The following is a 72,089-nucleotide window of genomic DNA, read 5'->3' as shown; positions in this document are numbered from 1 at the left end:
TTTCTCCTCCGGAAGAAACACCTTTTTCTGAACCGTGTCCAGAATCATTCCCAGGAACAGCAGACGTGTCGTCGGGGTCAACTGAGATTTTGGAAAATTCAGAATCCACCCGTGTTGTTGCAGCACTAGTTGGGTTAGTGCTACTCCGTCTTCCAGCTGTTCTCTGGATCTTGCCCTTATCAGGAGATCGTCCAAGTAAGGGATAATTAATACGCCTCTTCTTCGAAGAAGGATCATCATTTCGGCCATTACCTTGGTAAAGACCCGCGGTGCCGTGGACAATCCAAACGGCAGCGTCTGAAACTGATAATGACAGTTTTGCACCACGAACCTGAGGTACCCTTGATGTGAAGGGCAAATTGGGACATGCAGGTAAGCGTCCTTTATGTCCAGGGACACCATAAAGTCCCCTTCTTCCAGATTCGCTATCACTGCTCTGAGTGACTCCATCTTGAACTTGAATTTTTGTATGTACAGGTTCAAAGATTTGAGATTTAGAATAGGTCTTACCGAGCCGTCCGGCTTCGGTACCACAAATAGCGTGGAGTAATACCCCTTTCCCTGTTGTAGGAGGGGTACCTTGACTATCACCTGCTGAGCAAACAGCTTGTGAATGGCTTCCAATACCGTCGCCCTGTCCGAGGGAGACGTTGGCAAAGCAGACTTTAGGAACCGGCGAGGGGGAGACTTCTCGAATTCCAACCTGTAACCTTGAGATACTACCTGTAGAATCCAGGGGTCCACCTGTGAGCAAGCCCACTGTGCGCTGAAATTCTTGAGTCGACCCCCCACCGTTCCTGAGTCCGCTTGTAAGGCCCCAGCGTCATGCTGAGGGCTTTGCAGAACCCTGGGAGGGCTTCTGTTCCTGGGCAGGGGCTGCTTGCTGCCCTCTCTTACCCCTTCCTCTGCCCCGAGGCAGATATGACTGTCCTTTTGTCCGCTTGTTCTTATAGGAACGAAAGGACTGCGGCTGAAAAGACGGTGTCTTTTTCTGTTGGGAGGGGGTCTGAGGTAAAAAAGTGGATTTTCCGGCAGTTGCCGTAGCCACCAGATCCGATAGACCGACGCCAAATAATTCCTCCCCTTTATACGGCAATACTTCCATATGTCGTTTGGAATCCGCATCACCTGACCACTGTCGCGTCCATAAACTCCTTCTGGCAGATATGGACATCGCATTTACTCTCGATGCCAGAGTGCAAATATCTCTCTGCGCATCTCGCATATAAAGGAAAGCATCCTTTAATTGCTCTATAGTCAATAAAATACTGTCCCTATCCAGGGTATCAATATTTTCAGTCAGGGAATCCAACCAGACGACCCCAGCACTGCACATCCAGGCTGAGGCGATGGCTGGTCGCAGTATAACACCAGTATGAGTGTATATACTTTTCAGGGTAGTTTCCAGCCTCCTATCAGCTGGATCCTTGAGGGCGGCCGTATCAGGAGACGGTAACGCCACTTGTTTCGATAAGCGTGTGAGCGCCTTATCCACCCTAGGGGGTGTTTCCCAGCGCGCCCTAACCTCTGGCGGGAAAGGGTATAATGCTAATAACCTTTTTGAAATTAGCATTTTTCTATCTGGGTTAACCCACGCTTCATCACATACATCATTTAATTCCTCTGATTCAGGAAAAACTACAGGTAGTTTTCTCACCCCCCACATAATACCCCTTTTTGTGGTACTTGTAGTATCAGAGATATGCAAAGCCTCCTTCATTGCCGTGATCATATAACGTGTGGCCCTACTTGAAAATACGTTTGTTTCATCACCGTCGACACTAGATTCAGTGTCTGTGTCTGGGTCTGTGTCGACCGACTGAGGTAAAGGGCGCTTTACAGCCCCTGACGGTGTCTGAGACGCCTGGGCAGGTACTAACTGGTTTGCCGGCCGTCTCATGTCGTCAACTGATTTTTGTAATGTGCTGACATTATCACGTAATTCCATAAACAAAGCCATCCATTCCAGTGTCGACTCCCTGGGGGGTGACATCACCATTATCGGCAATTGCTCTGCCTCCACGCCAACATCGTCCTCATACATGTCGACACACACGTACCGACACACAGCAGACACACAGGGAATGCTCTTATCGAAGACAGGACCCCACTAGCCCTTTGGGGAGACAGAGGGAGAGTTTGCCAGCACACACCCAAGCGCTATAATATATATGGGAACAACCCTATATAAGTGTTGTTCCTTATAGCCGCTTAAATATATAAAAATATCGCCAAAATATGCCCCCCCTCTCTGTTTTACCCTGTTTCTGTAGTGCAGTGCAGGGGAGAGTCCTGGGAGCCTTCCTCACAGCGGAGCTGAGCAGGAAAATGGCGCTGTGTGCTGAGGAGAATAAGCCCCGCCCCCTATTCCGGCGGGCTTTTCTCCCGGAGTTTTAGACATTTGGCATGGGTTAAATACATACATATAGCCTTAATGGCTATATGTGATGTATTCTTTTGCCATAAAAGGTATTATATATTGCTGCCCAGGGCGCCCCCAGCAGCGCCCTGCACCCTCCGTGACCGTCTGGTGTGAAGTGTGTGACAACAATGGCGCACAGCTGCAGTGCTGTGCGCTACCTTCATGAAGACTGAAGAGCCTTCTGCCGCCTGTTTCCGGACCTTCAATCTTCAGCATCTGTAAGGGGGGTCGGCGGCGCGGCTCCGGGACGAACCCCAGGGTGAGACCTGTGTTCCGACTCCCTCTGGAGCTAATGGTGTCCAGTAGCCTAAGAATCCAATCCATCCTGCACGCAGGTGAGTTGAAATTCTCTCCCCTAAGTCCCTCGATGCAGTGAGCCTGTTGCCAGCAGGACTCACTGAAAATAAAAAACCTAAAAAACTTTTTCTAAGCAGCTCTTTAGGAGAGCCACCTAGATTGCACCCTGCTCGGACGGGCACAAAAACCTAACTGAGGCTTGGAGGAGGGTCATAGGGGGAGGAGCCAGTACACACCATGTGATCCTAAAAGCTTACTTTTTGTGCCCTGTCTCCTGCGGAGCCGCTATTCCCCATGGTCCTGACGGAGTCCCCAGCATCCACTTAGGACGTTAGAGAAATAAAGTAAATCACTCCCAGTAAGAGGATGACGTCCACCAACCAAAAGCTGGAATGGCAGACGAAGGCATCCCGGTAACGGAAAATGCAGTGTCAACCAACAAAGAGGATTTGCATACTCACCACCTGATCACCCTGGAACCACCCTCACCATCTGGCACAGCCACAGCAGGAGCGATGACCATTGCACACAGAGCAGGACCCCCCCCCCCCCACAGCATGACCAAGGGAAAACCAATGGGACTCCGGTCACATTACCTGGAAACAGAGGGTGGGCAAGGGCAATAGCACTGGGCGGCATGGTGCTGACCACTGGTGTGGGCCCTGCCGCCAGGACATCGCGTGGGTGCCCGATGCCAGCGGAGGTGACGGGGAGGCGGGCACTGGATGAGCCTTGTGAGCACACACATGCCACTCCCTATGGTTCCCTGATAGGTCAATCCTGACCAATCACAAAAATTCCCCAAACTTAATCTACCTAGCAACAGTTGACAAATTCCAAACCATTTGCAAAAATCTATAGTCTTGTGGCTATATGGCGCTCTTCTTATTATAGCTTAGTTCAGGGCGTAATGGGTCCAACCGAAAGCAAATAGCTGACTAGACCAATAATGGAGACAGAATACCCTCAAACCCTCAGATTAACTCCTTTCCTGGCTTTTGGGGACAGTTGTAGACCACAAGTCCTCATTCACCCCATTAATGACAAAGGTGGTCATTCCGAGTTGATCGCTAGCTGCTTTCGTTCGCTATGCAGCGATGAGGCAAAAAAAGGAACTTCTGCGCATGCGGCACAATGCGCACGCGCAATGTACTATTACAACGTACGATGTAGTTTCACACAAGGTCTAGCGAAGCTTTTCAGTGGCACTGCTGGCTGCAGAGTGATTGACATGAAGTGGGCGTTTCTGGGTGTCAACTGACCATTTTCAGGATGTGTTCGAAAAAACGCAGGCGTGCCAGGGAAAACGCAGGCGTGGCTGGGCGTGTTTGTGACGTCAAAACAGGAACTGAACAGTCTGAAGTCATCGCAAGCGCTGAGTAGGTATTGAGCTACTCTAAAACTGCACAAAAAAACTTTGCCGCCGCTCTGCGATCCTTTTCGTTCGCTCTTCTGCTAAGCTAAAATACACTCCCAGTGGGCGGCGGTATAGCGTTTGCACGGCTGCTAAAAACTGCTAGCGAGCGAACAACTCGGAATGACCACCAACGTTCATTCAGCCTCCACCTGAACCTTTCAGGTAAGTGGGAAAGGTGCTGCTTAATTAACCCTTGAACTGAATTGGTGGATAAACACTTAAAAAACTGCAGCTACACAATTTTACGCACACATTTACGCATACGGTTCAGAGGAAATGTACTGATATGTACTGAAACGCTTAATTTTATGACTTACCTACAGTATTTGCCTGGACTCTGGGACCTGATTCCCCTTTGGGACACTTACTGTAATATGCTGAGCTTGTGATTTTACACAAGAGAATGGCAGGTTCATTCTGGGGTCGCCTGTACTAATCTGGTCTGGCACGAGTCAGTACAGCAGAGAAGCGCGGCTGCATACGTCTGTAATCACAAACAAAAATCCCCAGATTCTGACATTTTTCCTCAGATTTAAAGAGTCCCCAATCCACCAATCTGCGCCCATATATTACCGATATTTTTCAGTGCTTTGCAGATCATTTTCAGCAAATACATATCTGCCAATTTTGAAAGGCTCGTCAGTTTACTAGAAACAGTCTGCAAATCTGCTGATTGTTACCATACAATGGGTTGGGTTCGGGATACCGGCGATCGGGAGCCCTACGGTCAGCATGCTGACGCCGGGATCCCAGCCACCAGAATGCCATCAGGGGGGCGAGCGCAAAGAAGCCCCTTGCGGGCTCAGTGGCTCGCCACAGGTTCTATTCCCACTCTGTGTGATGTGGACACCCTCGAGTGGGAATAGCCCTCGGTCCCCTGCCGGCATTCTGGTGTCCGGGATCCCAGCGTCAATTTGCTGACCACCAGAATCCAGACCGCCGGGATCGTGACTACATCCCCTAGCAATATACAGCCTCAATTAATCTGACCAATCCCAATCATCTTTTGGTTGGGATCTGGTAACTGTGAACCCCATACATTGCAGATTTATTTACACAACCATCTGCAAAACACCAAATTGCCCCAACTGATTGCCAAAGGGCCAGAGAGAGAAAGATGGAAGTAGCTAGAGAGAGGAGCTAATCATGCCTTTTTACGTGATTCAGAACACCCCACTTATAGCCAGATTAAGGAGGGGGGACAGCGCAGGGAATATTGTACTCCGGGCACCCCTTTGTCAGGGGGCCTCCAGCCAGAGCACATTGACATCACTAGTTCTCCCTCCTGTGTAGAGGCAGAACCATGCACTTCGAATGCGAGTAAGACAGTATGCAGAGCAGGAAAAGACACAGGAGTATCAGGTTTCATGAGCTACAGATGGAGCTTCTAGACCAGAAGAGAGATAGAAGGGGGGAGAGAGCTGTAAGTAACCCAGGGATCCCAGCTTCTCAAACCCCCCTCCCCCTCACATACACAGCAGGCTAGATTGATGTGTCTGGGTCCTGTGTAACCTGTTCTCTGATGAGAGCATTCAAGTCTAGAGAAAGAGACACACACAGAGTCCTCCTGAGTCCTGTCCCAGTGTGTAAGTAGTACAGAGGCTGCTGCTATTCTTGCATGTGACAAGATAAATGATAGGTTTAATTTTTCTACATGTATGTAAAAGTTGTTTAAGTTGTCTTTGTTCCACTACAAGAAAACTTTATAAAATAAAGTCTTTCATTCAGGCTATAATCAGTACCCAGGCATTAATAAACTATTACTTTAAATCGAATATACACCATTGATTTAAATTCAATACATACAATCCATATACAATCCATACTTCCCAACATGAACCATTCCAGGAGGGACAAAATGCTCTCTACTTGGACTTCCCTCCTAATTTATGATTGCAATCACCTGTGTTGAAGTACTGTACCTTTCTTCTCAATTAAATAGTTCAACACAGGTGATGCCAATCATATATTAAGAGGGATGTCCAGGTAGCATAGCGCATTTTGAATCTCCTGCAATGGGTGATGTTGGGAGGTATGCACAATCTAATATACACCCCATCCCCTTCCCCCGGGCCCCCCTGTCTTAAGTGCCCCAGGCCCCTCCAAGGCTTAATCCAGCCCTGACCCCACTCTCAACCCAATCAGAAACAATGCGGGTGAACCTGAGAATGGCAGGTAAGTAAAGTCATATTTTAATACTGTCGAAGTCAAAAATATTACATAAAGAGAACATACAAACTACACACATATAAGTCGCTATACTTGCAAATACGCACAGCGAGCACGGCAATATATGGTAACACACGCATTTACACGGACATGCCACAGAGACGGATTTGACACTTATTTCATACAGTACATAATTATAATAATATCAAGCGCCAGACATCATGATGATTTAAAATTATATATATTGAAGTAATGTCATGTATGTGTATTATTTGAACGAAACCAGATGGACCGGTCATGTTTGCTATTGAAGCAACCGGATTGATGTGTAGATTCATTTGATGCTTGTTGTGAAGTTGTGGGACATTGCAGCGGATAGTTATGATTGAATATATAAAAGCTAAAATCACTCTTATTAGGACAGTGGACAGGAAACTAAGGCCAGCCCTTTGGATGTCTTCAGGGCTGAATCTGTTTAGCCTATACAAAGGGACTGGGGACTCATCGTGAATCCCTCCCGCAGAAACTAGATAACACATTGATCACACAGGAAGTCAGTTCCTGTTTTGGTCTCAGAGGAAGATGGAGTCCCAGCATTACTTTACAGAGAGAGAGAGTGATATGGAAAGACGAATTTATATAACTCAAGGATAATGGTATTGTATCGCTGGCCTGTAACTGAAACTGTATGTAATTGTATGTAACTATATTGTTTTAACTGTTTACTGTGTGAGTGTAACCATGTAACTATAGGTATACTGTACTTTGTAATATTTATTGAATCCATATCCTTTTAATAGCAAATATATACATCAATGAGCTTTGCAACTCAGATAATGTGTGGGTGTATTGTTTTCTCTTATGGGATGCAGTGTTTTGCTATGTATAGTGCACGTTCAGGGGATATGGTAATAAGAGGTGCAGGCGTTTACAATATATATTAGAGCAGGCATTTTAAATATTTGTGAGAAATCAATTTGGCATTCTTTGGCATTGTTGTGTTATCAGTAAGCCGCTGATATGAAATTCAAGGGACAATGCGTTTCTCATAATATTTAAGATGCTAAAATGTATTTTTATTGTTGCAAAACAAGGTTCAAATAAGTCATATTGTGTTTGATTCAGATTGGATTGCTTATCTGTTAAGTAGGGTTAAAAGTACATTTAAAAGTTGATGCATAGCCTTGATATAGTTTTTTTTAACTCAGGCCTAAAATAACTTCTGGTGCTTGTATGGTGTGTGATTTCTTTGTGACAAAGGAAGCCGCATGGTCTGTCCTCCATTTTGGACTAACCACATGGCCTGTCCACCATTTTGTGTAATCCTCATGGATGTGGAAGGGGAAGGAGCAGTGGCCATTTTGGGAAGGTCATTTTCTAAATGGCTGATTTTCACTGCTCAGAATAATCAGCTTTCCTTGGTCACATCAAACACCATTTATGAGTTACCAATGCATTTATTTAACCCATGCCATAGTCAATTACAAATAGTTTCAGCTGGGCCTAGTGAGAATTAAGAGATGAATACTTAGTGTAAGAATTACACACAGATATAAAAAAGTTTTTTGTTTTCTTTTACCTCTAGGATTTAGTTAACTCTGCTTGCTATAAGATAGCCATTGAAATGCAAATTAACCTGTGTAACTGCTTTTTCTTAGCAGTGAAAACCCACTTTTACAGGCAGGCAAAAGCACATAGCTTTGATATGCAAATTAGAAGCACTGAATGGGTAAATGAGTCTCATAGGAGACCATTGAATGGTACATATATATAATATTATTATAATTATGTGTGTGTTTATATCAATGTATGTTCTGCAAGATAGCTATCCAATCTGAATCATATCATTTAAATTATTGATCATTGCTAGATTCACTTAGATCTGTGTGAAACCGGAGATATTTGTTGCTATATCGTTAAAAATAAAACAGTATTTTAAGGAAGTAAGTGAAAAGACACAAACGCAGGTCTGCATAAAGTTTATACAGAACAAGTTGTGTCTAGTGGGCAATAGTAAAAAGTATTGTTCACATTTATAGAGCTGTGTGATTTATTGCGGACGCAGGGTTTTGTACACGTGTCTCAGTTACGCAAAGTGCGTAAGAGTACGGGCGCTAAGTACAAATTACACAATAGTGTTGTTTAGTTCAAAGGTGGGAGACATTTAATACAATAGCACAAAACTATCAGATTTCAAAAGCAGGTTACTCTAAATTTAGTTTAAAAACTGTATTGCCTCTGGGGTAGAGCTGCCAACCTGAATGAATCCAAATTTTCTGTACAGAAAAACAAAGTATATTTGAGTAAGCGAATGTAAGAGTGAACGTATTGAACTCCGGAAATCGGGTCCCGTGGTACACCAAGTAAGTAGAGGCTTGGTGGCGTGAGGCGGCTGACTCACGTTAATATAGATTGAAATGCGCAAATCGTGAGGTGATTTGCAAAGGAGCGTGATAGTGCATAAGTAAAAAGGTTTTTGTATTACGCTCCGGGCTGAGGGTCGCAGTTTGTACATCGACCCGTGGTTGTACGGCAGATAGATAACAAGTACCTATACGCTGTACGATTGGACCGCGCGTTTGTGGGTGCGATATATACAGCGCAACTTGATACCCCTTTACGAGCTTTTGCGTAAAACCGCAGTATCATTAGTGCTGTGTAGAGCATACGCAAGCGTGATTTGTGTATAAGGTTATAGGGAGTTTTCGCTGGTCTCTCTCAGGAAAATCTCCAGCGGTGTATATTCACTGGAATAGGTAAGTCACTCCTAGCACTTCCAGTGAATAGAAACCAGATAGGGCCTCACTGGGTTCACGGTGTTCACTATTGGAGTGAGTCGTGGTACTCAGTGGAGAAGGAGCGAGTGAAAGCGCTAGGTGTCTTTCACCGTTTATCTGCGGTGTGCATTGGGGATTGCGTTTATTAGCAAAAAGTCCGTGATGGGATCCAATTGCACAAGCAGTGGGTGTTTAGTAGCTAGGGTTCAGGCTGAAGAAGTGGGACCGGAAAGGTCAGATTTGCGACCGAGAGGGTCAGCAAGGTTTATTATGTGTGAAAAGTATGGTTCACACACGGAGGCTTTTTGCAATGAATGGGTATGTATGACTGACAAAGATAGGGAACCATTCCCTAGGGTGGGCAGCTTTGAACCAGAGGTATTGCAGAACTTAAGGATAAGAATATGTCTAATAAAATCCCAAAAACAAAGGGTCAGACATACAAATTGTTTAAACCTGTGACAGCAAGAGGGGTTGGTGAGTTTGATCCTAAAGTATTGCAGGTGGTATGTCTAACCAAAGTCATACAAGACAAGAATGGAAATATAAGAACTGTTTGAACTTGTAGCAACAATAAACAAGTAGGAAAAAAAAAAAAGAATGCAAGTACACCGCCTTATGTAGATGTGGAAGCAGTTACGGCCAGCATACAAACTATAGAAAATATGAGAAATATGAAAAATATGACTGTAACCTATATATGTACTAATGAATGTTGAAGTTTTATTTAGGAGGAGAAGGTGACCTGATTGTTTTCAGCCATTTCTCATGTACCCAGAGGAGTATCCAACCAGTAAAGGAAGAGCAGTAGCCTGTGGGGGATGTGGCTGAGACCAGTGGAACAGGTAAGTATGGTATCATTCGTGTACATATATAGTAAAACCCCAAAATAAAAAAAAATAAAAGTCAAGAAAGTAACGTCAGAAATGGAGAAAAAAAACCTGTCCGCACATTAGTATTTGCCAGTAGGAAAGCGGACAGAGACAAGGTAACCCCAGGGTATTTCTTTCAGTTACCATATAAGAAGTATTTGTTCCTAGTAATGCCCCTAGTAAAGATGAGCTTGGAAATGTTTGTTGGACCATGTACAGACCCTTAATACGGGATGAGAAGGATTGAATGAATACTTCGCATGACCTAGAAGCTTGTTAAACTTTTTTTGTTTTTGTCTTTTGCAGTAATAGAAAACTCTCCATCTGGATAAGACCACTGGTAAACACTAATTCGGCAAATGAGAGGTGGCTGTCTCTGTGCAAATGGACGGGCTCAATAAGGCATTGAGTGTCAGGGTGCAGACTTCTTTGCAAAATTGGAAAGGGGTCTCAGTAGCTAATCTTAGATAGTGTGCTATTGAACATCATAAGAATAGTGCTAGGCGCAGAGAACAACAGGTGGAGAGGTTGAGGACGGTAAGTATACTGGTACATACAGGAAAGACCCATCAGTCCAAACCCCAGATCCCTAATGGTCAATAATATGTTACACTTGTAGGAAGGAAGGGCATTTTGCTAGAGATTGTAGGAGTGGTAGGACACATAGTCAATATAGATCCCCTAGACAGAAAACACAAGCCACATTATTAAACACATAGACGGGACCAAGGGACATATAGTAAGGAATCATAAGCCATATAGAAAACACAGATTCGGCTAATGGGAAGAACAAAATAAATGCAAGATTACCCTTTGACAAAACTAGACACCCATGAAGACTAATGTTACATTTCATGGTTCTAGATTCATGTCCATAACAGGTAGAGGAAATTATCTCACAGATACCGGATTCCCTATGAACTTAGGATGGACAGGACACTGGATTGATGGCTGGGATAGTCCCAATAGCGATACGATAAACACAGAATTTTTTTTTAAGGGGAGTAGACCAAGTAGAGAATCACTTCCCTGTAGTACCCAATCCAGTTTCACATTTTTATAAAATCTTCTTCACCTCTACAAACTCATCTGTCACCAACCTCTATTCTGTTTCTCTACAGTTTTCCTCTTCAACTTTTGCGTTCACACTGGGTGGTACAATACATGGACCCAAGTACAGTTCAAACTCCACATACCTAGGTCCTTCAGAGTTCTGCCTGAACCCAGTATATCTCAACAGCACGATGACACCAGTATTACTGCAGTGTGCCTTGTCATGCACAAAGGGTGGAGAATGGGAATACTGGTGAAGGGAAATTTTGTATAGACACTGATATGCCTGTTGGTAATTGGCAAACCTGACATTTTATTTTTCATTTTCTTCTTCCTTCTCTCCTCTAGAGATGTTTCTTTTTTCTTTTTTTTTTTTGAGTTATGCTCATGGTACTCTACATTGCAAACACACGATAGTTAAATTAAAATAAAAAAAATGTTTGTGTTCCCTGCAGGAAGAGGCAGTCTGAAGGACAAAGGGGTATGGCCAGGAGTCCTCAGGACCGTGGACAGGTGGACACGGTAAGCCAGTAGCCCCCAAAACATACCCTCCAAGTCTAGCTGAGGTGGCACACGGTCTGACTCATCTAGGCAAAGAGGGTAGGTGCAGGCTGATGAGAGCCTACTGGTGTGCGCCAGGATTCTATTCGCATGCAGGTAAAGAGAGCAATTACCTGTCTTGCTTGCTTGAGGAAGAATATTGGTAAAGCAATACCAACAGAGCCATCCCATACCCCTCCTGCAGACGGATCTTTTCAGGAAATACAAATCGACTTCGTACAGTTAACACCCTTTAGGAAGTATTGTTATGTATTGGTGTGCACTGATGTTTTCTCAAACTGGGTAGAGGCATTTCCTGCCGCCACAGATGCTGCTGTGTTTACTGCAAAGTAAAATTGCGCAGAAATTTGTGTGTAGATAATGGTACCCCTAGAAGTAGGAGCAAAGCTTGAAATTGTACTATTGTGATCATAGATACTGCCACTAGTATTATGTAGCTTCGGAACCACTCCCAGATCTTCACTCGACAAATCACCCTCTTCGAAATTTGTTTTTGTTTTGGTATTTGTGTTTTTTTGGGTTGTTTTTAGAAGACAACCTCATGTCATGATTGATCCACACAATGACCAGCATTTGAGAACTTGACAAAAGAACTTGAAACTGTTGGTTGCTGGTATGCCAAATGCTAACTGTCTTGATTATGAACCAAGAGACTGTGTGATTGTCCTTACGCTCAGGTTGCCTAATAGACAGGTGGGAAGGACCATACCAAGTTTCGTTGACAGCACTAAAGGTCGCCGAAAGAGAGATTTGGGTCCACTCGTCCCACTGCAAGAAGGTCGCTGACCCGGAGAGAACTCGTGATAAAGTAGTTTATTGCTCACATTCATCGAGTTTGTGAACTGTGTGTTCAAAGAGCAAAGTGGAGAGCAAAGTGAACTGTGTGTTCCAAGTGAACTGTGTGTTCAAAGAGCAAGGCAAAGAGAACCTTGTATCACCAGAGACTCTGTTCCGTGAAGACTGAGAGGCGGCACTGTTGAACACTACCTGAGCGTACTAAAGGATTGCAGAAAGACCAGTCATTGTAATTGATTTGTTATGAACAAGAGTTATTTTGTTCTATTTCTCTTTTCTCTCTTTCCCGCTGACAAACATTTTCTTTCAGGATATTCTATTTTTGCGAGGTTTTTTTATGAGGAGTCGAGTGTGGGACTGGAACTGGTTTCTGGAGGAAGGAGTGATTTCCTTATAGGATCCCAGGATTAGCCGATCAGTTTGTTAAAATCAGAGAACAATCAAAGGTCTAGTAGTTATGGAGTTCAGAGGTAATCAGGAACAATCAGACAATGGCTATTCACACATTGCAGATAAAGAGCTCATTAATATATGTGGAAGAAAGGTTTATGAGTGGCTCTCCCCGAACTCCGAAGGTTTGTGTTATTTAGGAAGGACACTACTTATAACCCTTGTTCAATGATTAAACAGACCTAGCATACGTTCCAGAAATGGAAACAATGTTCAGAAAATGATAGGAATATGTAGATCATGAAAATTTTATATGTCACTGTCACGATTTGTTTGTGTCTTCTTCATCTACCCAGCAGAACCTCAATCGAATCCAAACATCAGTGTACAAAGACGTAGGTACATGTACGTGTGAAATGTTCGTCGCAAATCAGACATTATAGGCCAAAGCACTGTCCCAGCATACTCTATAGGTTGAATGTTGTCCCACACCCAACCAGTGGTCCCGTGACCGCCGAGTGCATATAGAGCATGTCTCGTCCTCCTCCCTGTCTTCCCCAAATATAGTCAAGTGTCTGATTTGCGAAATGCATACATACTTGTGTCTAGGTCACCGATTATTGTATGAAATATTTTTTTTTCTTATGTTAATAATTGATGGCAGTTATTGTTTACTGCCAAAAGGTGGACTATCGAAGTCAAAAATATTACATAAAGAGAACATACAAACTACACACATATAAGTCGCTATACTTGCAAATACGCACAGCGAGCACAGCAATATATGGTAACACACACATTTACACGGACATGTCACAGAGAAGGATTCGACACTTATTTCATACAGTACATAATTATAATAATATCAAGCACCAGACATCATGATGATTTAAAATTATATATATTGAAGTAATGTCATGTATGTGTATTATTTGAACGAAACCAGATGGACTGGTCATGTTTGCTATTGAAGCAACCGGATTGATGTGTAGATTCATTTGATGCTTGTTGTGAAGTTGTGGGACATTGCAGCGGATAGTTATGACTGAATATATAAAAGCTAAAATCACTCTTATTAGGACAGTGGACAGGAAACTCAGGCCAGCACTTTGGATGTCTTCAGGGCTGAATCTGATTAGCATATACAAAGGGACTGGTGACTCATCGTGAATCCCTCCCCCAGAAACTAGATAACACATTGATCACACAGGAAGTCAGTTCCTGTTTTGGTCTCAGAGGAAGATGGAGACCCAGCATTACTTTACAGAGAGAGAGAGTGATATGGAAAGACGAATTTATATAACTTAAGGATAATGGTATTGTATCGCTGGCCTGTAACTGTAACTGTATGTAATTGTATGTAACTATATGTTTTAACTGCTTACTATGTGAGTGTAACCATGTAACTATAGGTATACTGTACTTTGTAATATATATTAAATCCATATCCTTTTAATAACAAATATATACATCAATGAGCTTTGGAACTCAGATTATGTGTGGGTGTATTGTTTTCTCTTATGGGATGCAGTGTTTTGCGATGTACAGCGCACATTCAGGGGATATGGTAATAAGAGGTGCAGGCGTTTACAATATATATTAGAGCGGGCATTTTAAATATTTGTGAGAAATCAATTTGGCATTCTTAATACTTATCTCAGAGGTTCCCAAACGCGGTCCTCAAGGCACCCGAACAGTCCAGGTTTTAGGTATATCCATGGCTCAGCACAGATGGTTACATCAAATCGATTAAGGAGCTAATTAAGTCACCTGTGGCCAAGCATGGATACATTTAAAACCAGGACCGTTGGGGTGCCTTGAGGGCCGCGTTTGGGAACCTCTGACTTACCTACTTTGTTTATCAGGCGACCAGTGATGGGGAACAGGCATTTTGAGCCATTAGGTTCGAAAAAATGTGTGAATTTTCTATCTATGAAGAAAAGGCAAGGACAAATGATGCAATTATCATAGAATCACATCTTATCGTCCCCAGCGTCTTCACTAGGAACTGGGCGGGATGTGGGAGAAACACCCACTCTTCTGGGAGCCCGGGGGGATAAATACATAAATATGATATAGTTTTAAACTTTTATAAATAAAATATAATTCCGCTATAATTTATACCAAAACGCGGGCCTCAAGGCACCCCAACTGTCCAGGTTTTAGGTATATCCATGGCTCAGCACAGATGTTTAAATAAAATTGACTGAGGTGTTAATTAAGTCACCTGTGGTCAAGCATGGATAGACTTAAAACCTGGACCATTGGGGTGCCTTGAGGACCGCATGTGAGAACCACTGGTTTAAAGGAAACCCCAAATCTTGCAATCTGGCTCAACATGGCATGTCAATGCAGGCCCGAGTTACCATGGTGATATTTTATTCATAAATTGTAATCATATAGGGTTTCAAATCCTTTCAAATAAATAAAATGTATCTACTCCCCGGCCCCCGTGATGCTGCTAATTCAGACAAACTGTATCAAAAATGATATTGCTATGAAGGGATCCGGACACGATTCCGGCGGTCGCGATATCGGCAGTCGAAACACTAATTACAGAACCCTGACACTACTCTGAATGCCGACACCGGCATCCCTGAATAGGGTCACAAAATAGGGTCACAAGCATGGAGCCAGAATCCCGACCGCCAGGATCCCGAATGAGAGGCTGCCGGCACGACTGACAGGTAAGCGGGAGGGAACGGAGGTTACGTTTAGGCTGCGTGACTGGGGAGTTAGGTTTTGGCAGCTCCGGGGAGGATTAGGTTTAAGATGAGGGGAGAGGGGACTAGGGGGGTAATTCCAAGTTGATCGCAGCAGGAATTTTTTTTTTTAGCAGTTGGACAAAACCATGTGCACTGCAGGGGGGGGGGGGGGGCAGATATGACATGTGCAGGGAGAGTTAGATTTGGGTGTGGTGAGTTCAATCTGCAATCTAAAATGCAGCGTAAAAATAAAGCAGCCAGTATTTACCCTGCACAGAAACAAAATAATCTACCCAAATCTAACTCTCTCTGCAAATGTTATATCTTCTGCCCCCCCCTGCAGTGCCCATGGTTTTGCCCAACTGCTAAAAAAATTCCTGCTGCGATCAACTTGGAATTACCCCCTAGGTCTAGGCACCACCGGGGAGAGTTGGGGTTAGGCTGTAGGGGAAAGAGGGGGGGGGGGGGGGTCAGGTTTAGGCTGAGGGAAGGGAGGGCTAGGGGGCCATTGGAGGAAGGTAAGTATACTTACCTTGCCCTGTCGGGATTCTGAACATCGGATGCTGCAGTCGGTATTCTGACTGCCGCCATCCTACCACCGGCATTTAGAGCCGGACCCGCTATGAAAACACAATAAATAATTTAGTTTGTTAAAATGTAGTTGACAGGGGCTTGTTTTACTACTGAAAAGCCAAAAGTTACACTAGTATACAGTCATCCACATAATACAATAAAAGTGGAATATGCACCATATTCATAGTGCCGAAATCCAGATTGCAAATGTCAGTGAAACATGGGAGAGGAGAGAGGACTGCAGGACTGCTGGTCTGGGCGGGATCAGTATGATTTACCTCTATTCAAAATCCCATCGGTTAAAATACCGACTAAGTCAAAATACTGACATGGTCAAAATACCGACATTTAACCACTTGCCTGGCATGGTCGCATTAGATGCGACCATGCCTGCAAGTGCTTTATCTGACCTGGATGCGACCAGTGAGAAAAATTGTGTTAGCAGCGCCATGGTAGGGAAACTTCCCTCCGCTGCTGCTGTCAGAGGGATCGGAAGGTCCATCTGCCTCCCTGCACTGTCCCCTACTGATTGCCGTGCTGCCGATCACTGCTGATCAGTCAGCACGGCAGGATCCCTCCCCCCAGCGGTTGCAGACAATGGCAGTCGCTGGGCAGTGTAAATTAACCCCCCCAAGCCCCCTTCCCGTACCTGGAGGCTTTCCGATGTTCCGATGGTCGCAATGTTCCCTATCGATGTTTTGAAATATCTATTTTTAATAAAAAATAAAAAAATATTTTTTTTTAACTAAAATCATTTTGGATAGGGTTAAATCCGTGTTCTTCACCTAATTCACTCAGAAAAAAATCCGACAATTTCGGAGCAGTTTTTTTGGAAACAAATCGTCAGTTGACATGGTCAAAATACCGACATTTACAATGTCGACACAAGTTTTTTAAATAGAAATTGGTGTGTATGTCGACATAGGTCGACATGGACACCGTCTATGTGTAACACCTCCCCTCACATGGCTCGCTGCGCTTGGCACACTATTATATTCCACGTCCACTGGGATGGTAAAGTATGATCAAGTCGGTTTCAATGAAAAAATCATGAAAAAACTGAAGTCGATTTTTTGGCCTGTCGACATTTTTAATGTCGTATTTTAACCATGTCGGTATTTTGACCTCGACGGTATTTTGACCGTCGGGCAATGGTTGTCGGTATTTTGATTGTAGGTAAATTGACTGCATCCCGTCTGGTCCTGTTGCAGTTGCCACGTCGGAGCTAATCCCACTGCGAGACGGATAAGTTGTGGATATTTCTTTATCCTATCGGTCATACTGCATGTGTTCTACTGCTGATAGAATCCAGTGATTTATCTACCATCCATCCTATGCTTTCACTGCCCGAGGACCACAGTGTTCCGGAGCTGAGAGTCTATAAAATTCCTGAGGACATTGCATTAGTCTGTGGACTTTGTCATGGCGTTGCATCATCTGAGCGCCATTGTTCTCAGCGGAATCAGTGCCGCGTTCAGTCCATTCTGTAATGTGAGCTGTGAATGAAAGTTGTTCTGCGTGTTAGAGAAGATTGGAAGCATTTCACGGTCATGTACTTTGCACCTGCTTTAACTTAGGTGGGGGATAGAAGCAATGAGGTGCGGTGAGGTGAATGGCTAGGAAAGCACTTACATGATTTGGTGGCGAGTAAAAATGATTAGAAAAATACAAAGATGATACGAATAATACATATATATAACTTTATACAGATGTGTCCTTCTACATCTAGCCTGAATGAATACCCCATGTGGCTCGAATGTGCATCTTAGTCACAAATGAATGCAACAAAACTGCTTCACAAGAGTCTGCACTGATTGTCTGTGTGCGGTGGAGTCTGAATCTGTGCATGTAGCACAATGGAACTTGGTGTGAAAAAACTATCCCAGCACTTTGTATGCAGACTGAGACGCAGTCACAAACATATATACAAGTGTCACATATCAAATTAATCAGTCTTGTGAAACAGTTTTGTTGCATCCGGTTGCGACCAAGATGTACACTCATGCGAAAAAGACGTAAATAAGACACTAGGCGCACTGAACCTGGGTGGTCATTCCGAGTTGTTCGCTCGTTGACGATTTTCGCTATATTGCGATTAGTCGCTTACTGCGCATGCGCAAGGTTCGCAGAGCGCATGCGCTTAGTTGTTTTACACAAAAGTTAGGTATTTTACTCACGGCGTAACGAGGATTTTTCATCGTTCTGGTGATCGTACTGTGATTGACAGGAAGTGGGTGTTCCTGGGCGGAAACTTGCCGTTTTCTGGGCGTGTGCGAAAAAACGCAGGCGTTTCTGGGAAAAACGTGGGAGTGTCTGCAGAAACGGGGGAGTGTCTGGGCGAACGCTGGGCGTGTTTGTGACGTCAAACCAGGAACGAAACTGACTGAACTGATCGCAGTGGCAGATTAAGTGTGGAGCTACTCAGAAACTGCTAAGAAATTTCTATTCGCAATTCTGCAAATCATTCGTTCGCAATTCTGCTAAGCTAAGATACACTCCCAGAGGGCGGCGGCCTAGTGTGTGCAATGCTGCTAAAAGCAGCTAGCGAGCGAACAACTCGGAATGAGAAACCAAGCGCGATGGGAAGGCCTGTTGGATTTCTGCCATAGCGTATGAGGACACATCTGTACTGTATTTAGCGGCACTTTTAGAATACAGCATTACGGGTTCGGGCTGAAATGCTGGCGCTCGGGATACCAACCGCAGCATCACGATGGTCAGAATCCTGACAAGGGTCTGAATTTTATGCTAAGCCTCCTCACCTAACCCCCTAACCCTCACTTACCACAGCCTAACCCCCCACCCCCACCCCACAGCCTAACCCTCCCTTGTGCTGCCTAAAGCGCATGTGGGCGCGCGGCTTTCCCGGCTCTCTGTGGACCGATCCGGCCCACCAGCCCGTCCGACCCTGTCTTTATGTACTTTACAACATTAGAATTTGAGGCTCATTTTTCGGAATTATAAAGATACTTTATATTTCATCAGTTTTGCATAGTGGTCGCCCTTTAAACAAAGCTTCACAGGGTGATAAATCTGATCATCAGACCATCACAAATCCAAGATACAATAAATGTTGTTTCAAGGATGTACTGTATTATGTACCTGTGCCTGTGGATTTCATTATAGAACACTAGGTGGCAGCCTTGCTCTCTCTATAACGTGGCACACAGTTGAGTTTGTGCGATTGTTCTGTGAAGGTCGCTTTACCCTCTGTGTCTGCTGAAATAGTTCTTGGAGAAGGCACAGCTCACAAAGGATGTTCCCTGGCATATCGGAGACCCCAGCAAATCTATTGTCAGCTCTAGGAACAGGCTGCTTTCACTGCGAGTTCTGCGCACTTGCCAGCAGTTTCCGAATCTGAGATGGTCACACGCCTTCCACTCTCCATGAACCTTAGAGCACTACAACCCCCATCATGTAATAGTCTCTACATTTGACTTAAATGCCTTTTTATTGGATTTTAAATACTCTTCTCAATAAATATTAGGTTAAACGTAATATTTACTAGCTTTTTCTTCTTTCCCCTTCTGGTAACGTACCTGGAGGGGTCATGCAGGTGGTTGCTTGGGGTGGGCGGGGAGAGGTGAATACCTGGCTAATTATGAAGATGAGGCAGTGCCAAGATGACATGCTTCTCTGTGAGATGCTGATTGTGCCCCCTGTCCTACCAATGTCACCAAGAAGTGGTCGGGATGCAGGCAGAGCCGGCCATAGGCATAGGCAAACTAGGCAATTGCCTAGGGCATTTGATATGCCATGGGGCATCAACAGCTTCTGCTGATTAAAATGATATGCGGCATGCCTATATTCTGTGTGTAGCATTTCATATGCAGATACAGCCACAGTCTCACACAGTATATAGGCATGCTGCATATCATTCTAATCAGCAGAAGCTGCTTGTGCATCCTAGCCACATAGCAATGCAAATAAGATGCATTTTCATAAAAAAAAGGTGCCCAACGTTAGCATTGAGGCAAGATTTATGAGGACACATCTGTATCCAAGCAGAGGCAGAGGTCACAGTGTTAGTGGCAGTGTGAGTGCTGTGTGCATGTGAGTGGGTTGGTTGTGCAGTAGTGTTCATAATATGTGTAAGGAGCATTATGTGTGTCATGTAAAAATGCATTAATAATGTGCAACATATGTGTAAGGGGCACTATGTGTGTCATTATGTGTATAAGGGCATTAATAATGTGCGGTATATGTGTAACAGGGTACTACTGTATGTGTGTCATGTGTAATGTGTAGGGAGCACTATGTGTGTCATTATGTGTATAAGGGCATTAATAATGTGCGGCATATGTGTAAAGGACATTATGTGTAAAAGGGCATTAATAAAGTTTGTCATAATATGTAAGGTGCATTATGTTTAAGAACATTAATGATGTGTCTCATATGTGTAAGGGGCATTACTGTGTGGAATTATGTGTATAAATGCATTACTAATGTGTTGCATTATGTGTATAAGGTGCTCTACTATGTGGCGTTGCATATAGAAAGGGCACTACTGTGTCGTCTAATGTGAATAAAGAGCAATAGGGTGTGGTGTAATGTGAATAAGGAGCAATTCAGTGTGATGTAATGTGAATAAGGGGCTCTACTGTGAGTAGTAACATTTCTAAGGTAAAGTGTTACTACTGTGGGATGTAATATGAATTATGGACACTATCGCATGATCAAATGTGAATAAAGTTGCAGTACTGTGTGGCGTAATTGGATTTGGGGTTACTATTGTGTGGCCATGCTCCTTGCCAGCAAAAACACACCCCTTTTTGGGCTGTGCGCCAAATGTACGAACTGTTCCTATTTAAAATATAGGGGTACAAACACCAAAATAAGGACTGCTATGGGTGAGGGGTGATGGTGCTGGAAAAGAGGTGCAAGGTCAGAGGCAGAACCAGCGGTGGTGCTAGGGGGCACTAGCCAAAATCTTGCCTAGGGCATCATATTGGTTAGGGCCGGCTCTGGATGCAGGAGTCTAATCTCCCAGAGTCCATTGGGGCCCCCTGTAATGAGGGAGCCCCCCTGGATATTTCAGACTGCCATTGGAACATATGGGCACTGTTTCGGTGGTCAGTACTGTATCTCGTATATCTGCTGCGGTCACGCCTTACATTTTTGTAAAAATTTAATTTTATGTGGGAAGAAAGCGAAATTTGCTGTTTTGGAAGATGTCCAGCTAAATAATGTTAATAAATATGCCCCTAAATACACAACTGCAAAAGACTTCTTTAATATTTGGTAGTGTGCGCAGTGGTTTGTAAATGTGGAGAAATTAAAAGTCTTGGTTTCTCCAGCTATTGTGGTTTTATAAATAGACCCTTAAAGCTTAGGTGTATTTACAGTAAGGTGTGAGCACCCACCCTGCACCCAGAGTATACTTACCTTGTGCCGACGAGCGGGTCCCTCCTCCTCCGCAGCGCCAACTTACCAGTGACATCATTATGAAGATGACACAGTGCAGTGAAGGTAAAGTCACTGTGCCAGAGCCTTTGCCCTCTTGTGCGCATGTGCCATCTTCCTGAATATCACTGGGAAGGTGGCGCCCTGGAAGCAGAGGGACCTGCTTGCCGGCACAAGGTAAGATGCGGAGGGGATGAAGTGGCCCACTGCTCAGACGAGGGGACCCGCTGCACACGGGCCACCTTGTGCACTAATATGTCCCTACAGTACCATACCGCCCAGCTATCCCGATTTTAGTGGGACAGTCCCATTTGTCTCCTAGCTGTGAGGCCACGCCTACTAGCTGCAAGGCCACACCTCCTAAATTTGGGTGCAATTTTGTCCCTCCTCCAAGCAAAGAAAAGTTGGGAGGAGGTATGCAGTACCTTGAAGGATGTAGAATAAGAATAGACTTTAAGAACTGCATAAAACATGCAAGCAAAAAGAAAATTGAATGTGTAGATAATCAGTCATATAAAATAAGGCTACTTCCAGAATAGAATCCTAAGGGGGACAGTTACTAAGCAGTGATAAGAGCGGAGAAGAGAGCCAGTGAAGTTGCCCATGGCAACCAATCAGCACTGAAGTAACATCTTGAATTTGCATACTATAGAATGATACAGAGCTGCTGATTGGTTGATGGGGCCACTTCTCCATTGGCTCACTTCTCTGCTCTTATCACTGCTTAGTAAATGCCCCCCTTAGTCCCTTCACTTTGGGCAAAGAGTGAGACTTACCATCCACATATACCTGAAGACGAAGCGTCCCACTTATTGTGTGCATCAAACCCCCCCAACATACTGTACCTGCTCCCCCCTAGCACTAATCACTCTTAGGGAGTAGAGCGCAATCGGCCAGTCGCCATGCCGTGTATATTGATGTTTGGGCGCCAGTTTTCTGTGAATAATACATGCCTTAGAATGGGGATATGAAGTTTAAAGTCTCTATAGCTCCTGAGGTTTTGACATTAACGGCGTCACTCACTGCAGACAAATAATGGCGTCTTGGGATGCAGGAAGATCTCCCACGACCTGGATGGCAAAAAGTAATGGGCATCCACATTATCACGCTGCTCTACAGAAAACATTTTGCATATAATCGGAGTCAACAGGCAATACTGTCCTGGGCTACAGAAAAGATACATTTTCTATAATGGTACCATGTGTATACCTCCGAATGGCACTTGCACACGTCACCCTGCGCTACAGACAAATGACATTTCTCATTGCGCTCTATCCCCCGCATTGACTGGAAAACACATGGGGCACCGTTTTTTTTAAAAGAGAGGAGGCCCCTCTTTCAAACAATGGGGGTAATTCAGACCTGATCGTACAGTGGGGGTCATTTTGAGTTGTTCGCTCGTTGCCGATTTTCGCAACGGAGCGATTAAGGCAAAAATGCGCATGCACATGGTACGCAGTGCGCATGCGCTAAGTATTTTTGCGCAAAACTTAGTATATTTACTCACGTCCGAACGAAGAATTTCCATCGTTGAAGTGATCGGAGTGTGATTGACAGGAAGTGGGTGTTTCTGGACGGAAACTGGCCGTTTTCTGGGAGTGTGCGGAAAAACGCAGGCGTACCAGGGAAAAACGCGGGAGTGTCTGGAGAAACGGAGGAGTGTCTGGCCGAACGCTGGGCGTGTGTGTGACGTCAAACCAGGAACGAAGCTGACTGAACTGATCGCTATTTGTGAGTAAGTCTCGAGCTACTCAGAAACTGCTAAGAAATTTCTTTGCGCTATTCTGCTAATGTTTGTTCGCAATTCTGCTAAGCTAAGATACACTCCCAGAGGGCGGCGGCTTAGCGTGTGCAATGCTGCTAAAAGCAGCTAGCGAGCGAACAACTCGGAATCACCCCCAGTAGCAGCAAATTTGTTAGCAATTGGGCAAAACCATGGGGGGTCATTCTGACCCGATCGCACGCTGCAGTTTTTCGCAGCATAGCGATCGGGTCAGAACTGTGCATGCGCGCCGGCGCATGGCCGCCTGTTGCTGCGCTACGATCGCCTCTGCCTGATTGACAGGCAGATGCGGTCGATGGGCGGGAGGGGGCGAAACGGCGCGTTTGGATGCCGTTTTGTGCAGGTGTGGCCGGACCGTGCGGGGAGTGGCCCGCAGCGACTGCGTGACGTCACACGCAGCCGCTGCAGGCCGGGGAGCGATGAGTAGCTCCCGGACAGCACGCTAAAGCTGCGCTGGCCAGGAGCTACTCTTGAAGTGCAAAGGCATCGCCGCTGTGCGATGCCTTTGCACTTCTGGGGGGGGGGGGGGCGGCACTGACATGCGGGGCGGACTAGCCCTGTGCTGGGCGTCCCCCCGCATGTCAGTGTGAATGATCGTAGCTGTGCTAACTTTAGCACAGCTACGATCAACTCGGAATGACTCCCCATGTGCACTGGGGCAGATATAACATATGCAGAGAGAGTTAGATTTGGGTGGGGTGTGTTCAAATTACAGTGTAAAAATAAAGCAGCCAGTATTTACCCTGCACAGAAACAAAATAACCCACCCAAATCTTACTCTCTCTGCACATGTTATATCTGCCCTTCTTGCAGTGCACACGGGGGTCATTCCGAGTTGATCGCTAGCTGCCGTTGTTCGCAGCGCAGCGATCAGGCTAAAAATCGGCATTTCTGCGCATGCATATGCACCGCAATGCGCAGGCGCGTCGTACAGGTACAATGAGCATTGTGGGTTTGCACAGAGTCTAACGAACATTCCTGTCGCATGGCCGAACGCAAGAAGATTGACATGAAGTGGGCGTTTCTGGGTGTGAACTCACCATTTTTAGGGAGTGCTTAGAAAAACGCAGGCGTGGAAGAAAAAACATAGGCGTGGCTGGGCGTTCGCTGGGCGGGTGTGTGACGTCAATAGCCGTCCCCCCATCGTTAGAATCAACGCACACGTAGAGTAACTACAGGGCTGGTCTTGTTTTGCACAAAAAGATTTTGCAGGCACTCTGCTGCACAGGCGTTCGTACTTCTGCAAAGCTAAAAAACACTCCCCCGGTGGGCGGCGACAATGCGTTTGCACGGCTGCTAAAAACTGCTAGTGAGTGATCATCTCGGAATGACCCCCATGGTTTTTCCCAACTGCTAACAAATTTGCTGCTACGATCAGGTCTGAATTAGGCCCCATGTGCGACCTTTGTAGGTTTTTTGTCTGGCTGCCAAACAATGGGGGTAATTCAGAGTTGATCGCAGCAGCAAATTTGTTAGCAGTTGGGCAAAACCATGGGGGCCATGTAAATTTAGCACAGCTACAATCATGTTCCCAGACATGCGGGGTGACGCCCAGCACAAGGCTAGCCCACCCCGCATGTCTGTTCGCCCCCACCCCACCCACACACAAGTACAAAAGCATCGCACAGCGGTGATGCTTTTGTACTTGTTGAGTAACTCCCGGCCAGTGCAGCTCTTGCGGCTGGCCGGGAGTTGCTCATCGCTGCCCCTGGTCGCAGCGGCTGCGTGTGAGGTCACGCAGCCGCTGCGGACCGCCCTCCGCACTGTCCGGCCTGACCGCGCCCCCTGTGTTGGCCTGACCGCGCCCCCAAAACGGCTGCCGTACCGCCCCCTCCCACCCAGCGACCTCCTGTGCCTGTCAATCAGGCAGAGGCGATCGCTAGGGGATGACGACATTCGGCCGTCCGGCATGCGCAGTTCCCACCCAATCGCTGCGCTGCAATAAACTGCAGCGAGCGATCGGGTCGGAATGACCCCCCATGTACACTGCAGGCGGGGCAGATATAACATTTGCAGAGAGAGTTAGATTTGGGTGGGTTATTTTGTTTCTGTGCAGGGTAAATACTGGCTGCTTTATTTTTACACTGCAATTTAGATTTCAGTTTGAACACACCCCACCCAAATCTAACTCTCTCTGCACATGTTACACTGCGCACATGGTTTTGCCCAACTGCTAAAAAATTTGCTGCTGCGATCAACTCTGAATTAGGCCCCTTGGGGGTAATTCCAAGTTGATTGCAGCAGGAAATTTTTTAGCAGTTGGGCAAAACCATGTGCACTGCAGGGGGGGGGGGGGCAGATATAACATGTGCAGAGAGAGATAGATTTGGGTGGGGTATATTCAAACTGAAATCTAAATTGCAGTGTAAAAATAAAGCAGCCAGTATTTACCCTGCACAGAAACAAAATAACCCACCCAAATCTAACTCTCTCTGCAAATGTTATATCTGTCCCCCCTGCAGTGCACATGGTTTTGCCCAACTGCTAAAAAATATCCTGCTGCGATCAACTTGGAATTACCCCCCATGTCTTAACCAGTACAGTAAAATATTTTTTATTTTTATTTTAAACGGGCAGGGGGATCTCTTGCCTAGAGCTTCTTCTTGTGCAAAATAACAAAGGGGGTCCCTTAATTTAAAGCGATTGTTTTTGTTTTTTTTTGTTTATATGAAAGGCCTTGTTATGTGACCATAATGGACCTGATTCAGAGATATATGCACATCGCTGCATACGCAGTCAGATCTGCGTGCATCTCCTCACATGCTGGGGGCCACCCAGCACAGGGCAAGGTGCGTACGCATCAAACTAAGGCAGACCCCCCCCAGCGCCGCTTAGCCACCCCGCCAACGCCTAACGCAGTCAATCATCCTTCCTGCATGCGGCCACAAGGAGAAGGATTTCGCAGGCGCACTGCGGCCAGTGCGCAGACCAGGCAGACGCGGCCATTATTCCTATAGATTGTAAGCGTTTAAAATCCTCAGCCCAGAATCCTACTGGTTACATTTTTGGAAAGTTGGTTTAACGCCCAAATCAAGTCTGATTTGTGGCATGACAGTTCTGTGTTGTGTAGGATCGGTTACTCCGCCACCCCACATTATGGGGTACATTTACTAAGCAGTGATAAAGCGGAGAAGTGAGCCAGTGGAGAAGTTGCCCATGGCAACCAATCAGCACTGAAGTAACATCTATAATTTGCATACTATAAAATGATACAGAGCTGCTGATTGGTTGTTGGGGAAATTTCTGCACTGGCTCACTTCTCCGCTCTTATCACTGCTTAGTAAATGTCCCCCTATATGTCCTGTTATGCATCTGTGCCACACTGGGCAATATTTCTCCTATACCTCTATAAATGTGCCATGTTGCAGGTGCTGCGTTCCCAGCCACAGGGTGGCAGCACAGCGCCGCTGTTGGCAGCTCTTTATGAATGGAGTGTGTCAGAATCCAGGAACCTCCTCTGCTTTCCCCGGTTACTCGGCTACATGTCTGTCTGCACGTTTTCAATGAGTCACAGGCAGACTTAAATTCATCTGGCGAAGGGGGGGGGGGGGGGCGGGGGGAGCGAGGAGTTTCAGCTGCTGCTGTGCGAAATGAAAAAGAGAGAGAGGGAGCGCGTGAAAGAGACAATTAGATATTATTAAGTAGGTGTTAACCCTTCCAGCGTGACTTGTCGCAGAACGAAATCAGATTTATTTTCACAATCAGGTTGCAGCGCTAAATTTTAGCGGATACACGACAATTGTGCACGGTCGCTCTATGCACGGTACCTGTGGAACCGCGCCAGGTGCAACGGCTATTATTTATCAATTGCCTGATGCGACAGTAAATTAACCCCTTTTAAATTGCGCCAGGAGTATATTGAGTTGGCTCCGGGGTAACGATGCACCTTGCACCGACGTAATTAAAACCCTCGTCACAGGCTTGGATGACCGAGGCGGCTAAATAGCCTCCAGTTGTCACATTGAGGCATGTGCAATGATGGGGTTAGCAGAACAATGACGACGGACGGACAGGGTATAGATTTCCTATACATTTATACAAACGTGAACTCGAACTTGGCTGATATTGGGTAGGAAGCGGTTAATAATGGTCAGTGACATTGCAGCATGACTGGGCCCTTGTCACTTTTCACCTACATACCAATGTCCACAGCTGTTTTACAAGGCTCTCCAGCACCTTTCCTGGAAATAAAAGATAGGATAGGATTGTGCACAGATACAGGAGGTGAGGAATTCTCCTACCAGGGAAAGTTCCGCCATGAATTATTTATACCCATTTAAATATAGATTTTAGTTTCCAGGGCTGCTCATCACTAAATATTCATGCTACAGGACTGACCTAACCAGTTAACCCCGTCAGTGCCAGCCCGCAATGCCTGGTACTGTCACCGCGCAAGAGATCGCATGCCCACCGTTGTTTAGTGCCCGTGCAGGAAGATATAGCATCCTTGTGTCCTGTCGCTCCCATATAGGCCACGGACACCTTGGAATCTCACAGTGGAGTAAATGGTATTCACGGAGAACATTCAGCTATTAATGGACCTTCAGTTGTCCTGCTGTCCCAGAGCAGATCATAAGACCAGGAGGAGAGTCTCTGGGGCTTTGCCAGATACAATGACAGCATATTCTTTAGGCATTGTGCATCTTTCCCAGCAGACGCTGGTGCCAGGACAGAGAGCGCAGAGCTCTAACCTTGAGAAGATAATGCAGGGCCTCCTCTGACCCTGATCATTCTCCTGATAGGGTGTCTACTGTCATTTTAGGTATTGTTTAATATTAATACACTAAGCAGACCTTATAGTCTCACCCCAAACACAAAACGAATGATTATAAACTCTGCAACATAGCATTTCCCAATATCGAGTGTAAGCTCTTGGAGACAGGTGTCCCATGCTTATACTGTGAGCCGTCCTTGCATCCCTGATCTAAGAGCAGAGTCTTGCTTATCCGATGAAGGTGGATCTACTAACTGAAATGTCATCTGCTGTATAGTGCAGACATCCCCACTCTATGACCAGTGCTGGCAGTCTAGCCTGTAATCAATGCTTGATCAACCAGTCGGCAGGGCAGGCTGCAGCCTAGGGCGCCAGAACTTGGAGGCGTCACTGCCCACAGTAATGAGTATGCGAAGAAGTCATTGTGACAGATATAATATCCAAGATGCTGTGTAACTGTGCGTCCTTGTTGTGCTGCCATCTGCCCCGGACAGCATCTGGTCAGAATGTTGACGTGTTCTGAATGTCAACACTTTCATTGTGTTAACATTGAGCCTAATTCAGACCTGATCGTAGCCGTGCAAAATTTGCATGGCTACGATCAGCCACCCTGACATCCGGGGGGACGCCCAGCATAGGCTAGTCCGCCCCGCATGTCTAGCCCCCACCCCGCTGCACAGGTGCAAAAACATTGCACGGCAGTGAAGAGTAGCTCCCTACCAGCGCAGCTCCTGCGCACTGGCAGGGAGCTACTTGTCGCTCTCCGGGTCGCAGTGGCTGAATGTGATGTCACGCAGCTGCCGCGGCCCACCCCCTGCATGGTCCGTGCATGCCTGCGTTGCCCAGACAGTGACCCCAAAACGGCGGCCGAACACCGCCGGCCCGCCGTCTCCCGCCCAGCGACCGCCGCAGAGGGGATCGCTGGGCTGAGATGCCGATAGCATCTCTGGCATGTGCTGGCGCACTGTGACGCCGGCGCAGTTCAGACCTGATCACCTGCTGTGATCAGAGCTGAATTAGCCCCATTGTGCACATGTCAACAGTTGTTCAATGTGAATACCAGTTAGTTAATATCAGTACTGATTAGGATGGAAATAGATTTATTTATTGAATGTGAATACTTTTAGTTTAACCACTTTTTTGGTGTGGTCACATCAGATTCCATCACTGCAGCCTGATGCACCAGTCAGATATGTCCACTGGGTGGCTGCTGGAAGATAAGCTTCCTGCAGCTACCAATCTCAGAGGGACCTCCTGGACCTTCTGCCTCCTTGTTATCTCCCCCATTGCCTGCTGTGCAGCCATTCCCTGTGGCTGTAGCCCTCTGCTTCCCTGTGTACCCCCGGCACCTGCTCCTCTCTGCAAAATGTAAACCACGATGCCGCAATGGTCAGACCATCGATGATCCAATATATCGGTCATCAGTATTTAAACCGTTGCTTATTTTAAAAAAACAACTTTTTTTCCCCCAATAAAATCGTGTTGGATATGTTTTAAATAGATATTCTTAACCTAATTCAATAATAAATAAAAAATGACAAATTCTGAGCGATTTTTGGAAAAAATATTAGCTAAATATGAAGTGGTTAAAGCTGGGGCTGTTTGGGACTTATACAGTAGGGCTACTAAATGTGATTACATTTACAGTACTTTAATGGTGGCCTCAGATACAGGGAGTGAGGTATATTTGCTAAATGTGGGTGCTATTGATATAATGTTGGCGCAAGTTAGGATGAGCATGGCCTAGAGGTCTCTTATTGCTAGACGTTCATATTTAATGCACCTACTGTATGCTTTTTCCAATCAGCCAAGCCCTGGAGCTAGGCAAACAGCAATTGAGGTTAAGTGACCCTCCCCCCTTACCTCCCTTGCTCAACAGTCACCTACAGTATTTCCCATACAAAATTGATGCTATCTGCAAGGACATCTCCTCCCATCAATCTCTCAACTACAGCTGCCTTTCCGCCCTCTGCTATTTCTAACCTGCCACTGTGAATGAAATCCCTGTATTTCTTTAATCCTCTTCCTCCTTCATATGTCTCCTTGAGCACATTTCCTCTCACCTTCTCTTCTCTCTCACTCTTGATAACTTGTTCCACCTCGCTCTCCTCTTCAATCTGCCCCTCTCATTCGCACCCTTCATTCTTCCTTCACACATTCCCTCATCACACCCATCATCAAAAAACCGTCCTTTGACCTCTCTCCATATCTGCCTTATCTATCGCTCTCCTTTTGCCACCAAGATCCTTGAATTGTTCATCTATAGGTGCCTAACAACTTTCCACTAATCACATTCCCTTATTGAACCTCTTCCTTTTGGTTGCCACTACACTACACTACACTACACTACACTACACTACACTACACTACACTACACATAAAGGGGCCTTATTAAGGTTACTAATTACAGGTTGAGTCTCCCTTATCCAAAATGCTTGGGACCAGAGGTATTTTGGATATGGGATTTTTCCGTATTTTGGAATAACTGCATACCATAATGAGATATCATGGTGATGGGACCTATATCTAAGCACAGAATGCATTTATGTTACATATACACCTTGGCCCTCATTCCGAGTTGATCGGTCGCAAGGCGAATTTAGCAGAGTTACACACGCTAAGCCGCCGCCTACTGGGAGTGAATCTTAGCTTCTTAAAATTGCGACCGATGTATTCGCAATATTGCGATTACTAACTACTTAGCAGTTTCAGAGTAGCTTCAGACTTACTCTGCCTGTGCGATCATTTCAGTGCTTGTCGTTCCTGGTTGACGTCACAAACACACCCAGCGTTCGCCCAGGCACTCCCACCGTTTCCCCGGCCACTCCTGCGTTTTTTCCGGAAACGGTAGCGTTTTCAGCCACACGCCCCTGAAACGCCGTGTTTCCGCCCAGTAACACCCATTTCCTGTCAATCACATTACGATCGCCGGAGCGATGAAAAAGCCGTGAGTAAAATTACTTTCTTCATAGTAAAGTTACTTGGCGCAGTCGCAGTGCGAACATTGCGCATGCGTACTAAGCGGATTTTCACTGCGATGCGATGAAAAATACCGAGCGAACAACTCGGAATGAGGGCCCTTATACACACAGCCTGAAGGTAATTTTAGCCAATATTTTTTATAACTTTGTGCATTAAACAAAGTGTGTGTACATTCACACAATTCATTTATGTTTCATAAACACCTTATACCCCTAACCTGAAGGTCATTTAATACAATATTTTTAATAGCTTTGTGTATTAAACAAAGTTTGTGTACATTGAGCCATCAGAAAACAAAGTTTTCACTATCTCACTCTCACTCAAAAAAGTCCGTATTTTGGAATATTCCGTATTTCGGAATATTTGGATATGGGATACTCAACCTGTATCTCCTTACTGTGAAAACTCACTAATCCTCCTCCTGGATCTGCAGACTTTGATACTGCGAACCACCTGTCCTGTCCTCCCTCAGACACTCCGGTCCTTTGATCTCTGAGAACCTTTCCTGGTTCTCTTCATACCTCACTAGCCACTCCTTTTCGGTCTTCTCCTCTATGGCATGGAAACCTCTCTCTAGACATTGAAGGTGGGATAGGCGCAACTTTTATATGGCATGGAACCTCTCTCTAGACATTGATGGTGGGATAGGTGCTATGTTTATATGGCATGGAAACCTTTCTCTAGGCATTGGTGGTTGTGGGATAGGTGCTACGTTTATGTGGCATGGAAACCTCTCTCTAGATATTGATGGTGGGATAGGCGCTACATTTATATGGCATGGGAACCTTTCTCTAGGCATTGATGGTTGTGGGATAGGTGCTACATTTATGTGGCATGAAGACCTTTCTCTATAAATTGGTGGTGGTGGGATAGGCGCTACGCCTTTCCCAGGTATAGAGTGAATGGAACCCTTAATCAGGCTCTGACCCTCACCTGGATTTGCCCCATTGCTGGAACCTCTCTCACACCCACTCCATTCTAGCATCTTATCCTATTGTGCAACCACTGGTGCTCTGGGTGTCTACTCTGTATCCCTTCTGTGAATCCATCCCAATGCTTTCCTGCACAGCCCTTTTCCTGGGTGAAGGGCAAAGCAGCAGGGTTCCTGTTCCATTTCTTTGCATTCTTAAAATGCACACGGCTATGGTTTTAAGTCAACACAAACAATAGAATGTTTGACAGAGGAGTCATGTTACCCTCAGTTGTAGATTGATGGACATGGAGCCTATTGCTTTGTATTTTCAGTACTGCAGCTGTTTGAATGTAAGTGAAGGGCTGGTAAAGTAGATGGTGAATCTGTCAGAACTTTCACTTCATTGGAGACAAAAAAAAATCTACGTGTAGGTGCTTCATTGTCTATGGATTAGTAATGAGAGACACAAGATATTAAACTTGTCTTTTTGTTTTACTTTATTCCTGACGCATTATATCCACCTTCAAATCTCAGTTCCGCATTACAGCTGCCTCCTAGTGACTGTGGACCCAATATCATTAAGCTGCATGGGTTCTCCATCCTGCAGTGGAGGATGCCCAGGTGATGTGGCGGTAGGGGTACTAATCTAGAATAACATGATGACATTGCGGGGAAATTCTCTTCTCCCAGACTGTCACATGTGACCCAACCCTGTCCTGGATCTTCTGGATCGACAGAAGTGGCTCTAACTTGAACAGTAAATCATTTTACTGAATGGGGAGGGCAAGCAATAGGAATCTAACCAGGAGAAGTGGGGGAGATGCCAGCTGGATAGAGCAGAGAAGAGGTGGCACCACTGGCCAGGACGAACCAGCAGCTGAAAACAGAACACGTTGAGGAGTAGAGAGTGCTACTAATGGTGGATTGCAAAAGAGCTACTGCAGCCTCTCCCATTATACCGCAAGGCAGCCTTGGCCACCAGTAATTATTAAACCCTCCTAGACTACCAGGTGTTGGGCACTAGGCCCGTGGGTATGGTCAGGCCTTAAGCCGGTGCGGCAGATAGGCAGGAAATAGCCTGTGCCCCCAGTGAGTCACCCAGGTCACTCTATCATCAATAGGCCAGATGCCCATTTTACGGGACCTAGGCAATAGGCCAAGGTCACATAAACTGTAGTTAGGTAGGTATACGGTTTGAGTCTCTTAATAGAGTGACTACGGGCTTTAGGCCCAGGATACTTGGTGTTAAAAGTAGGCAGGCATTAGGCCTGAGCCCTTGAAATAGCCTGGGCATAAGGCCCAAGTTACTGAAGAGTGCCAGATAGGCAGGCACAAGATCCATGCCCATTATTAGTAAACAATAAACACTGTGTCCCATTAATGAGTTTGGGGAATAGGCTCAGGTTACATAAATAGTCCGATGTTCCCGTTGATTATCTGATGCTGCATCTCCGAATGGATGCAGCGAATCTGAGAACCCTCAGGTCGTATCTCATTTCAAAAGACGACACCTACATCATTTACATACTTTGTCAGAACCGCTGCTGCCAAATATGCAGCACCTATCACGCCTGAATCAGGCCCACATTCTGTATCCTTGTCTAAGAGAACGATAGCTGAAAGTGAAGCCACTACATGAGCACGGGCAGGTAATGTTCAGCGCTCACTGTTGTTAGAGAAACAAACACAGTAAATGTAACGGAAAGAACCAGTTGTTCCATCTAGTGTACTCTGCACTTTTCACAATAGCTTCATGATTGTAATATGCACTTTTTTGTGCTCAGAGAGGGTGCTTACTGTATAATTAAAATCCCTAAGCTGGGTTCTAAAATACTGTATACTACAAAAGCCCTTGATAATTGAATAATACATGCACCTGAAATCGCCTTTTGAAAATTCAGAAACACACTGTTGTTTCCTTTTGTAACTGGTTGTGAGTAACAGTCCTTCTTTAGCAACATCTATAATCATGGTAAGAATATGCCAATTGCACTGATCTTATGGGTGCAAGTGATGCTAATGAAAATCTGCCAAATGACAGCAACAGTCTGTTTCTCATATTTAAACAGTAAATTTCAGTTAAAATCTCTGGAGTTTTTGAGGTAAGTTCCATAAATATTTGAATGAATCCAAAAAAACGTAGATTTTTTTGCCTGAGCAAATGGCCACCCGCTGCTTTGACCCAATGTCTTTGTGATGCTATAGCGGTGTCATCAACCTACCTAATCCATCTTTGACGCTATTTCCAAATCCTGTAGAACGTTAAGATTACCCAAAAAAAAATGTGTCCTAGGAGCAGGAAACTGTCAACAGCCCTGCATGCAGGTGGGGCTCCAAAAACATTCCACTCATGCATTGAATGCCAGGCATTTTGTCCTAATTTGCATAGCTAAAAGGGGGCATGACATTGTCACAATGTAGGTATTATTTTTTTCTTATTATTTAGGCAGATGTAGGGATCTTTGCATGGCTGGTTGTATCATGGGTTTTGATTTTGCTTTTTTCAATTTTGGGAAGTGATGACATCATCAGGTGGGTTCGGGACATGGGGGCAGATGTATTAAGCCTGGAGAAGTGATAAAGTAGAAAGGTGATAGCGTACAAGCCAATCAGCTCCTAACTGTCAAGTTACAAGCTGGGTTTGAAAAATAACGGGAGCTAACTAGCTGGTGCATTATCACCTTCCACTTTCTCACTTCTCCAGGCTTAATACATCTGCACCATGGTTCTAAAAATACGTACATATATGACTTAGGGCGAGATGTACTAAGCAGTGAAAAGAGTAGAGAAGAGAGCCAGTGGAGAAGTTGCCCATGGCAACCAATCAGCATTGAAGTAACATTTAGAATTTCCATACTATAAAAATATACAGAGCAGCTGACTGGTTGCCATGGGCAATGTCTCTACAGGCTCACTTCTCCACTTTTTTCACTGCTTAGTACATCTCCCCCTTAGCTCAGTGGCGGACCTACATTACTGGGGCTCTGAAGCTTGTACTGTTATGGAGGCCGTTTCGTAACCAGCACCAATAAGGCAACATCCAACAAGGTCCAACGGTCCTTGCTGCCCTTGCAAGGACCCCGAGGCCCAAATGGCGGAGAACGTGGTGGTGAGGTGGAGTCCTTCAAAATGGGTGGGGCAGATGTGGGTGACAGGGTCGAGAGTCTGTGGGGCAGGTCTGGTTATAGCACACTCCTGCCCAATCTAATGTCTACCTCTCACAGCACTCCCACCCCCTTTCAATAATTGCCTCAAAGAACCCTTCTTCATTAATTACCTCACAGATACCCCCCTTTTCAATAATCACCTCACGGAACCCCCACTTCATTTTTCACCTCACAGCACTCTTTCCCACCTCTCTTCAATAACCGCCAGCAAAATTACCTCATTAGACGGCTCCTTGTCCCGGGCTCCTTCTCACCTTTCATTGTTCCCAGCTTCCTCTCAGGGTCCGCCATTCCTGGGAATGTCACAAAGAGAAGTTTTGCAGGCTGTTGGGAATTGTAGTTTAAAACGGATACATGTTTCACGCTATTTACAGAAAGCAAATCCCAGAGCTAGACTACAACTCCCAGTAGCCCCCGCTGTACTAAGCGACGCGCATTCAAGCTGTAATAGCAGCTACGCTATACTAGGACCCTGGTTGTCAGGGTGTTATTGGTGACGAGCTATAACCATACAGTACAAAAAAAAAACAAGAGGTGAAAATGGACCTGTCTGGGCTAAGAGGCCCTGAAGCTTAAGCTCCCTAAGTTTCATAGTAGATCTGTCCATGACTTAGCCCAGTGTGACAATCCCCACATCTGTTGCATCTCCTGCGATGATGATGATGGTTCCACCAGTATCGGTTGGTTGGAATCAGGTGCATGCACTATTAGGTAAATATTATAATCTGGCATGAGCAGTTGTATGCAGCGGCGTCTCTAGAGAGGAGGGGACCCGTGTGCAGACTCCGTGTGTGGGACCCCTCCTCTCCCGTAGCCGTTGCAACGCTGCTAGCGCTCTGAGCGCTGTAGACTCTGGCACAGTGCCAGAGTCTACAGCGCATGCGCAGGACTTCAAAAAATGGCCACCACACCATTTTTTCGGAGTCCTGCGCATGCGCTGTAGCTACGGGAGAGGAGGGGCCCACACACGGTCAGCGATGGACTCTGGAAAGGTAAGTATAGGAGAAATAGGTGCAGTGTGTGCGGTGTGGGGCCCCCCTGGACTCGCCAATGGTTGTATGTATTTACAGGCAGGGCTGTCCTTTGTGGAGGTCCAGTCATTGTTCCCCATTACAAAAATTATGTTGACTTTTCCCTTAAGTTTCGCTCCATAACAGGACGTGCCGGAGGGTTTGTGACGTTCCGATGACACCATCTACAATATACGGCACTGTCCACAGACTATCCGTTCGGAGAAATGGAAATATAAACACAGCTCAGAATGCCGAAGCAAAATAATGAAAAGTTATCTGCGCAAAATTTTGCAGTCATTTCTCTCATCTGTAGGTAAAAGGACGGAACGGGTTTATGGCCACATGAAGGCCAGAGTCTGCAGCCACTTTATCTTTCTGCTTTGTCTTTGCCCCTTCTATCCAAACAGGAAACTTACAGTAGAATTTTCTTTGTTATATGGAATTCGTATCTTGTTACTATTTTTGTTACTCATTAGTGTATTTATGGACCAATTTGAGCCCTCCACTGCAAGTGTCCTCTGAATTGCATGGCTGTAAATGATTACTTATTACTTGCAGAAAAAATGTCAGAACTGCAGAGGATGACTGCGTAAAATAAACAGTTACACTAATAATAATAATAATAATAATAATAATAATATACCTGATACTGGCAATATTCCACTCATGTCAATTAATATCACAGATGAGTGGGTCCAGAGGCATGGTGCATCAATAAAGGGGCAGCTGAAGGTGTCCACTCATCCAGGATGAGGGTAAAGACAGGCTGAACACTCCCTCTACATAAGTTGTCCAAGCCAGAAGCCTTGGTAACTACCTTATTTCTTTGCTTTACACAGACGTCCCAATCTATCTACTCATGCCCTCCACATCTTAGGCTTACCTCATCCTTTACACTGGTTGGTACAGTAAAATGGCGGCTGGGGACAGACATTATGAATGCACAAGCTGGGACATCAGTGGTAAGTGCCGCAATCATTTTGAGGTGGTCCTGATCTGTTTTTGAAGTTTTAGAGACTGTCAAGTTCCGTTGTCCAAGAATCCCAGGGGATGTCCCATTTTGGTGTCCAGAAGGTGTCCACACAACAACTACTCTGAGTCTGAACAGTAACTGTCAAGTACGGCTGTAGAAGAGACTGGAGGTCCAAGGCAGCCACTAGCATCCCAGTTACCAGCCTTCACATACCCCCAGGACTGTATGATTGACACATATACGTGGGGACTATAAGCAACCCTGAAAAGCACTCATTTGACAGCACACTAGGTTGCTACTTGTAAGTAGAAAGGTTCTCCACTTACACTGCCCCTATTTGTGAGGGGATAACCACCCCAATCATCTTCTACCCCATTGTTAGCCTATAAGCTATACTCAGCAGCATTTACTGGGAGAGGGATCAATAGGTTCCCTCCCCAGCAATAACCGCTAGCATATGTGTGGTAGCGAGCAGGGGTCCCAAAGAAGGAATGAAGTGATGGCAATGGCTCACAGTGATCTTGTACCCATATGTCTAACCATTGCTGAGTGGGACAAGGAAGAGGGTAGAGGGCCTCGCCTCAGAGCTTCCATTCTAAAGAGAAGGGGTAATAACACTTACCAAAATGTACAGCCATTAGTGGCTGTTCTCGCCTCCCTGGTGACTGGACACGCCCCCTCTGGCTGCTGGGGCTCCTCGGTGACGGGCCCTACGATTGCTTGCCCCCGTAGAGCCCATTATGCCCAAGTCTCTGCAAGCTGTATTGTTTGCATTACTAACACATGAATTGCACTTTCAGTAATATCCTATGATGAAGTGCAGAGCAGTGACAGTACAAAATAAAGTATCGGGGTAACTAAAGTGGGAACAGGTAGCTTAAAAAGGGGGCTGTGTGCATCATTCAGATGTGGGTGTCTGCAGTAACAAGTTATGTTCCAGGCCCGTGTAACAGGTTTATCATTCATGAGGTATCAGGTGTGTCTGGAGAGCCGTGCAATCCCACCAGGTGACACAGACAGGTGAGGGTGTGTCGCAGTTACCTGAGTAAACTGTTTAACCACATCCGATAAATCTTTCTGATTGACAGCCGGTGCGTGACGTGAACCTATTATCACCTGGCATGCAGGGGTTAACCGTGCTTCTTAGAACAGGACAGGTAGTGTCCAGCAGCGTGTGAGATCCAGGTCCATCTACCTGCCCCAAGGACCTGGCTTAGGGCAGCACAGCCCAGTTCTCTGACTACAACAGGTTGTATCTTGTTTCCCTGATAAAGGAGCTGGAGAGAAGGTTGCACATCTCCAACGGCTGCCTATGGGGCACGTGAGGCACGGGAGTAATATTAGCTAAGCTTAGTGCGTGCAGTTCATGTGCTACGTGATCCGCCTTAGCTGACATCCAGTATTCAAAGGTTAGTGAGGTAGGTGAGAGCCAGGCCCCACACGACATCGTGGGCCCTCCTGAACACCTGCACAAAGATCACCTGTGCGTTCTCGTATTGCACCCTTTCATTACCTAGTCTTATAATTTATGACTTGGAAGGGACGGTTGTGCAAAGCTTTCAATCTCCTGTACTTGCTCTGATTGCAGTGGCTGCAGATTTTCCTCACACCAAGTTCCACTGTGCTCAATCTGTGACTGTGTATGTGTGTAAAGTCAATTCCTCTGCTGTTAATGTTGCAACTCAGTGGGGTAGATTAACTAAGATGGGAGTTCTATTTAAGATGGGATGTTGCCCATAGCAACCAATCAGATTCCACGTATTATCTTCTAGAAGGTGCTAGATAAATGAGAAGTAGAATCTGATTGGTTGCTATGGGCAACATCCCATCTTAAATAGAACTCCCATCGTATAGGCCCGACACACTGGCCGATTTTCTGAAAGATATGAACGATCTCGTTCATAAATGAACGAGAACTCGTTCATATCTTTCAGTGTGGAGACTCCTGCGATGAACGATGCGCGGCCCCGCGCTCGTTCATCGCTGGTCTCCCGTCGGCTGTGCATGCAGGCCAATATGGACGATCTCGTCCATATTTGCCTGCACTTCAATGCAGCCGTGTGACGGGGGGAGTGAAGAAACTTCACTCCCCCCGTCACTGCCCCCTTCCCGCCGCCGGGTCGCTCGTCGGCCGTATCCGCCGTCGGGCAGCTCGGCGGCGGGTCGGCCAGTGTGTAGGGCCCCTTAGTAAATTTACCCCCGTGTCTCTAGCACGCTGTGAGTGGCTTTTCGCTTTGTCTGCAATGCAACTAAGGGCCTAGAAGATTCAGATCTGATCATAGGGGGTGATTCCGAGTTGTTCGCTCGCTAGCTGCTTTTAGCAGCATTGCACACGCTAGGCCGCCGCCCTCTGGGAGTGTATCTTAGCTTAGCAGAATTGCGAATAGAAATTTCTTAGCAGTTTCTGAGTAGCTCCAGACTTACTCCTACACTGCGATCAGATCAGTCCGTTTCGTTCCTGGTTTGACGTCACAAACACGCCCAGCGTTCAGTCAGACACTCACGCGTTTTTCCCTGACACGCCTGCGTTTTTCCGCACACTCCCAGAAACCGGTCAGTTTCCGCCCAGAAACACCCACTTCCTGTCAATCACACTCCGATCACTTCAACGATGAAAAATCTTTGTTCGGGCGTGAGTAAAATTACTATGTTTTGTGTTAAAATACTAACCGCATGCGCACTGCGTACCATGCGCATTTTTGCCTCAATCGCTCCGTTGCAAAAATCGGCAACGAGCGAACAACTCGGAATGACCCCCCTAGATGTGCTAAATTTATCAAATCTCCGATCAGTTTCTCAGACATGCGGGGAAACGCCCAGCACAGGGCTAGTCCGCCCCACATGTCTGGCTCTGCACCCAAAACACCCCCCCACACACACACCCCCCCCCCCACACACACACACACACACACACGGCAGGCAGAGGTGATCACAGCTCTGAGATGCTTTCAGCATCTCACTGGGCTCCCGGGGTGCGCGCTCACACTCCACAAAAGGATTCAGACAGTGATCGCTGCCGCTGCAGCAGTTATGATGAAATGTCGACACTGGGGTTAGGCTGTGGATGGAGGTGTTCAGGTTAAGTATTATGGGAGGAATTCAATAGCCAGTGCAGGGTGTGAATTGTCGTTGCAGCGGAATTTAAGCACCGGCAATGGCTGCCCTCCACACACACTTTGCCCGGCCAATTCGCTCCTAGATTTGAACAAAAGTGATTGCTATCCTATGAGGTAGTGAACACTTTTGTGCGAATTCCCGCTGCCATAAATTGCAGTAGCTGCTGCGCATGTTCGGCTAGGAAGGTATTCGCTGGCAAATCGAATTCCCTCTTAAGGGGGGTTAGGGCTACTGTGGCGGCGCTGTGGTGGTGGAGAGGTTAGGGTTAGGCTGTGGTGGTGGGGAGGTTAGGGTTAGGCTGTGGTGGTGGGGAGGTTAGGGTTAGGCTGTGGTGGTGGGGAGGTTAGGGTTAGGCTGTGGTGGTGGGAGGTTAGGGTTAGGCTGTGGTGGTGGGAGGTTAGGGTTAGGCTGTGGTGGTGGAGAGGTTAGGGTTAGGCTGTGGTGGTGGGAGGTTAGGGTTAGGCTGTGGTGGTGGGGAGGTTAGGGTTAGGCTGTGGTGGTGGGGAGGTTAGGGTTAGGCTGTGGTGGTGGAGAGGTTAGGGTTAGGCTGTGGTGGTGGGAGGTTAGGGTTAGGCTGTGGTGGTGGGAGGTTAGGGTTAGGCTGTGGTGGTGGAGAGGTTAGGGTTAGGCTGTGGTGGTGGGAGGTTAGGGTTAGGCTGTGGTGGTGGGAGGTTAGGGTTAGGCGGTGGTGGTGGGAGGTTAGGGTTAGGCTGTGGTGGTGGGAGGTTAGGGTTAGGCGGTGGTGGTGGGAGGTTAGGGTTAGGCTGTGGTGGTGGGAGGTTAGGGTTAGGCTGTGGTGGTGGAGAGGTTAGGGTTAGGCGGTGGTGGTGGGAGGTTAGGGTTAGGCGGTGGTGGTGGGAGGTTAGGGTTAGGCTGTGGTGGTGGGAGGTTAGGGTTAGGCTGTGGTGGTGGGAGGTTAGGGTTAGGCTGTGGTGGTGGGAGGTTAGGGTTAGGCTGTGGTGGTGGGGAGGTTAGGGTTAGGCTGTGGTGGTGGGGAGGTTAGGGTTAGGCTGTGGTGGTGGGGAGATTAGGGTTAGGCTGTGGTGGTGGGAGGTTAGGGTTAGGCTGTGGTGGTGGGGAGATTAGGGTTAGGCTGTGGTGGTGGGAGGTTAGGGTTAGGCTGTGGTGGTGGGAGATTAGGGTTAGGCTGTGGTGGTGGGAGGTTAGGGTTAGGCTGTGGTGGTGGGGAGGTTAGGGTAAGGCTGTGGTGGTGGGGAGGTTAGGGTTAGGCTGTGGTGGTGGGGAGGTTAGGGTTAGGCTGTGGTGGTGGGGAGGTTAGGGTTAGGCTGTGGTGGTGGGGAGGTTAGGGTTAGGCTGTGGTGGTGGGGAGGTTAGGGTAAGGCTGTGGTGGTGGGGAGGTTAGGGTTAGGCTGTGGTGGTGGGGAGGTTAGGGTTAGGCTGTGGTGGTGGGGAGGTTAGGGTTAGGCTGTGGTGGTGGGGAGGTTAGGGTTAGGCTGTGGTGGTGGGGAGGTTAGGGATAGGCTGTGGTGGTGGGGAGGTTAGGGTTAGGCTGTGGTGGTGGGGAGGTTAGGGTAAGGCTGTGGTGGTGGGGAGGTTAGGGTTAGGCTGTGGTGGTGGCGAGGTTAGGGTTAGGCTGTGGTGGTGGGGAGGTTAGGGTTAGGCTGTGGTGGTGGGGAGGTTAGGGTTAGGCTGTGGTGGTGGGAGGTTAGGGTTAGGCTGTGGTGGTGGGGAGGTTAGGGTTAGGCTGTGGTGGTGGGAGGTTAGGGTTAGGCTGTGGTGGTGGGGAGGTTAGGGTTAGGCTGTGGTGGTGGGGAGATTAGGGTTAGGCTGTGGTGGTGGGGAGGTTAGGGTAAGGCTGTGGTGGTGGGGAGGTTAGGGTTAGGCTGTGGTGGTGGGGAGGTTAGGGTTAGGCTGTGGTGGTGGGGAGGTTAGGGTTAGGCTGTGGTGGTGGGGAGGTTAGGGTTAGGCTGTGGTGGTGGGGAGGTTAGGGATAGGCTGTGGTGGTGGGGAGGTTAGGGTTAGGCTGTGGTGGTGGGGAGGTTAGGGTAAGGCTGTGGTGGTGGGGAGGTTAGGGTTAGGCTGTGGTGGTGGCGAGGTTAGGGTTAGGCTGTGGTGGTGGGGAGGTTAGGGTTAGGCTGTGGTGGTGGGGAGGTTAGGGTTAGGCTGTGGTGGTGGGAGGTTAGGGTTAGGCTGTGGTGGTGGGGAGGTTAGGGTTAGGCTGTGGTGGTGGGAGGTTAGGGTTAGGCTGTGGTGGTGGGGAGGTTAGGGTTAGGCTGTGGTGGTGGGGAGATTAGGGTTAGGCTGTGGTGGTGGGGAGGTTAGGGTTAGGCTGTGGTGGTGGGGAGATTAGGGTTAGGCTGTGGTGGTGGGGAGGTTAGGGTTAGGCTGTGGTGGTGGGGAGGTTAGGGTTAGGCTGTGGTGGTGGGGAGATTAGGGTTAGGCTGTGGTGGTGGGGAGGTTTGGGTTAGGCTGTGGTGGTGGGGAGATTAGGGTTAGGCTGTGGTGGTGGGGAGGTTAGGGTTAGGCTGTGGTGGTGGGGAGGTTAGGGTTAGGCTGTGGTGGTGGGGAGGTTAGGGATAGGCTGTGGTGGTGGGGAGGTTAGGGTTAGGCTGTGGTGGTGGGGAGGTTAGGGTAAGGCTGTGGTGGTGGGGAGGTTAGGGTTAGGCTGTGGTGGTGGCGAGGTTAGGGTTAGGCTGTGGTGGTGGGAGTCAGTGCCGTAACTAGGCATTTTAGCGATGTGTGCAAGAAACGACATTGGCGCCCCCGCCACATGCAAGATAGGGGCAGTGCGCGCCGTAGGTGCGCGAAAAATATATAGGGGCGTGGCTTCATGGGGAAGGGGCGTGGCCACAAAATAATAGCAATTCATACTACGGTGCACAGTAGTCTCCATTATTCAAATTACGCTGCACAGTAGCGCCACTACACCAGGTAGAGCCCCTTTTATACATTACAGCAGACAGTCCCCCTTTTTACACATTACAGCAGACAGTCCCCCTTTTTACACATTGCGGCAGCCAGTCCTCCTTTTTACACATTGCGGCAGCCAGGACCCCTTTTTACACATTGCGGCAGCCAGTCCCCCTTTTTACACATTGCGGCAGCCAGTCCCCCTTTTTACACATTGCAGCAGCCAGGCCCCCTTTTTACACATTGCGGCAGCCAGGACCCCTTTTTACACATTGCGGCAGCCAGTCCCCCTTTTTACACATTGCGGCAGCCAGGCCCCCTTTTTACATATTGCGGCAGCCAGTCCCCCTTTTTACACATTGCGGCAGCCAGGACCCCTTTTTACACATTGTAGCAGCCAGGCCCCCTTTTTACACATTGCGGCAGCCAGGACCCCTTTTTACACATTGCGGCAGCCAGTCCCCCTTTTTACACATTGCGGCAGCCAGTCCCCCTTTATACACATTGCGGCAGCCAATACCCCTTTTTACACATTGCGGCAGCCAGGCCCCTTTTTACACATTATGGCAGACAGTGTCCCCCAGAGAGAGAGAGAGAGAGATACTTACCTTCTCCCGCTGACAGGCTCCTCGTGCTGGCATCTCCCTCTGTGCAGGCATCGGACAAGGAGGAGGAGGGAGGGGGACTGGAGCCGCAGCAGCGCTATGTCATTGGTAGTAAGCGCCACTGCAGCATCCCCCTCTCCTTCCGTATAGGCTGCCTGGCGCTGCTGTGGATGCTGGGATGGAGGAACCGCATCCCAGCATCCACAGCAGCGCCGGGCAGCCTATACGGAAGGAGAGGGGGATGCTGCAGCGGCGCTTACTACCAATGAAATAGCGCTGCTGCGGCTCCAGTCCCCCTCCCTCCTCCTCCTTCTCACCTGCCCAGCGCTGCTCTCTCCTTCACAGCGCGGCAGCGGCGCACGGCGCAGACTTCAGAGGCGGCATGTAATGAGTCAATTTGACTCATTACATGCCGCTGGCTGTGCGCCCTCAGGGCAACTGCGCTGTGTGCCAAGCCCACTTGGCACACACGTAGTTACGGCCCTGGTGGGAGGTTAGGGTTAGGCTGTGGTGGTGGGGAGATTAGGGTTAGGCTGTGGTGGTGGGGAGATTAGGGTTAGGCTGTGGTGGTGGGAGGTTAGGGTTAGGCTGTGGTGGTGGGGAGATTAGGGTTAGGCTGTGGTGGTGGGAGGTTAGGGTTAGGCTGTGGTGGTGGGGAGATTAGGGTTAGGCTGTGGTGGTGGGAGGTTAGGGTTAGGCTGTGGTGGTGGGGAGATTAGGGTTAGGCTGTGGTGGTGGGAGGTTAGGGTTAGGCTGTGGTGGTGGGGAGGTTAGGCTTAGCCTGCAGTGGGCGGGGTTAGACACTAAGGGGAGGTTATGGTTAGGCTGCGTTGAGGGGAGGTTAGGGTTAGGCTGCAGTGGGGGGGGGAGCAAGGGTTTATTCACTAAGTGGAGGTTAGGGTTAGGCTGCAGTGGTGGGGAGGTTTGGGTTAGACTGCGGTGGAGGGTTGGCTAGAGGTAGGCACTAAGGGGAGGTTAGCGTTACGCTGCAGTAGGGGGACGATAGGTTTAGACTGCAGTGGTGTGGAGGTGAGGGATAGGCACTAAGGGGAGATTAGGGTTAGGCTGTGGTGGAGGGTAGGCTAGGGTTAGACACTAAGGAGGTGTTATGGTTAGGCTACAGTGGGGGGATGGTTAGGTTTAGGCTGTGGCGGAGGGTAAGCTAGGGTTAGGCACTAAGGGGAGGATAGGATTAGGCTGCAGTAGAGGGTAGGCTAGGGATAGGCACTAAGAAGAGGTTAGGGTTAGGCTACTGTATAATACAAGAGTACTGATGTAATACACTTCCCCGCCACCAGAGGGATATTGGTGGTGAAGCACCTTCTATAGTCCCTGATATGCACTAACAAATCTTCCTCAAGGAGGTAAATGCTATTTCCTTCATGCCCTGCCCCCCAACCACCTCCTCATTTAACCCACAGAATTTATATTCTCACACAGGGCCCTGGGTGATAAGGTGCACACACATGTGCCGAGAAGGTTAACGGTGTTGTTCATTTTCACCCATTCTGAGCGACGTCATTTACTTTCTCAGCAAGTGTGTATGCCAACGACAATGAGCGATGAGCAGCCCCTCGCTGAGGGCCGTGAATGCAGCTCAATTTGGACTGTTGTCCTAAATCTGACTGCACGGCCCGGCCGCGGCATGACGCCATTGAGCGATATGGACGTCATATCGCTCAGTGTGTATGCACTGCCGCCGCCCGCCCGGCCCGTGAGGGGAAACACTAGGCGACATCGCTCATAGAGCACATCGCCTAGTGTGTACTCACCTATAGATGTCACTGACTTTATTTTATTTTATTATTTCTGTTTTATGAACACATGACCATGGGCTGAATACGTGGGCCCTGTGATGGGTCTCGGGGGATTGTTCTTGGGGGTGTGGGGGATAAATGACTGGAAAAAAGTGCTCATGGGAGGAGAGGGTTTATACTGTAAATTTGGGCCTAAACCTTCCTGAACTACTAGCCTTCGATTTCGACCACATCTGTCAGAGAAATTCGGGGATTGTATGCACATTTAAGGTACCTTTCGACACGATGCGCGGGCACGCCGGTCGAATCTCGCGTCTCAAGATATTATGTGCTGCACTTAATATTTATCGAATTGGGGCGTGATCGCATGCTGTTTTTTACCACTTTCAATTTATCTCATCGCAATGTGCGATATGTGAAGACAAGAGATGACTTCCTGGCCACTCCTCTTCCCCCCACTGCGCACATGATTGGAGAGGAGTCTGGTAGCACGCTGCAGAGCTCCGCACTTATAAACAGCACAAGGTAGGCTACTTATACAAATCTGTCCCTTCAGACCTTTAATCATTGAGCAGGCTGACAGGTATAATCTCATGTAAATACAATACGCTAAAATACACAAAACATCCACACTCTGACAGAAAAAAGTCATATAACCCTAAGTAAAGCCGTCAGTCAGATCGTTTCTTGCACACTGTATGCACCTCTATCGATTCCAGTGTGACTCTCAACCACTGGAGTGTTACCCAGTGGCAAACGCAGGATTTCTAGAGGGGGGGGTTTCCAAATGTAATCCACAAATCTCCCACTCTGCGGAACATGGAATACAATATTATTATTTAACACTATAGATGGTCTATAGTATAGGCTGTATCAAACATATTTTATGTAATTAAGATAATGTAAGTGGTCAGGAAAAGATTAAACATACCATAATAAATAAATAAATAAATACACAAACATAATAGAACCAGTACTGCACTTTCTAAGCACACATTCTCCCACATCATGGTAAGGCTCCTGTCTCTTCTTCCTGGTAGCTACTCTCTGGTCCAGTGCACTGATAATGTCGATATTATCTTAAACCATAAAGCTATACCTTTAAACACACTTTTACCATGGAGCCGCTGCGGTCGCTAGACTTAGTACACACGCTACGTACTCTGTACGCTATTTGCGTACAGAGTCCCGTACCATGTACGGACTTAGCGTACAAACGCCGCGCTGGGGGTACAAAGTACACACAGCGCGCGCACACTCTTGATATACTTTAAACCTTATTAGTAATGCAATGCAATGATATTATTACACTCTAAACCTTATGCAGCAAAGCACTGCAATGATGTTACACCTTAAACCTTATGCAGCGCTGACGGTACAAAGTACCCGCAGCGCGTACACAACTTATCAATACACTTTTAAACCTTATATAGTTAGGTAATGTAATACGCTTTAAACCCTAGCAGGGAAAAGAGGACACAACACCGATTTGTAGTTAAACACTGTGCTCCGACACCTCAGCGTATATATCTGGAAGGGGATAACAATACAATTTATACACTACAATACAACAGAGTAAATGGCTACAGTCAATGTACATACGTGAGAATATTCGCATGCGCTTCCTGGTCCAGTCCTCCGCTAATCAGGTAGATAGCGTTAAGAGTCTTCTGACCGGCCAGGCAGCAACAGGCTTTTTATACACTACTTCAAAAAGCAATACAATGGATACTGTAATCCCTTTGTCCATTGGACACAGAGATGCATCTTTACATTATAGGAGAGGTCATAGGTTGATTTGAAAAGGTGGGCGATGTCTTTCTCAGCTGCTCTTGTGGGTGGTCTCCTCTGGATTCCCGCCGCATACATAATATACAGCAAATACAGTTTATATCTATATTCTACTTCTGCATATAACTATACGCAGGAACATGCGATCTTCCTCTAACCAACACCGGAATGTTACCCTTAAAATACCCTACAGCTGGATACTAGACATCACCTTATAACCTTAGTCTGTCCCTTCCTATCATGCAAAGGCGAATCCCTTAGTCCTGGAATCATTTAAACTGTTGATACTTGCTGATGTGGTGCAGGGGAGCTATGTGTTCAATCTGCACTATTTGGATTAAATATGTAATGTTTTGATAACCCTCTATGCGCTCACAAACTCTGTCGTAAATACCCATACCACGCGCAGGACCGCGGGAGCGACCATACGCAAATTGCGGATATGTGCACGCACGGCGGAACAAGTGCACGCGCAGCGGGCATGTGTGTGTGGTTATTACTTAATGTGTGTACTACAATATTTTTTGACTTTGACAGCACTGACTGAGGCCTCAGAAGCGGAAGAAGCTTCTACCACTGAACATGTGCAGCAGCTTAAACTTCATGATGTGGTTGCAGCTCTAGCAATACCATTGCAATTGTCATATTTTGAGTCACTTGACAAGAGGAGGGGGGTTTTCATGCCACCGGAACCCCCCCCCCCCCTCCTGCGTTTGCCTATGTTGCCGCGGGCAATTAAAGGGTTAAGTAGCTGCACATGTTCTCAGAACTACTAGTTAGTTACAGTTAGTGCTGTAACATGGCTTACTACTGGAAGAGCCTGTTATATCCTGAGCAGCGTGGAGTTTATATACTGACAATGCTAAATTCTTTTGTCGTATAAACAACCCTTTATGAAGTCTAAGAACACTGTACGCTGTTTACTTAAGAAGTACCGTACGGGTACGCTGGTTGCGTAACGATCGCTCAGCCGTAGGCGAGACGCTCAAGCGTCACGTTCGCTCACGGCCCAGCGATCACAGGACAGCACGTTATTGGCTATGACTAGAGTAATGATTCGCTATGGCGTAGCGGACGCTCGAGACCACGAGGAGATCACCAGCGGCGCAGGCGCTCACAACGCTATACCTTTATGTCTAAACCTTATCAATGAAATACACAGAATACATTAATGTGAATACAGGGTGTAAGTGCAACCTTGTGTAACCTGACTAACTACAAAGCTGCTTGAGCGTCACCGACGCTCAAGTGAACACTTAACACTATAGGAAATACACAGATACTGGTTTAGGGTCCAAAGCCTATTAACTGTATTATATCTAATATACTTGTAAAAGGGAATAACAGTACAAATGATACACTACAATATAACAGATACTTCCTAACCAAAATAGCTACACTAGAAATACAATACAATACCAATCTAATACAATACAATACAATACTAGTCAAAGGGGAGATATGGGAGAAAAGAGAAGGGAGAGAGAGAGAGAGAGAGAGAGAGAGAGAGATATGAGAGAAATGGCTCACAGTAAGACAACATGATTGCAGAGAAGCTTACACATGTGAGGAACAATCGCTGCGCAGTTAGTCAATGCTGATGAAATACTTGGGCTTACTCATACTGGCTGTCCCTATATCATGGGACAGAAGCTAGACTCCATTTTGGGAAACCTCCACTTGATTCTAAAGACCACACCACATGGCTGAAAGGGGGAGGGGAAGACATCCAGCAGCAGCCATTTTAGATTTGCAGGTCCAAACACATGGCACTCTCAACTACACCACAATCACATAGCAGAAAACACAAGACTCCATTTTATTCCAAAATGTCCAAGCCTCAAAACAATGCATATGTTCTGATTTTACAATTCCAAACCATCTAAATCACCTTTCACAATGTAATCCAACTTCCTAGAACCATCTCATAATTTCACATCCCAAACAACTTCAGTATCTCAATAACCAGAGCATATTCATCACAAGACCAGATCACAATGTAATTATCACAAACGTAACTGCATGGTGGTATTTATGATTAACAGGATATATAGTATAACTAACCAGCACAATCTATTTTAAATCTCCATAGGCAAACAAATACCACAAATACTATGCTACAGATTGTATACTGTTCCAATTTATCACAGACTTCACAGAGTATCCACAAACACCCAACAATCACACAACCAAGTTACAATATCCTATTTAAACCAGAAAGCAATCTGTCTGTTTCCTTATCTAGCCATGTGAAATTCAATACTTAGCCTTTAGTTTGGAAGATGTCCTGGGGATTTAGCCGCCATGCTGCTGGGTGCCAGGTAGCTGTGTGTGTGTGTGTGAGTGTAGCTACATTACATCTGTTCTCTGAGGCCACACCTGACCACTACCTTCCTGTTTGACCAGTACCTGGGGGAGGGGTCTTTCTTTCTCCTTTGTATTGAGTCACTATTCTCTTTGTATATGCTAATCAGGTTCAGCCCTGAAAACTTAGTAAAAGGTTGTCTTGAGCATCCATTGTTCTAACAATATGATCTTAGCTTTTATACATATAATCATATCTATCCGCTGCAATGTCCCACAACAACACAACAGGCCTCAAACTAACCCACACCTCATTCTGCTTGCTTCAATACCAAACATGATGTGTTTATCTGGTTCGGTTCGAATGATACACATCCATGACATTAATTCATTAGCCAATTCTAAATCTCCATGATGTCTGGTGCTGTTCATTATTATAACCATGTACTGTATGAAACAAGCGCCGAATCCATCTCAGTGCCATGTCCGAGCAAATGCGTGTTTCCATATATTGCTGTGCTCGCTGCACATATTTGCAAGTATAGCGACTTATATGTGTGCAGTTTATATGGTCTCTCTATGTAATATTTTTGACTTTGACAGTCCACCCTTTGGCAGTCACCAATAACTGCCACTTCCTAAAACATTTCAAAAAGAGAAAAATATATGTCAGGGGTTAATACATTTCCATGGTTGGGTAAGGGAGGAGAGAGGAGAAGGTGTGAATAGGGTATGACCTAGTGAGATAGCAGAAGCATGTGTGTATGAATCCATGTTTGGGGGGTCATGTATCATCGTGCCGTACGTGTTGTACATCAAGCTTCGAGGTATTGCGAAGTATACATTTGAATTCCTTCTTATCCTGTGGTACAGGTCTGTGGATGGGCTGTCAAACTTTACCGAGCTCTTTTCGGATTTTGAACAAAATGGGGAGCACATTTTAGTTGATGATACATGAATGGGGGAAGTATGTGGTTGCTGATATCTGAGCCTGTATTCCCTATCGACTATGTGTGTCATTACCTGAGGGTTGTAGAAATGAAGAAAAGACATAATTACGGTAAATGCGGTGGTATTCTATGTCAGGGAAATGTACATCTGTTGTTGAAGTTTTGTTCGGTATCTGTTGAGAGTCGTCTTCTTTGCGCTGTATTGCTCTTTGGGCATGAGCAAATAGCTTTGTCAGTGCCATCAGATTTACAAAAAATGTTGGGCTAGCGTGAGTTTAAAATACTAGGGAAACTGGGGATCCATGGCAAAGTTCATCAAGTGTCCATATCATAGGTCGTCAAAACTTCATCTTTGGTTCTTGTCTGTTGTCTGTATAGCGTCTCGTTAACTTCCTCGTCCAAGGGGTCTTTGTATCTTGGAGAAAAGCAGAAAAACAGGTGAAAGAAACGGACCGTATAATCGCATTTTCATCACATCATGGTTTCTATCATTGGGTCATATACCAAATCCAGGTTAATTACAGTTTCCTCACTCCTTAGACTCATTACCTCAGGTAGTACTTTTCCAATACAACACAATCCTTCAGAGTTTGGGGCAAGCCGCTCATACGCCTTTCTCCCGCATATGAAATATGCATCATCGGGGAGAACATATGGGACAGAATATGTCATTACCATGTTACACATTTTCCATGTGAACTCTCCTAACCCTAATTCTCCCATCTGTTTAGTACACGTATCAGTTTGTACGATATGTGCACAGTATCCTGGTGATACTTCTCCAACTCTCGTAATCCTATTTCCTAAGGTATACCTATACCGGAAAGATTTTCCTCTACTCGCTATGTGGCGTACAAGCTCTGTATCTGTAGGCATTCTATCTGCTCTATGCGAAAAGGTCATGGTTTGGTTGCTCCATGACACTTCCCAATTTCCCGGCTTTCGGGGATTGGAGATGTTAAAACATAATAGGGACCTATCCACATGGTATTGGTGGAGCTTCAAACTAGGAGGGCTGGAGATATTAAACCTCCTGTCCACCGGTCTCCCACCCTTTAGCTCAAGTACCTCCCCTATCGTTAAAGGAAATGGTACTAGCCCTGATTTACTATGACCCTGAGGTACTTGAGAGCATACCCAACAATCTGTTTTATTTAACACACTACCCACTAAGGAGTGATAGTCACTCAATGGATGCCGGTCCATATGGATATTAAAACTGGATTGGCATTTCTTTATGCATCCATCCTCTACCAGATTGTCACAGAGCCTACAGATACAATTTTCTTTTTGAACTAACAATCCTTCACAATTGTTTACAAATAACATGGTTGTTAGATCGTGCCCGGTACTCGCCTTTGCTTGGTGATTGGGTTGCTATTGGAAATTTACACCTCCGTCTCAGTCATCAGGACCTTTCTGGATCCTTTCTCGACCTCGCTGGTACTCTCACCGAAACAGACTGTTCTGGTCAACATCATGGTCAACAGGAAAATCCATATCACAGTCTCTTGGGGCAAGTCCATCTTACAGGATGAGAAAAGAAGAAATTTGTAAAGGGGGTATAAGAAATCAGTTTGAGGGGGGGAGAACTTGTTACGATAATAAGTTCTCTCGTCTTGTTGTTCTTCTTGTTCTGCTGTCCTCTCAAAGGTGCTGTCTCTCAGTCTTCCAAACGAACATTCTGGTGATGCAATATTCCTTCCTAACCGGCGATCTTTCTGTAAGGAGCAAAAATCTGGCATTACCATTGGTCCAACTGAGGGGTGACATACCATCTTTAAACCATGAAAACATGAGTGAGAAGAGAGAGAAAACAAAAAAAAAACAAGAGATAGAGAACAATTCATATGCATATATATATTACATAACTCGACATTAACCATCAATAGGAAAAGAGAAACAAAGCATTTTTAAAACATTGTCAACATTAAGAAAACATTGTTAGCATTAGAAAAACATTGTCAGATCATCAGGCTGTCATATCTACGTGTCTAATGGTCTCCTTGAGCAGTCCCTCCCCACCAGCACCTGCATTACTCCACTGTCTGTATCTGGCCAGAAATACATTGTGGCGGAGGTCATGCTGGGGTTTGGTAGACTTCTGCAAGGACCAAGTGGATATGCAATGTGTGAATTCTTACCAATACTCGTCAGAGATGGGGATAGAGAGAGAGAGAAAAAAAAAAACATTTCACAGATACATTTACAACGTTTCACCTGGTCATTCCTGTGTCTTCAGGGAATGACCTCCCAATTTATTAACCGTTACCTCAGGCTTACCATCAGTCCTAATGATCACCTTTCCTGACTATATATTATGGGTGTGGCCCAAAATTCTTCCTATATGATCCCTGATTATAATTTGGTGTGTCATAACTTTTGCTCATTTTCATGTCTAGGGGGTCTGATTTTATGTGGGCTGTTGCAGTTACTGGCATAATGCCCTTCTCTTTTGCACAGATCACAAATCCTTAAGTTCCTCCATGTGCCAATGGTCTGGGGTTTTGGTTGATTTGATGCCTCCTCAAACGCTTGGATGCTCATCACCATCAACCGCTTTCCCTGTACCTACCTGATTCCTTGGATACCATGATTATGTCGTTGTCTAGGGAGTTGATATACCTTCTGTGAATCTTTGATCATACAGTTAGATCTTTCCTAGGATCTGGGTAATCAGACATGATTGATCTCAATTCTGTCCGGGACCAGGGATGGCGCATTGCACTGTCCTTGACGGGAATGGTTCCCTGATCATCAGTCTTCCCATTGGGGACTGTGATCACCCTGACAGGACTAAACTCAATCACATCACCTTGTTTTGGTCTTACAATATGGGGTACATTTGTTTGTGCGTGATATAAAACATTGTACGTACCTGTGGACACGACCTCACCTGACCCTCCGTTAGGGGGTTTGATTATTGCCTTTACCAATTTGGTCGCGTCCACCTGGATGTCTTGTAGGATGGCTTCTGGAAGAGGTGCCGACATCGTTCTGGGCTCACTTTCTTGTTGGTAATCCTGAGGGAAGTTTAACATGGGGTGCGACTTGCACAGGTTAACATTTGTAATTTTTACACTTTCATTTTCATAAACATTATTACATTTAACACTTTCATTCTTAATACAGTTACTAAGTGCATTTTTATCGTACAACATTGTGCCATTTCTCTGCAACCATAATCCTCTTCAATGCCATGTCTCTCCTCTCAAGATGAAAGTTAGATATGTAAGTTACATTTCTTTGCATTTCACTTTCCTGTTGCCATAACTGCAAACAATCATCATGTTTAACTCGTTGTTTCCAGGATTTTATGAGACTGATCCTTTGCCTTAAATTATGCAACACCTCTGAGTCAAAACTACCTATCCCGGGAAATGGTGCCTTATCCCCCGCAGTCATTCGTGTCCATTCATCACAAAAGGTCTCAGTGTGGGGACCATATTTCCCCCACATTACTAACCGAGCAGACCCTCGGGGTCTGCAAGCCTCTGGAGTCTGAATCCTGACCTCCGACCGTCTCTGTGTTGTGCACTTGGCTGCCATTGTGGACCTTTTTAACACAGAAAAACTTCCTAAAATGCACCAAACACAGAACTTCGTTGGAAATCCTTAAAGCTCTTCCACTGAACTTCTTCTGCTCCGGGTATCCCCGTTCCGCCTTCTAGCAGACACGTGTAGCCGTTGCAGGCCCTATCTCTAGAGATTTTCCTGAGAAAATTCCCTTCCTTTTTCTTTTACACAAATCACGCTTGCATGTGCTCCCTACAACACGTATGAGGGCAAGATTTACGCATGGATATACGACCTCATATCACGTTGCGTTATTGGTCACACATACAACCGTGCGGTCCAATCGTACCACTTATAGACACTTGTTGCCCATAAATGGTAGGATCATTGGAGTCTCCCTACTGTGCTCCAAAACAGCCAGAGCGTAATACAACGAAAACTTTATCACACTCTGTTGCACGTTTTCACTCAGATCGTGCTCATCACGTTCCACATAGATCACACAGATCACAAAGTCCACAAAGCGGAATTCAATACCGTTTTATCACATAGATCACAAAGTCCACAAAGCGGGATTCAATACACTCATACCGTTTTCAACCCACTATCATTCTTATAGTTTTCTGATCAGAAAAATCATTTCCCGTAGTCTGATAGCTCTCCCCAGAGGCGTTACAGTAAAGTAAGGTATTTAAACTAAATTTTGGAAACTGAACAAATGTGTGCTATTGTCTTGTGGCTTCTGTATCGCCTTACTATAAGCGATATTTCACTATATAAACGCTTACCAAACACCACACAGTATCTTCTATGCTGTGTGCTTGGTTTTTTTTTTTCAGTTACTCCCTTACCTTTTTTTTTTTTTTTTATAGCAGCAAATTTTCTCAGCACGTTATCAATGCAAATGGCAAACAGGAAGGTGAGATGTGAAACTTACACAGATGAAAATGCAATTCTAAATTTAATCTAATAACATACATTGATGTAAGCACACGCATATAGATATTACATATAAGTACCAATCACTATTACTTATGATTGACTATGATATAGATTAAATAAATGCATTAAAAAAAAACTCATTAAATGATGATTTCTTTTTGACAGTGGATGGCTGATTGTTTCCTGAGTCAACTGAAAACCAGCCGCTCAGAAAAAAAAATAAAAAAATTTGACCTTCCCAAAATGGCCGCTGCTCCTCCCCCTTCCACCTCCATGAGGGTCACACAAAATGGTGGACAGACCATGCGGCCTCTTGTCACCAAGAAAGTCATCATTCAAAACTCCTAAAGTTATTCTAGGCCTGAGTGTGTAGTTGGCACCAAATTGAAATAAAAACCAGATTTTCAAAGACAATAGCGTACTGTTCTTACCTCCGGTCCCGGATTCCCTCAGCACCCTTTACTAAGCGAAACAGACGCTTATCCAATCAGCACTGCAAGGAATATGATCCCGCCCTTTGCTGATGGATAATGTCTGCTGATATTACCTAGCAGAGATATGTGAAGGACAGGACGAGTCCCCCAATTGACAATGCTAAATTCTTTTGTCGTATAAACAACCCTTTATGAAGTCTAAGAACACTGTACGCTGTTTACTTAAGAAGTACCGTACGGGTACGCTGGTTGCGTAATGATCGCTCAGCCGTAGGCGAGACGCTCAAGCGTCACGTTCGCTCACGGCCCAGCGATCACAGGACAGCACGTTATTGGCTATGACTAGAGTAATGATTCGCTATGGCGTAGCGGACGCTCGAGACCATGAGGAGATCACCAGCGGCGCAGGCGCTCACAACGCTATACCTTTATGTCTAAACCTTATCAATGAAATACACAGAATACATTAATGTGAATACAGGGTGTAAGTGCAACCTTGTGTAACCTGACTAACTACAAAGCTGCTTGAGCGTCACCGACGCTCAAGTGAACACTTAACACTATAGGAAATACACAGATACTGGTTTAGGGTCCAAAGCCTATTAACTGTATTATATCTAATATACTTGTAAAAGGGAATAACAGTACAAATGATACACTACAATATAACAGATACTTCCTAACCAAAATAGCTACACTAGAAATACAATACAATACCAATCTAATACAATACAATACAATACTAGTCAAAGGGGAGATATGGGAGAAAAGAGAAGGGAGAGAGAGAGAGAGAGAGAGAGAGAGAGATATGAGAGAAATGGCTCACAGTAAGACAACATGATTGCAGAGAAGCTTACACATGTGAGGAACAATCGCTGCGCAGTTAGTCAATGCTGATGAAATACTTGGGCTTACTCATACTGGCTGTCCCTATATCATGGGACAGAAGCTAGACTCCATTTTGGGAAACCTCCACTTGATTCTAAAGACCACACCACATGGCTGAAAGGGGGAGGGGAAGACATCCAGCAGCAGCCATTTTAGATTTGCAGGTCCAAACACATGGCACTCTCAACTACACCACAATCACATAGCAGAAAACACAAGACTCCATTTTATTCCAAAATGTCCAAGCCTCAAAACAATGCATATGTTCTGATTTTACAATTCCAAACCATCTAAATCACCTTTCACAATGTAATCCAACTTCCTAGAACCATCTCATAATTTCACATCCCAAACAACTTCAGTATCTCAATAACCAGAGCATATTCATCACAAGACCAGATCACAATGTAATTAACACAAACGTAACTGCATGGTGGTATTTATGATTAACAGGATATATAGTATAACTAACCAGCACAATCTATTTTAAATCTCCATAGGCAAACAAATACCACAAATACTATGCTACAGATTGTATACTGTTCCAATTTATCACAGACTTCACAGAGTATCCACAAACACCCAACAATCACACAACCAAGTTACAATATCCTATTTAAACCAGAAAGCAATCTGTCTGTTTCCTTATCTAGCCATGTGAAATTCAATACTTAGCCTTTAGTTTGGAAGATGTCCTGGGGATTTAGCCGCCATGCTGCTGGGTGCCAGGTAGCTGTGTGTGTGTGTGTGAGTGTAGCTACATTACATCTGTTCTCTGAGGCCACACCTGACCACTACCTTCCTGTTTGACCAGTACCTGGGGGAGGGGTCTTTCTTTCTCCTTTGTATTGAGTCACTATTCTCTTTGTATATGCTAATCAGGTTCAGCCCTGAAAACTTAGTAAAAGGTTGTCTTGAGCATCCATTGTTCTAACAATATGATCTTAGCTTTTATACATATAATCATATCTATCCGCTGCAATGTCCCACAACAACACAACAGGCCTCAAACTAACCCACACCTCATTCTGCTTGCTTCAATACCAAACATGATGTGTTTATCTGGTTCGGTTCGAATGATACACATCCATGACATTAATTCATTAGCCAATTCTAAATCTCCATGATGTCTGGTGCTGTTCATTATTATAACCATGTACTGTATGAAACAAGCGCCGAATCCATCTCAGTGCCATGTCCGAGCAAATGCGTGTTTCCATATATTGCTGTGCTCGCTGCACATATTTGCAAGTATAGCGACTTATATGTGTGCAGTTTATATGGTCTCTCTATGTAATATTTTTGACTTTGACAATACTGACTTAAATAAAACGTTTCAAATAATTCAACAGTTTTTCCATTTACTGCCCAATAAGTACATTATCACGGGATCTAACAAACTGACTCACCATTCATAATACGACTGCGGGATTTTAGAATGTAAAGTAATGTACATCATCTACAAATATACAACGTAATATATGCCGAATTATATACTATTAATAACACAAGAACGTACTGGAGGTAATATTGCAATGGGCATTTGTAATGTGTTCATGCATCTGGAAAATGGGCGTGGTCATGGATAAGGGGGTGTGGTCATGCAACATAGTGGAGCGGTCACTTGACACAGGGGCATGGTCTCGCTACATTTCCCGGTCCCAAACACAGCGTCAGGAAGCGGAGTTACTCAGCCAAGCTTTCAGGCGGCTGGATCGGCCTGCCATTTGCCAGAAGGGCAGTGCCAAATGGGCACTGTACTGACACTATACACACGTACACAGAGCAATGGGAAAGTAGGAAAACATAAAAAGACCATAACACACAGTACTAACTCTGTATACAAACACTGGTAATGGCAATGAACTTTTGGGGTAATTCAGAGTTGATCGCAGCAGCAAATTTGATAGCAGTTGGGCAACACCATGTGCACTGCAGGTGGGGCAGATGTAACATGTGCAGAGAGAGTTAGATTTGGGTGGGTTATTTTATTTCTGTGCAGGGTAAATACTGGCTGCTTTATTTTTACACTGCAATTTAGATTTCAGTTTGAACACACCCCACCCAAATCTAACTCTCTCTGCACATGTTATATCTGCCACACCTGCAGTGCAGATGGGCCCTCAGTCCGAGTTGATCGCTCGCTAGCTATATTTTGCAGATAGTCGCCGCCTCTAGGGGAGTGTATTTTCGCTTTGCAAGTGTGCGAACGCATGTGCAGCCGAGCGGGACGAAAAAGTTTTTTTGCAGTTTCTGAGTAGCTCTGGACTTACTCAGCCCTTGCAATCACTTCAGCCTGTCCGTACCCGGAATTGACGTCAGACACCCGCCCTGCAAACGCTTGGACACGCCTGCATATTCCCTACCACTCCCAGAAAACGGTCAGTTGACACCCATAAACGCCCTCTTCCTGTCAATCTCCTTGCAATCGGTTGTGCGGATTGGATTCGTCGCTAGAAGCATTGCACAGCAACGATGCTGTTTGTACCCGTACGACACGTGTGCGCATTGCGGTGCATATGCATGTGCAGTAATAACCTGATCGCTGCGCTGCGAAAAACGTCAGCAAGCGATCAACTCGGAATGAGGGCAATGGTTTTTCCCAATGCTAAGAAATTTTTGCTGCGATCAACTCTGAATTAGGCACTTTATCCTCTTGGGTCCTCATTCTCCAGTGTCCCCTAGTGGATGAAGGAGTAAAGGGCATGTGTGGTACAGTACATACCTAGACTGAACATACACTGCTCAGAGGAGGAGAGCGGAGGTCAGCAGGGAGTCCTGTGAGTGTCTCTGGCCCCTCTCATCTCTAGGCCCAGTAGTGGCACCCGAGGCTGTTCCACCACTGCACACTCTATATACAACACTGTACACACGACTGACAGAAGAACAATAGGCCTGATGAGGGTTAAACCCTGAGGCATTTTAGGGCTGTATATAAGTCAGACAGTGGTCTGTTTCCTAACATTTGTTAACAAATGGAGCAGCAGGGAAGTAAGGGGTTTGCGTTAGAGATGAGCGGGTTCGGTTTCTCTGAATCCGAACCCGCCAGAACTTCATGTTTTTTTTCACGGGTCCGAGCGACTCGGATCTTCCCGCCTTGCTCGGTTAACCCGAGCGCGCCCGAACGTCATCATGACGCTGTCGGATTCTCGCGAGGCTCGGATTCTATCGCGAGACTCGGATTCTATATAAGGAGCCGCGCGTCGCCGCCATTTTCACACGTGCATTGAGATTGATAGGGAGAGGACGTGGCTGGCGTCCTCTCCGTTTAGAATTAGAATAGATTAGAGAGACACTTGATTTACTAATTTTGGGGAGCATTAGGAGTACTCAGTAGTGTACAGTGCAGTTTTGCTGATAGTGACCAGTGACCACCACTTTTATTTATAATCCGTTCTCTGCCTGAAAAAAGCGATACACAGCACACAGTGACTCAGTCACATACCATATCTGTGTGCACTGCTCAGGCTCAGGCCAGTGTGCTGCATCATCTATATATATTATATATCTGTCTGACTGCTCAGCTCACACAGCTTATAATTGTGGGGGAGACTGGGGAGCACTACTGCAGTGCCAGTTATAGGTTATAGCAGGAGCCAGGAGTACATAATATTATATTAAAATTAAACAGTGCACACTTTTGCTGCAGGAGTGCCACTGCCAGTGTGACTAGTGACCAGTGACCTGACCACCAGTATATAATATTAGTAGTATACTATCTCTTTATCAACCAGTCTATATTAGCAGCAGACACAGTACAGTGCGGTAGTTCACGGCTGTGGCTACCTCTGTGTCGGCACTCGGCAGCCCGTCCATAATTGTATATACCAGTGACCTAACCGTGGTTTTTTTTTCTTTCTTTATACATACATACTAGTTACGAGTATACTATCTCTTTATCAACCAGTCTATATATTAGCAGCAGACACAGTACAGTGCGGTAGTTCACGGCTGTGGCTACCTCTGTGTCGGCACTCGGCAGCCCGTCCATAATTGTATATACCACCTAACCGTGGTTTTTTTTTCTTTCTTTATACATACATACTAGTTACGAGTATACTATCTCTTTATCAACCAGTCTATATATTAGCAGCAGACACAGTACAGTGCGGTAGTTCACGGCTGTGGCTACCTCTGTGTCGGCACTCGGCAGCCCGTCCATAATTGTATATACCACCTAACCGTGGTTTTTTTTTCTTTCTTTATACATACATACTAGTTACGAGTATACTATCTCTTTATCAACCAGTCTATATATTAGCAGCAGACACAGTACAGTGCGGTAGTTCACGGCTGTGGCTACCTCTGTGTCGGCACTCGGCAGCCCGTCCATAATTGTATATACCACCTAACCGTGGTTTTTTTTTCTTTCTTTATACATACATACTAGTTACGAGTATACTATCTCTTTATCAACCAGTCTATATATTAGCAGCAGACACAGTACAGTGCGGTAGTTCACGGCTGTGGCTACCTCTGTGTCGGCACTCGGCAGCCCGTCCATAATTGTATATACCAGTGACCTAACCGTGGTTTTTTTTTCTTTCTTTATACATACATACTAGTTACGAGTATACTATCTCTTTATCAACCAGTCTATATATTAGCAGCAGACACAGTACAGTGCGGTAGTTCACGGCTGTGGCTACCTCTGTGTCGGCACTCGGCAGCCCGTCCATAATTGTATATACCACCTAACCGTGTTTTTTTTTTCTTTCTTTATACATACATACTAGTTACGAGTATACTATCTCTTTATCAACCAGTCTATATATTAGCAGCAGACACAGTACAGTGCGGTAGTTCACGGCTGTGGCTACCTCTGTGTCGGCACTCGGCAGCCCGTCCATAATTGTATATACCACCTAACCGTGGTTTTTTTTTCTTTCTTTATACATACATACTAGTTACGAGTATACTATCTCTTTATCAACCAGTCTATATATTAGCAGCAGACACAGTACAGTGCGGTAGTTCACGGCTGTGGCTACCTCTGTGTCGGCACTCGGCAGCCCGTCCATAATTGTATATACCACCTAACCGTGGTTTTTTTTTCTTTCTTTATACATACATACTAGTTACGAGTATACTATCTCTTTATCAACCAGTCTATATATTAGCAGCAGACACAGTACAGTGCGGTAGTTCACGGCTGTGGCTACCTCTGTGTCGGCACTCGGCAGCCCGTCCTTAATTGTATACTAGTATCCAATCCATCCATCTCCATTGTTTACCTGAGGTGCCTTTTAGTTGTGCCTATTAAAATATGGAGAACAAAAATGTTGAGGTTCCAAAATTAGGGAAAGATCAAGATCCACTTCCACCTCGTGCTGAAGCTGCTGCCACTAGTCATGGCCGAGACGATGAAATGCCAGCAACGTCGTCTGCCAAGGCCGATGCCCAATGGCATAGTACAGAGCATGTCAAAACCAAAACACCAAATATCAGTAAAAAAAGGACTCCAAAACCTAAAATAAAATTGTCGGAGGAGAAGCGTAAACTTGCCAATATGCCATTTACCACACGGAGTGGCAAGGAACGGCTGAGGCCCTGGCCTATGTTCATGGCTAGTGGTTCAGCTTCACATGAGGATGGAAGCACTCAGCCTCTCGCTAGAAAACTGAAAAGACTCAAGCTGGCAAAAGGCAAAGCACCGCAAAGAACTGTGCGTTCTCTGAAATCCCAAATCCACAAGGAGAGTCCAATTGTGTCGGTTGCGATGCCTGACCTTCCCAACACTGGACGTGAAGAGCATGCGCCTTCCACCATTTGCACGCCCCCTGCAAGTGCTGGAAGGAGCACCCGCAGTCCAGTTCCTGATAGTCAGATTGAAGATGTCAGTGTTGAAGTACACCAGGATGAGGAGGATATGGGTGTTGCTGGCGCTGGGGAGGAAATTGACCAGGAGGATTCTGATGGTGAGGTGGTTTGTTTAAGTCAGGCACCCGGGGAGACACCTGTTGTCCGTGGGAGGAATATGGCCGTTGACATGCCAGGTGAAAATACCAAAAAAATCAGCTCTTCGGTGTGGAGGTATTTCACCAGAAATGCGGACAACAGGTGTCAAGCCGTGTGTTCCCTTTGTCAAGCTGTAATAAGTAGGGGTAAGGACGTTAACCACCTCGGAACATCCTCCCTTATACGTCACCTGCAGCGCATTCATAATAAGTCAGTGACAAGTTCAAAAACTTTGGGTGACAGCGGAAGCAGTCCACTGACCAGTAAATCCCTTCCTCTTGTAACCAAGCTCACGCAAACCACCCCACCAACTCCCTCAGTGTCAATTTCCTCCTTCCCCAGGAATGCCAATAGTCCTGCAGGCCATGTCACTGGCAAGTCTGACGAGTCCTCTCCTGCCTGGGATTCCTCCGATGCATCCTTGCGTGTAACGCCTACTGCTGCTGGCGCTGCTGTTGTTGCCGCTGGGAGTCGATGGTCATCCCAGAGGGGAAGTCGTAAGCCCACTTGTACTACTTCCAGTAAGCAATTGACTGTTCAACAGTCCTTTGCGAGGAAGATGAAATATCACAGCAGTCATCCTACTGCAAAGCGGATAACTGAGGCCTTGGCATCCTGGGTGGTGAGAAACGTGGTTCCGGTATCCATCATTACTGCAGAGCCAACTAGAGACTTGTTGGAGGTACTGTGTCCCCGGTACCAAATACCATCTAGGTTCCATTTCTCTAGGCAGGCGATACCGAAAATGTACACAGACCTCAGAAAAAGAGTCACCAGTGTCCTAAAAAATGCAGCTGTACCCAATGTCCACTTAACCACGGACATGTGGACAAGTGGAGCAGGGCAGGGTCAGGACTATATGACTGTGACAGCCCACTGGGTAGATGTATGGACTCCCGCCGCAAGAACAGCAGCGGCGGCACCAGTAGCAGCATCTCGCAAACGCCAACTCTTTCCTAGGCAGGCTACGCTTTGTATCACCGCTTTCCAGAATACGCACACAGCTGAAAACCTCTTTCGGCAACTGAGGAAGATCATCGCGGAATGGCTTACCCCAATTGGACTCTCCTGTGGATTTGTGGCATCGGACAACGCCAGCAATATTGTGTGTGCATTAAATCTGGGCCAATTCCAGCACGTCCCATGTTTTGCACATACCTTGAATTTGGTGGTGCAGAATTTTTTAAAAAACGACAGGGGCGTGCAAGAGATGCTGTCGGTGGCCAGAAGAATTGCGGGACACTTTCGGCGTACAGGCACCACGTACAGAAAACTGGAGCACCACCAAAAACTACTGAACCTGCCCTGCCATCATCTGAAGCAAGAAGTGGTAACGAGGTGGAATTCAACCCTCTATATGCTTCAGAGGTTGGAGGAGCAGCAAAAGGCCATTCAAGCCTATACAATTGAGCACGATATAGTAGGTGGAATGCACCTGTCTCAAGTGCAGTGGAGAATGATTTCAACGTTGTGCAAGGTTCTGATGCCCTTTGAACTTGCCACACGTGAAGTCAGTTCAGACACTGCCAGCCTGAGTCAGGTCATTCCCCTCATCAGGCTTTTGCAGAAGAAGCTGGAGGCATTGAAGAAGGAGCTAAAAGGGAGCGATTCCGCTAGGCATGTGGGACTTGTGGATGCAGCCCTTAATTCGCTTAACAAGGATTCACGGGTGGTCAATCTGTTGAAATCAGAGCACTACATTTTGGCCACCGTGCTCGATCCTAGATTTAAAGCCTACCTTGGATCTCTCTTTCCGGCAGACACAGGTCTGCTGGGGTTGAAAGACCTGCTGGTGACAAAATTGTCAAGTCAAGCGGAACGCGACCTGTCAACATCTCCTCCTTCACATTCTCCCGCAACTGGGGGTGCGAGGAAAAGGCTCAGAATTCCGAGCCCACCCGCTGGCGGTGATGCAGGGCAGTCTGGAGCGACTGCTGATGCTGACATCTGGTCCGGACTGAAGGACCTGACAACGATTACGGACATGTCGTCTACTGTCACTGCATATGATTCTCTCAACATTGATAGAATGGTGGAGGATTATATGAGTGACCGCATCCAAGTAGGCACGTCACACAGTCCGTACTTATACTGGCAGGAAAAAGAGGCAATTTGGAGGCCCTTGCACAAACTGGCTTTATTCTACCTAAGTTGCCCTCCCACAAGTGTGTACTCCGAAAGAGTGTTTAGTGCCGCCGCTCACCTTGTCAGCAATCGGCGTACGAGGTTACATCCAGAAAATGTGGAGAAGATGATGTTCATTAAAATGAATTATAATCAATTCCTCCGCGGAGACATTGACCAGCAGCAATTGCCTCCACAAAGTACACAGGGAGCTGAGATGGTGGATTCCAGTGGGGACGAATTGATAATCTGTGAGGAGGGGGATGTACACGGTGATATATCGGAGGGTGAAGATGAGGTGGACATCTTGCCTCTGTAGAGCCAGTTTGTGCAAGGAGAGATTAATTGCTTCTTTTTTGGGGGGGGTCCAAACCAACCCGTCATATCAGTCACAGTCGTGTGGCAGACCCTGTCACTGAAATGATGGGTTGGTTAAAGTGTGCATGTCCTGTTTTGTTTATACAACATAAGGGTGGGTGGGAGGGCCCAAGGACAATTCCATCTTGCACCTCTTTTTTCTTTTCTTTTTCTTTGCATCATGTGCTGATTGGGGAGGGTTTTTTGGAAGGGACATCCTGCGTGACACTGCAGTGCCACTCCTAGATGGGCCCGGTGTTTGTGTCGGCCACTAGGGTCGCTAATCTTACTCACACAGTCAGCTACCTCATTGCGCCTCTTTTTTTCTTTGCGTCATGTGCTGTTTGGGGAGGGTTTTTTGGAAGGGCCATCCTGCGTGACACTGCAGTGCCACTCCTAGATGGGCCCGGTGTTTGTGTCGGCCACTAGGGTCGCTAATCTTACTCACACAGCTACCTCATTGTGCCTCTTTTTTTCTTTGCGTCATGTGCTGTTTGGGGAGGGTTTTTTGGAAGGGACATCCTGCGTGACACTGCAGTGCCACTCCTAGATGGGCCCGGTGTTTGTGTCGGCCACTAGGGTCGCTTATCTTACTCACACAGCGACCTCGGTGCAAATTTTAGGACTAAAAATAATATTGTGAGGTGTGAGGTATTCAGAATAGACTGAAAATGAGTGTAAATTATGGTTTTTGAGGTTAATAATACTTTGGGATCAAAATGACCCCCAAATTCTATGATTTAAGCTGTTTTTTAGTGTTTTTGTAAAAAAACACCCGAATCCAAAACACATCCGAATCCGACAAAAAAAATTCGGTGAGGTTTTGCCAAAACGCGTTCGAACCCAAAACACGGCCGCGGAACCGAACCCAAAACCAAAACACAAAACCCGAAAAATTTCAGGCGCTCATCTCTAGTTTGCGTTAGGGATTCTGTATTAGGGTGGGTGCCCATGACTGAGGTCTCTTATTTAAGACGTAATCTCCCTCACACTTTTTTGTTTTGCTTCTGTTGACATGTAGTTAAATGGCTGAACGCTACAAGATGTCTCTTAATAAGGGTTATTGTGCATGACTTGTCAGCCTCAATAACATCACTGAGTAACCATACTTACTGGTCAGACTGATTAGACAGCAGGTGCATGTTATATACTTGGCTCTATAAAGGGTCTGCATATGCCAAGCCTGTCACTGTTCAGTACTTAGACCGGAAGAGATTAGTACATTATCATATTGACTGCTTTTTATCTTGTATCACCTGTGTCCTGTTATCTTTAATAAAACATACTCTTTGTTAAGGTCATTGTGTGGTCTAACCACCTTACATCCGCTACTAGCCTACCAACTTGTAGGCATCTTCCAATAGTTTCCTGGTGGCGGGATTTTGGATTAGGTGTACTCCTGTACTGCCTCCATCTATACTGTAGACAGGCTGAGCCGGTGGTCTCTGGACGCAGCTCAATGGCGTAGCTACCATAGGTGCAGGCAGTGCAGCTGCTATGGGGCCCAGAGCTGAGAGGGGCCACCTTCCCTGTCAAAGTTACATGTGTTATATATATTTTTCGCCATTGAGTGGTACGTAGTGGTCCTTTCAAACTTTAGCTTTGGAGTAAACAATATCATACCTCCCAACTTTTAATGATCCTAAATCGGGACACTCCGCGCGTCCCCCCGGAAAGGGTGTGTGGCCTTGTATGGGAGGGGCGTGGCCACACACGAGTGGGCGTGGTCATGCGCCGTGGGTCCGTTTTAGTCATTTTGGGGCGTGCCCAGCTCTCCCAGAGCAGCTGGGCAGCCCCCGGCTCACTCCCTGCACTGAATATTAGAGATCACTCGCTGCTTTGCAGAGCAGAGCAGCGGGTGATCAAAGCCTGCCCAACTGCCCCCCCCCCCCGCCCGCAGGACACTGTTACCCGCGGGAGGGACAGCGGGACAGTGTCTGAATAGCGGGACTGTCCCGCTGAAATTGGGACAGTTAAGATGTATGCAATATATCTAGGTATTCCCCTGGACCTGCTCATTGTAGTGTGGTATAAAATGAACTGGATGTTATGTAATATGAACCGGGGCACTGTAATGTGGCACAATATGAACAGGGAGCACTATATACAGTATCATAATGTGAATTGGGGGGCCGTGCGGCATAATGTGTACTAACAGCTCTGTAATGTGACATAGGATGAGCTTAAGCACTACTGCGATTCATAAAAGAAACTAGGGCACTGCTATGGGGCATAACATTAAATAAGGCTCTACTATGGTTCAGAAAATGAACTAGGGCACTATTATAGGGCATAACATTAACAACTGCTGCAGAGAAGTGTCTCTCTAGAAGTATCGGGACGGGGGCCCCTTCAAAATGTTGCTATGGGGCCCTCAAATTTCTGGCTACGCCCCTGACGCAGCTGCTGTACGAACTGCGTTAATTTCTGAATCAGGCCCTAGGTGTACTTTGCACACCACTTTATCAGGGAGCTGATAAATTAGATGCTCCAGCTGAAGCATCCTCTATCCAGAGAAAACAGTTTTGCTGAAATGTTGACCAAACGTCTGATTTTTTTATGCTCAGAATGTTTCTTGCAGGAATTTGGACTAAAACATATTTGAATTGTTAATATTTTTCTTGTTGAAAATGCTTACGTTTGCCTAACCCTCTATGTTTCTCATTGCAGGTGAGATAGCAATGTGTATGATGCTCGTGCTATGCCTCCATCTATACGGCAAGCAGGTAGAGGGAGCTGGCGGTCCCTAGGACCCATCAGTGCTCAGTAAGAGGTTCGACCTCTGACATGTGGTACTGCGTATGGGCGGCATCTGCGCATGTTATTTCTCCCTGGCGTTCATGCTATGTGGACGCTGCTGTAAGGCTCTCCATCTGTATGCCACATGCAGGGGCAATAGTGCTACCATACGCTGATTCATTTACTGCTCAGATGCCAGCAGCACTACAACGCCAAGCAATACTCATAAGTTCCAGGCTGCTTATACTACTGTTGTTACACCAGTTACAGTATATACCTGTGTCTTATGCAACTTATTGTTCTACCTGGTTCAATAAACTTAAGAGTGTGGACCATAGTTGCCGACATTCTGGCTGCTCTCTGCGGGAGAGAGCAGCCAGGTCGGCTCAGAGGGCGGGCAGGGGAGGCTGTGACGAAGAGGAGGGGGTGGGCCGGAGGCGGGATGGGGCGGAGCAATGGCAGGCGGGGTGGAGCAAGGGTGGGGTCACGATGACGCCTCCTTTAAGCCACGCCCTCGCTCTGTAATGCCGCGATCACCGGCATTACACTGCAGGGGGCGTGGCTATGATGACGCGATTCTGCAAGAATCGCGTCATCGACTGCCTGGACCGCCCACTTTACACACTAAGTGGGCGGACGGGCAGGGGGGACCCCGCGAATCGGGAGACTTGCCTCCTCTTCCGTGGGGCCGGAAGGGTCACCCGATTTTCGAGAGCCTCCCGGCCATTCCGGGAGAGTAGGCAAGTATGGTGTGGACTACCCGCTACCAACACCATATAACTGTGCTACCACATCTAACATCACATATACTCTAGCCGGGATGTGGTCATGTGACCAGAGCTCGGGATCCCGGCGGTCACCATGCCGACGCCGGGATCCTGAGCAATCAAAATACCGGCAGACAGAATGCCGACCCACAGGGACTATTCCCACCCGTGGATGTCCAAAACACCCACAGAGTAGGAATAGAACCTGTGGCGAGAGCAGCGAGCCCGCAATGGGCTTTGTTGCGCTCGCCACCCCACCGGCATTCTGCTGACGGGATCCTGGGGTCGGTATGCTGACCGCCATGATCCCGAGCGCCGGTCTCCCATCCCCAATCACTCTAGCCAAGTATCCTGGTTGGTAATCTGACTGGCATCAGTCCATTGCACTTCACATTGCTAGGCTGCCCTGCAGGTAGGTGATGGGCCCAGCAGTCTCAACTTAATAGGCTCTGGATTCCCATACACATACTGATTAGTGACGTGTGTGAGGTCAGTGGCTGGGGAGGCACTGGCCAGTGTCAGAGACAGATTTACTCCATATACCACCCCATTTACACAGGGGTGTAGGGAGGGTGGAACAAGTGAAGCTTGAGCTCCAGGCTCCGCTGGGGACAGAAGGGGCCGGCTCACTGCACAGCTGAGAGCCGGCATCTCGAGGAGGATTGTGTCTATTTCCTAGTGGGCTAAGGGACATTTGACCCACGTGACACGCAAGAGAAGGGGAGGAGCAAGTTCGGCAAAGGGGTCAGAAATGGACGCTCGCGGGCTCGCTTCGCTCATCACGCTTCGGGCACGGTGGCTCACTCCGCTTCGCTTGCCACCTGATTACTAGAGGTAATAGTTGGTGGCGTGGATACTGAAAGTAGTATCCTGCCGTCCTTGCTCCGCCCCCTGACATCACAGGTCCCTTAGCCCACTAGGACTTAGCATCTACCGTAGGAGGAGATTACTGGAAGAGAGGGAAGGGGTGGACACCACACTGCCTGCATGTTGCATATCACTGATTGCACAGTGCAGAGAGTCCAGTGCAGAGCAGTGTGGTGTATTGTTAGGGAAGAGGAGAGGTTTGGAGGCTTGTCAGAAGAACTTTCCTGGCTGTCAGGGATCTGCATTCAGTGATCTGGAACATGCAGGCAGTGTGGTGGCCACCCCTTCCCTTTCCTCAGTCCTTTCCTTCTACCCACGGAGGTCCAGCCTGTCAGTCACATGGAAGCTCCGCCCCTCCAGGCTAGAACGAGGAGCAGCTCTGCTGCTGCCCTCTTGGTGAGAATGAATGTGCGTATACTGTGTGTATGTGTGTGTATATTAGTGATGTGCACCGAAATTTTTTCGGGTTTTGTGTTTTGGTTTTGGGTTCGGTTCCGTGGCTGTGTTTTGGGTTCGGACGAGTTTTGGCAAAACCTCACCGGAAATTTTTTGTCGGATTCGGGTGTGTTTTGGATTCGGGTGTTTTTTTAAAAACACTAAAAAACAGCTTAAATCATAGAATTTGGGGGTCATTTTGATCCCATAGTATTATTAACCTCAATAACCATAATTTCCACTCATTTTCAGTCTATTCTGAACACCTCACACCTCACAATATTATTTTTAGTCCTAAAATTTGCACCAAGGTCGCTGGATGGCTAAGCTAAGCGACCCTAGTGGCCGACACAAACACCTGGCCCATCTAGGAGTGGCACTGCAGTGTCAGACAGGATGGCACTTGAAAAAAATAGTCCCCAAACAGCACATGATGCAAAGAAAAAAAGAGGCGCGATGAGGTAGCTGTGTGATTAAGCTAAGCGACCCTAGTGGCCGACACAAATACCTGGCCCATCTAGGAGTGGCACTGCAGTGTCAGACAGGATGGCACTTGAAAAAAATAGTCCCCAAACAGCACATGATGCAAAGAAAAAAAGAGGCGCAATGAGGTAGCTGTGTGACTAAGCTCAGCGACCCAAGTGGCCGACACAAACACCTGGCCCATCTAGGAGTGGCACTGCAGTGTCAGACAGGATGGCACTTGAAAAAAATAGTCCCCAAACAGCACATGATGCAAAGAAAAAAAGAGGCGCAATGAGGTAGCTGTGTGACTAAGCTAAGCGACCCTAGTGGCCGACACAATCACCTGGCCCATCTAGGAGTGGCACTGCAGTGTCAGACAGGATGGCACTTGAAAAAAATAGTCCCCAAACAGCACATGATGCAAAGAAAAAAAGAGGCGCAATGAGGTAGCTGTGTGACTAAGCTAAGCGACCCTAGTGGCCGACACAAACACCTAGCCCATATAGGAGTGGCACTGCAGTGTCAGACAGGATGGCACTTGAAATAAATAGTCCCCAAACAGCACATGATGCAAAGAAAAAAAGAGGCGCACCAAGGTCGCTGTGTGACTAAGCTAAGCGACACAAGTGGCCGACACAAACACCTGGCCCATCTAGGAGTGACACTGCAGTGTCAGGCTGGATGGCCCTTCAAAAAAATACTCCCCAAACAGCACATGATGCAAAGAAAAATGAAAGAAAAAAGAGGTGCAAGATGGAATTGTCCTTGGGCCCTCCCACCCACCCTTATGTTGTATAAACAGGACATGCACACTTTAACGAACCCATCATTTCAGCGACAGGGTCTGCCACACGACTGTGACTGAAATGACTGGTTGGTTTGGGCCCCCACCAAAAAAGAAGCAATCAATCTCTCCTTGCACAAACTGTCTCTACAGAGGCAAGATGTCCACCTCATCATCATCGTCCGATTCATCACCCCTTTCACTGTGTACATCCCCCTCCTCACAGATTATTAATTCGTCCCCACTGGAATCCACCATCTCAGGTCCCCGTGTACTTTCTGGAGGCAATTGCTGCTGGTGAATGTCTCCACGGAGGAATTGATTATAATTCATTTTAATGAACATCATCTTCTCCACATTTTCTGGAAGTAACCTCGTACACCGATTGCTGACAAGGTGAGCGGCTGCACTAAACACTCTTTCGGAGTACACACTGGAGGGAGGGCAATTTAGGTAGAATAAAGCCAGTTTCTGCAAGGGCCTCCAAATTGCCTCTTTTTCCTGCCAGTATACGTACGGACTGTCTGACGTGCCTACTTGGATACGGTCACTCATATAATCCTCCACCATTCTTTCAATGGTGAGAGAATCATATGCAGTGACAGTAGACGACATGTCAGTAATCGTTGGCAGGTCCTTCAGTCCGGATCAGATGTCAGCACTCGCTCCAGACTGCCCTGCATCACCGCCAGCGGGTGGGCTCGGAATTCTTAGCCTTTTCCTCGCACCCCCAGTTGCGGGAGAATGTGAAGGAGGAGCTGTTGACGGGTCACGTTCCGCTTGACTTGACAATTTTCTCACTAGCAGGTCTTTGAACCTCTGCAGACTTGTGTCTGCCGGAAAGAGAGATACAACGTAGGTTTTAAATCTAGGATCGAGCACGGTGGCCAAAATGTAGTGCTCTGATTTCAACAGATTGACCACCTGTGAATCCTGGTTAAGCGAATGAAGGGCTCCATCCACAAGTCCCACTTGCCTAGTGGAAGCGCTCTGTTTTAGCTCCTCCTTCAATGTCTCCAGCTTCTTCTGCAAAAGCCTGATGAGGGGAATGACCTGACTCAGGCTGGCAGTGTCTGAACTGACTTCACGTGTGGCAAATTCAAAGGGTTGCAGAACCTTGCACAACGTTGAAATCATTCTCCACTGCGCTTCAGGCAGGTGCATTCCACCTCCTTTGCCTATATCGTGGCCAGATGTATAGGCTTGAATGGCCTTTTGCTGCTCCTCCATCCTCTGAAGCATATAGAGGGTTGAATTCCACCTCGTTACCACCTCTTGCTTCAGATGATGGCAGGGCAGGTTCAGGTATTTTTGGTGGTGCTCCAGTCTTCTGTACGCGGTGCCTGAACGCCGAAAGTGGCCCGCAATTCTTCGGGCCACCGACAGCATCTCTTGCACGCCCCTGTCGTTTTTTAAATAATTCTGCACCACCAAATTCA

General features: G+C 46.5%; 1 long non-coding RNA gene across 1 annotated transcript; it reads right to left on the bottom strand.

The window, feature by feature from the left end:
* Positions 1 to 22,393: 22,393 nt before the first annotated feature.
* LOC134911869 (uncharacterized) lies at positions 22,394 to 38,163 on the bottom strand. Its single transcript, XR_010176917.1, has 3 exons — positions 38,021 to 38,163; positions 35,211 to 35,286; positions 22,394 to 22,504 (listed from the first exon to the last, which is right to left on the bottom strand). It is a non-coding gene; the product is annotated as an uncharacterized LOC134911869 (long non-coding RNA).
* Between the last annotated feature and the right edge of the window lie 33,926 nt (positions 38,164 to 72,089).

The sequence above is a fragment of the Pseudophryne corroboree genome, chromosome 4 (genome assembly GCF_028390025.1).
Source record: "Pseudophryne corroboree isolate aPseCor3 chromosome 4, aPseCor3.hap2, whole genome shotgun sequence".
Lineage (NCBI taxonomy): Eukaryota > Metazoa > Chordata > Amphibia > Anura > Myobatrachidae > Pseudophryne > Pseudophryne corroboree.
The sequence above is the reverse complement of the archived record's forward strand: the minus strand, read 5'-3'. Positions and strand labels throughout refer to the sequence as shown.